This window comes from Oncorhynchus mykiss, chromosome 21 (genome assembly GCF_013265735.2).
Source record: "Oncorhynchus mykiss isolate Arlee chromosome 21, USDA_OmykA_1.1, whole genome shotgun sequence".
NCBI classification, from domain to species: Eukaryota; Metazoa; Chordata; class Actinopteri; order Salmoniformes; family Salmonidae; genus Oncorhynchus; species Oncorhynchus mykiss.
Genome location: NC_048585.1, coordinates 58466797 through 58532389, shown reverse-complemented (window position 1 = coordinate 58532389; position 65593 = coordinate 58466797). Strand labels below are relative to the sequence as shown.

The 65593-nt window shown below is 42.0% G+C and overlaps 3 protein-coding genes across 7 annotated transcripts; 2 read left to right on the top strand and 1 right to left on the bottom strand.

Annotated features, from left to right (window-relative positions):
• Positions 1 to 8759: 8759 nt before the first annotated feature.
• On the bottom strand, positions 8760 to 19682 carry LOC110500780 (caspase activity and apoptosis inhibitor 1). 2 transcript variants are annotated; one of them, XM_036958289.1, is made up of 7 exons: positions 19441 to 19682; positions 14786 to 14977; positions 14089 to 14173; positions 13766 to 13823; positions 13275 to 13339; positions 9098 to 9415; positions 8760 to 9021 (listed from the first exon to the last, which is right to left on the bottom strand). In XM_036958289.1, exons 1-7 carry the CDS (start codon positions 19543 to 19545, stop codon positions 8915 to 8917), a joined length of 930 nt encoding a protein of 309 aa, XP_036814184.1. In that variant the 5' UTR covers positions 19546 to 19682; the 3' UTR covers positions 8760 to 8914. The 2 variants fall into 2 exon arrangements, with proteins under 2 accessions (XP_036814184.1, XP_021433989.2); XM_021578314.2 differs by having other exon boundaries at positions 8760 to 9415; positions 19441 to 19679.
• Positions 19683 to 19989: 307 nt separating this feature from the next.
• On the top strand, positions 19990 to 23814 carry LOC110500778 (zinc finger protein 37). Of its 2 annotated transcripts, none has more exons than XM_021578311.2 (3): positions 19990 to 21254; positions 21395 to 21727; positions 21970 to 23814. In XM_021578311.2, the coding sequence occupies exons 1-3, from the start codon at positions 20663 to 20665 to the stop codon at positions 22560 to 22562; spliced, it is 1518 nt and encodes a 505-aa protein (XP_021433986.1). In that variant the 5' UTR covers positions 19990 to 20662; the 3' UTR covers positions 22563 to 23814. The 2 variants fall into 2 exon arrangements, with proteins under 2 accessions (XP_021433986.1, XP_021433985.1); XM_021578310.2 differs by having other exon boundaries at positions 19998 to 21254; positions 21392 to 21727.
• Positions 23815 to 23909: 95 nt separating this feature from the next.
• LOC110500779 (transforming protein p54/c-ets-1) lies at positions 23910 to 33131 on the top strand. Of its 3 annotated transcripts, none has more exons than XM_021578312.2 (8): positions 23910 to 24040; positions 24260 to 24379; positions 24564 to 24767; positions 24875 to 24949; positions 25043 to 25243; positions 31524 to 31736; positions 32094 to 32212; positions 32355 to 33131. In XM_021578312.2, exons 1-8 carry the CDS (start codon positions 24022 to 24024, stop codon positions 32571 to 32573), a joined length of 1170 nt encoding a protein of 389 aa, XP_021433987.2. In that variant the 5' UTR covers positions 23910 to 24021; the 3' UTR covers positions 32574 to 33131. The 3 variants fall into 3 exon arrangements, with proteins under 3 accessions (XP_021433987.2, XP_021433988.2, XP_036814182.1); XM_021578313.2 differs by having other exon boundaries at positions 32094 to 32219; positions 32355 to 32531; XM_036958287.1 differs by lacking the exon at positions 24875 to 24949.
• The last annotated feature ends 32462 nt before the right edge of the window (positions 33132 to 65593 follow it).

The following is a 65593-nucleotide window of genomic DNA, read 5'->3' as shown; positions in this document are numbered from 1 at the left end:
CTAAATCACAGCAAAACGCAAAAACACGTAAGGTGAGAGCATGCTATGTACTCTAATTCCCCGTTGAAGAGGGAAAAAGCAGTAGAAATTAATTCAAAAGCTGTTTTAATTGATCAAATCGGTGCCTACTTTACTTGATTTATATCATTAATAAAACCATGGCCAATTATCTGATTTAAAGTCCATTGTGGGTGGGGTTTTTTCTTCATCTTTGCATATGGGTGTGCAGGCCAAGTTCAACAACAGTGCAGACTTTTACCCATGGTTAACGCATATGCAGGGTGACTTATAGGTGCTCCTAGGGTTACTGTGAATACAAAAATCAACAGATAAACCCCTGTCTTCACACAGATTGCCGTTATTAAAAGGTTTTGACTTACTCCTCCTGTACATGGAGGTAGGACCTGAAGATAGATAGCCCAGTGTATCGTGCTTTATAGAGCTGGACACTGGACAGCAGCATCTACCTACAAGTCCAATATATGACATGACCAATGGTATCATCCCAACATCTAATTTCAAAATTGTGGGTATTAGTATGAAGTTTGTCCCCCCTTTGTTGCTATAACTTCTGGGAAGGGTTTCCCCTAGATGTTGGAGCATTGCTGCGGGTATTGTCATGCTGAAACATGAAAGGTCCTTCCCCAAACTTTTGCCGCAAATTTGGAAGCACAGAATCGTCTTGAATGTCACTGGATGCTGTAGAATTAAGATTTCCGTTCACTGGAACTAAGGGGCGTAGCCCCGAACCATGAAACAATATTCTTCCTCCACCAAACTTTACAGTTGCCATTATGCACTGGGGTAGGTAGCCTTCTCCTGGGATCCACTAAAACCAGATTCGTCAATCGGACTGTCAGATGGTGAAGCGTGATTCCTTACTCCAGAGAACGCATTTCCACTGCTCCAAAGTCCAATGGCGGCGAGCTTTACACCACTCCAGCTGACACTTGGCATTGCGCATGGTGATCTTAGGCTTGTGTGCTGCTGCTCGGCCACGGAATCCCACTTCATGAAGCTGCCGACGAACAGTTATTGTGCGGACGTTGCTTCCAGAGGCAGTTTGGAACTCGGTAGGGAGTGTTGCAACCGAGGAAAGACCATTTTTACACGCTTCAGTGTAACGGATGTTAAACGGCTAGCTTAGTTAGCGGTGGTGCGCGCTAAATAGCGTTTCAATCTGTGACGCCACTTGCTCTGAGACCTTGAAGTAGTGGTTCCCCTTGCTCTGCAAGGGCCGCGGCTTTTGTGGAGCAATGGGTAACGATGCTTCGTGGGTGACTGTTGTTGATGTGTGCAGAAGGTCCCTGGTTTGCGCCCGGGTATGGGCGAGGGGACGGTCTAAAGTTATACTGTTACATCAGCACTCGGCGGTCCTGTTCTGTGAGCTTTTGTGGCCTACCACTTCGCGGCTGAGACGTTGTTGCTCCTAGACATTTCCACTTCACAATAACAGCACTTACAATTGACCGGGGCAGCTCAAGCAGGGCAAGAATTTTGACGAACTGACTTGACGTTGCCAAGTTGAAAGTCCCTGAGCTCTTCAGTAAGGCCATTCTACTGCCAATGTTCATCTATGGAGATTACATGGCTGTGTGCTCGATTTGTATACACCTGTCAGCAACTGATGTGGCTGAAATAGCTGAATCCACTCATTTGAAGGGATGTCCACATACACTATATATACACAAAAGTATCCATCTTCTAGTCCACTACACTAATGTTGAGAGTTGGCGTCATAAGAAGAATGGCCAATCGTTAATATGTAGTCCTATAAGCCCCGTTTTCCCTGTAGTATCTGCTGGTTCCAATTCGCCCCCTACCCCCCCTACCCCCCCTACCCCTTCCCCTTAGTCCTAATCCTTCCATGCTTGCCAATTTGAAGGGGTCTGGATAGGTATAAGCAGCGTAGGGGCTGAGCTTTCACCTTGCAGATCTGAAAACAACAAGAGGGTTAAGGTATCAAACGCAGCTTAAAAAAGGCGACTTAATGGCATCAATTTCACCATGAGTCACTTGGCCTATGCACAATTGCTTCTCCACAGGCGGTTGTTTCAGTGGCACAATATTCAAATCGTCTCTTTTCCCTTTCTTACCGTACCTGAATCAGACTGGATAGGTACAAGTAGTGTGGTGGATACTATATAGATCGGATAGTGCATCAGTCTCGGCCATGCTACTTTAATGGATAGTTGACAGAAATCGGTGGTCACGTGAATAGGGTAATTTAACAGACTGACACAGCATTAACTTTCTTTCTCCACTAGTCTTTCCTCGATTCATTTCTTCTCGACTTCCTTCTCATAATTCATTGGAGGAGAAGATCTGTTGGTACCACCTCGCCTTCTCCTCCAAAAAGTTTTCAAGGAATCAAGTAGAGAGGACACAAGGAATTAAGGAGAGACTGCTAATCAAAATCAACGTTTCCGTTCACACATTGCATACTAATAGTTCTCTGTGAACTAGTGTAATTGTGCCACCTACAGCTCTGGTCATGAATTGCTTATTGAACTGGGAACGTTATGTTTTGAACCATTTCATTTAACTTAACCAGGCTAGTCAGTTAAGAACAAATTCTTATCTACAATGACGGCTTACACCGGCCAAACCCAGAAGATGCTGGGTCATTTGCACCGCCCAATGAGACTCCCAATCACGGCCGGTTGTGATACAGCCTGGAACCGAACCAGGGTCTGTAGTGACGCCTCAAGCACTGATATGCAGTGCCTTAGACCGCTGTGCCACTCGTGAGCCCTAATACGATCCCTATTGTATTAAAACAGCCTCGTTTCCCTCTTTATCAATTACCTTTGATGTGCTCAATTCACTTATATTGACATAGTTGGCAACTTAAAACGTGATCGCTGAATATATACAAGTTTGTATTCATGATAAATAAATGGTATTTTAAAGTAAATGCTGCTGGCTTGGCTCTATAATCTGTCTGGACAATGTGCCAGTGTTGAGACCGTCTAATACTGAAACCTGTGATGACACCTTGACCTCCCTCTGAATAATAATTTTGTTGACAAGGTTATGTACGTGACAGAAATAGGTTTGAAACCTGGCTTTCACCAACCCAATAATATTCTCAAGGCTAAAGAAGGGTAGGAAGTAAGGAAGTTTTACACATTTGAACAGGAGTGGCTATTTCTTATTTAAGTCAAAAAATATACACACACACACACACACACACACACACACACCATCGCATCCTGTCCTTCACTGCACTGAGACGATAGAACTGACCATGGGGAAGCAAACATGATCATGAGAACTGACCAGGAGAAAGCCAGCCTGACAATGAGAACTGACCAGGAGAAAGCCAGCCTGACAATGAGAACTGACCAGGAGAAAGCCAGCCTGACAATGAGAACTGACCAGGGGAAAGCCAGCCTGACAATGAGAACTGACCAGGGGAAAGCCAGCCTGACAATGAGAACTGACCAGGAGAAAGCCAGCCTGGCAATGAGAACTGACCAGGAGAAAGCCAGCCTGACAATGAGCCTTTTAACATATCAAGTATTGTCCAATCAGTGCAGATAACGGGTAGGAGGACAGATAACAGCAACTGAGATAGGCTGCATGGTGACTCTAAGGAAATGACCACGTATGATAGAGTAAGTATACCATCTAGTGTTATAAAAGGGAAACACATGGAGAATTGTCAACAACAACAAAAACACAACTAAAATATTCAACTTTCATAGTAAACCTCTCCTTTGTGCAGCTGTACCCATCACAAATGTAAATGTCTTAATTCTCTATTTGGAAACCTTCTGTACCCTCTCAAAATAAACATCTTCTACCCCAGTCTCTACGGCAGTGTCATATCTGAGCACAGAATATATAATAAAATGTTAGATTTATCTTCAAGTTTGGTGCGAAAAGTGCAAATCAATCCCAGAACAACAGCAAAGGACCCTGTGAAGATGCTGGAGGAAACAGGTACAAACGTATCTATATCAATATCCACAGTAAAAGGAGAAATATCCTCTGGTCTGATTAAACAAAAATAGACCTGTAAGGCCATAATGACCATCTTTGTGTTTGGAGGAAAAATGGGGAGGCTTGCAAGCCGAAAAACACCATCCCAACCGTGAAGCATGGGGGTGGCTGCATCATGTTGTGGGGGTGCTTTACTGCAGGAGGGACTGGTGCACTTCACAAAATAGATGGCATCATGAGTGAGGAAAATATGTGGATATATTGAAGCAACATCTCAAGACATCAGTCAGGAAGTTAAAGCTTGGTCGCAAAATGGGTCTTCCAAATGGACAATGACCCCAAGCATAATTCCAAAGTTATGGCTTAAAGACAACAAAGTCAAGGTATTGGAGTGGCCAGCACAAAGCCTTGACCTCAATCCTATAGAAAATGTGTGGGCAGAATTGAAAAAGCGTGTGCGAGCAAGGAGGCCTACGAACCCGACTCAGTTATTCACCCAACTTATTGTGGGAAGCTTGTGGAAGGCTACCCAAAACATTAGACCCAAGATAAACAATTTAAAGGCAATGCTACCGAACACGAATTGAGTGTATGTAAACTTCTGACCCACTGGGAATGTGATGAAAGAAATAAAAGCTGAAATAAATCACTCTACTATTATTCTGACATTTCACATTCTTAAAATAAAAGTGGTGATCCTAACTGACCTAAGACAGGGAATTTTTACTAGGACTAAATGTCAGGAATTGTGAAAAACTGAGTTTACATGTATTTGGTTAAGGTGTAAGTAAACTTTCGACTTCAACTGTATGTAGTTCTGTATTTATGTAGATCTTGAGGGAGATTTTTCACATTAAAGGCAGCAAAATGTGACAACTGTGCAAGAGGTGTGAAGAGTTTCACTAGACACTGTATTTCTGTCTCCCGAGTGGCACAGCGGTCTAATAAGGCAATTTGTGCTTAACTGACTTGCCTAGTTAAATAAATAAATCAAATCTTCTGTAGGAGGTGGCACTCCTGTGGGGCGGATCTAATGATTTCTCCCACTTAAAAATATGAGAGAGGCCTGTAATTTTCATCATAGGTACACTTCAACAATGACAGACAAAATGAGAAGAAAAAAAATCCAGAAATCACATTGTAGGATTTTTTTATGAATTTGTTTGCAAATTATGGTGGAAAATAAGTATTTGGTCAATAACAAAAGTTTTTCAATACTTTGTTATATACCCTTTGTTGGCAATGACAGAGGTCAAACGTTTTCTGTAAGTCTTTGCAAGGTTTTCACACACTGTTGCTGGTATTTTGGCCCATTCCTCCATGCAGATCTCCTCTAGAGAAGTGATGTTTTGGGGCTGTTGCTGGGCAACACGGACTTTCAACTCCCTCCAAAGATTTTCTATGGGGTTGAGATCTGGAGACTGGCTAGGACACTCCAGGACCTTGAAATGCTTCTTACGAAGCCACTCCTTCGTTGCCCGGGCGGTGTGTTTGGGATCATTGTCATGCTGAAAGACCCAGCCACATTTCATCTTCAATGCCCTTGCTGATGGAAGGAGGTTTTCACTCAAAATCTCACGATACATGGCCACATTCATTCTTTCCTTTACACAGATCAGTCGTCCTGGTCCCTTTGCAGAAAAACAGCCCCAAACCATGATGTTTCCACCCCCATGCTTCACAGTAGGTATGGTGTTCTTTGGATGCAACTCAGCATTCTTTGTCCTCCAAACACAACGAGTTGAGTTTTTACCAAAAAGTTATATTTTGGGTTCATCTGACCATATTACATTCTCCCAATCTTCTTCTGGATCATCCAAATGCTCTCTAACAAACTTCAGACGGGCCTGGACATGTACTGGCTTAAGCAGGGGGACACGTCTGGCACTGCAGGATTTGAGTCCCTGGCGGCGTAGTGTGTTACTGATGGTAGGCTTTGTTACTTTGGTCCCAGCTCTCTGCAGGTCATTCACTAGGTTTTTTGCTCACCGTTCTTGTGATCATTTTGACCCCACGGGGTGAGATCTTGCGTGGAGCCCCAGATCGAGGGAGATTATCAGTGGTCTTGTATGTCTTCCATTTCCTAATAATTGCTCCCACAGTTGATTTCTTCAAACCAAGCTGCTTACCTATTGCAGATTCAGTCTTCCCAGCCTGGTGCAGGTCTACGATTTTGTTTCTGGTGTCCTTTGACAGCTCTTTGGTCTTGGCCATAGTGGAGTTCGGAGTGTGACTGTTTGAGGTTGTGGACAGGTGTCTTTTATACTGATAACAAGTTCAAACAGGTGCCATTAATACAGGTAACGAGTGGAGGACAGAGGAGCCTCTTAAAGAAGAAGTTACACGTCTGTGAGAGCCAGAAATCTTGCTTGTTTGTAGGTGACCAAATACTTATTTTCCACCATAATTTGTAAAAAAAAAAAATTTAAAATCTACAATGTGATTTTCTGGAATTTCTCATTTTGTCTGTCATAGTTGAAATGTACCTATGATGAAAATTACAAGCCTCTCATGTTTTTAAGTGGGAGAACTTGTACAATTGGTGGCGGACTAAATACTTTTTTGCCCCACTGTACATTGAACAAAAATATATGTTTTAAACGCAACCTGTAGCATTGGTCCCATGCTTCATGAGCTGAAATTAAAGAAATTAAAAACATCACAAAAAAGTTAATTTGAGTGTTTTTATCCCATCTCCACTGTATTAGCACAATGGACTGCCCCCACCCCCCCATTGACACTAAAGCAAGGTCTCCTACTCCAGACGTAACATAATACATAGAAATCCAGGACACTGAAATTAGTATGAGATGTAACGGTTGGCATGGTTACATAAAACAGATGGTTGCTTTAAGGCAAAAACAAAAGGGTTGTTGGTTTCGGTGGGTGAATAACGTGAACGTCCAACAACTCAAAGGGTTGTTAGTTCAAAACTCATCACTGACAACTTTAGTATTTTAGCTGATGAGCTATTTTTCAACTACTCACTACTTTTTACGCTACTTTGTAACTACTTAGCATTTTAGCTAACCCTAACCCCAAATGTAAGACAGCTAGCTAACATTAGCCATGTAGCTACAATTCGTAACAATTTTGTACGTTTCTCTACTTCGTAACATATCATACAAAATGGGTGATGGACATCCACAAATGAATACGTAACATAAGAAACGTAACACATTCTAAATGTATTTACAGATTTACGTACAGAATAATACGGAATGCTCCAAAACTAGGTTGATGACATAGACCCCACATACTCAACTCAGGACAGATAAAACATTTAGTATTTTGCTCTATGCAATCCAATCATGAGCGCAGTTTTTTTAATTTATTATTATTATTTTTTTAACGGTGGAACAGACTGTTGTAGGTTACGTCTGAAAACTAATTTTGAGTAAACAATATTGCATTTATACACGATCCATCTTTTTTTCATAAACATTGAACACACTTCACTTTTTCTGGCCATGATGGGTTCATGTTCCCGAAATAGTCATAGCCCTAAAATTACCATGTGCATTTCTAATTTAATTGGGTGTATTAGATACGCTATTAGCGCAGGTATTTTGCTCTATACGTCAGAAAGGAAAACGGTCTGTAGCTTACAGTAGAATGTAACAGGTGAACAGACAGTTGATGTTTAGCATTGAAGTCTGTCTACTTACGGTGGAAGGCGAACAATGTTTCAAAATGTAAGCAGTGCAGCAGCATAGGTTAAAGGAAAAGTCCATGCAAAACATAATCCCCTATTAAAATCTAACGGTCGGTTTACAGGTGCACAGTAATTTGCAGTCGTCTTTCATAAAAACGTTGTTGTCTTTCATAAAAACGTTGTCCGTCAGCCTAGGCCTACAGCAAATGTCACTGCATTCTGCCATAACCAACAAAGACACTTGATCAAGTTTGCTTACTGCTCTTCACTTTAGAAGAACTGCCTCGGCCTAATGCAAAATACTTCCAAAGTATATAGCACATACGGGCGATATTCTCACACTAAATAGACTTCATCTTTTTTTTCAGGCGGAGTTTTAATGCTCGCTCACGCGTGTTTCAGGACCGAGTCTGATTTATAAACAGAAACATGGGTATGTATGGCATGAGCCAAGATGATAACGCTCAATATTTTTGTAAGTGTGCAGTCTTTTCAGAAAATGGCCCAAGCAGATATTTAGTGTGACACGTAAAGCAATGGTAAGAAATGACTCCCCAGGTGAAAGCTATGATCCCTTATTGATGTCAGTTGTTAAATCAGTTTAGATGAAGGGGAGGAGACAGGTTAATTTAGGATTTGTAAGCCTTGAGACATGGATTGTGTATGTGTGCCATTCAGAGGGTGACTGGGGCAGACAAAATATTTAAGTGTCTTGAACGGGGTTTGTGCCAGGCGCACCAGTTGTCATCAAGAACTGCAACGCTGCTGGGTTTTTCCCACAATCAACAGTTTCCCGTGTGTATCAAGAATGGTCCACCACCCAAAGGACATCCAGCCAACTTGACAACTGTGGGAAACATTGGAGTCAACATGAGCCAGCATCCCTGTGGAACGCTTTCGACACCTTGTAGAGTCCATGCCCTGATGAATTGAGGCTGTTCTGAGAGCAAAAGGGGGTGCAACTCAATTTTAGGAACGTGTCCTTAATGTTTTGTACAGTCAGTGTACATTTGCACTCCTATTTTGAAAGTGTGGGTGCAGCTGCTCCATATGCTCACGGCTCAGGCCCCCGCTCACGGCTCGGGCCCGTAGGTTCCCGTGATAGAGAATCCACTGAACACATTCTCTCAAATAAATATGTACAAAGCATGTTAAGTAGAAGGGGGAAAAAAAAAACTTTACTCGATTACAATCCTTAAAATTCAAAAGAACAACAAGTGACTCATATGACTCCTTTTCTGAGAATGAAATTATTTTTTAGAAACATCTTAAAAAAAACGACAAGTCTTTGAGAGCCTCAGCCTGCGTTGTTTACGTCCGTTTCTTCACATCGTTGGCTTTCATTAGGGCCTTAATGGCCCTAGCTCTCATCTCTAACTCCAGGAGCTCCAGCTGCTGGGCTGAGGGCTGGCTTGGCGCTGGAGCTAAGCCAGGGACGGGTGCACTCTGAGCGGGTAGCCTCGTAACCAACAAGGGGGCGTCTGGAGCAGCGGCTAGTGGTGGCGCCACCGTTTTTTTTTGCGTCTTCCTGGTCAGGTGGCGATGCTAAAGCTAGGATCTCGCTAACGCTTTTGTCTATGTCCTTCTGGAGTTCTTTCTTCGGTTCGGGGGGTTTGTCCACTAAGGGTTTCCTGTCGGCAGGGGCAAAGGTCGCGGAGGGGCCGGGGTTAGATGTTACTCCAGCAACTACTTCCGGTGTCCTGGCGGCTTCCTCGGTTTTTTCAGACGGCTCGTCTTTGTGTCCCTCGATGTCACTGTCGTAGGTGTCGGCGTTGATGCTAAGGACGTCGCTCTCCTCCGAGCCACCACCTTCTGCAGATAAAGTGACAGGAATCAGTTTGGGTCAAAAGGATTCTGTTCAGTCACACTCATCAACCATCCCAGCAGACATGACAGAAAACGTTACCGATGTCAACTAGATTGAAGCATTCAATCTGTCATTTATGACATTCAGGTAGACAGAGGATAATTTAGTCTTGTAGGGCAACATACCACAGAAGAGAAGCTGCATATATCTAATTATAGACAAGTTGACTTACAAATAGCTTACCAAAATCCTGGAAATTCTAAGCAGAAACATATCTAAATTAGGATACAAAAAAATATATATCCTTCACCCCCATAAAAATAAATCGTTCCACCATCTGACTGTAGCCTACAGCACATTTTATATATTTGCGGGTTTAGGGTCGGACCTCAAATTTTCATACAATAGGATGAACAAACAGCTGAACCCCGTGCAGCTCTACTGCAGACAGCAGGGCCCACAAAACTCAGTAATGTTTTTATGACGATTGACTTAAACTAATACTACACCACAAAAGTAACTTTTAAATAGTTTGTGCTTTAAAATCCACTGTTTTACACTCGTACACTCTTTACACAGGCTGGAAATGGCAGGTTTGGACACTGATAAGCGCCTACATTGGAACACAGTGGCTGTACAGTAAGATGCTCAACAAGCCGTCAGACTTCAGGGTCTTTGCTCCACAGCTCTGTATGGGGGTTTTGATTGACAGCGGTTCTGAACTTGAGCACCATGTGACAGGAAGTAATCACCCCCCCCCCCCCCCCCCCACTGCTAATTGGGCAACTTACTGAAATGTTTTGTCAGAGAGAAATGCTGTAAATTAAAGAGGATTCCATGTGTTTTTAAAAGAGGAGTCCTTGATTATAGCGAAATACTGCTTTGATTGTCATACAAGCAAGCCAAAACACCCGTGAGTCCAAACATGCACTTCACATTTACGAATTATAAAACTCATGTCACCGTGTCCACATTTATGAAAACGATGTTTGATGTACAGTTACAAGATGACGCGGCGTTATACCCTGGGTTGTTCTAAACAGAATGAGCCGGTTTGGTTTATTGTGAAGAAAATTTGCTGTGGCACATGCACCTGAATGTACTCATGACCTCTTTCTATGCTCACCAAAATTAAAATCCGTTTCCCCGAATTGTCTTGTGAAAGCCTAACACTATTAAGATTGTATTTTATAACTTTGGTCATCACGTTGGCAATAGAACAAGATTTCAAATCATGACCACCTAAATCTAGATTGTGCTTTATAAAAATTGACATTTTTTGGGGATTGCGCAAACAGTAATTGTGTGACGTCGGGGATCCAGGGCTTTGTTTTAAATTAAACTACCAGTGTGTTTGCACTAGTTCCTCAGACACAGACAGGAGAACAACAAAAAAAGTACCTTATAGACTCAGTCATAAAAATAAAATCCGAAAAAGTGCCTTGAAATTGCTTAAGAACTGTGCACACTTTGGAGAGATGTGTGGCCACTTGGAGACACCAGTTAGACCTCTCACACAAACACTTGTCATTTTGTTGTTGTTGTGTCTTATGTTGCACCCGACACCATGTACCAGGAACGGTCTTATCATGTTACTGAATGAATCCAGAGTATTTTTTTTTTGATTTCCTCATCAGTAAATGCAGCGAGAACAGTAATTGTAAAACGCACATACAATCAACGGCGTGCCGTCAGGATTCAGTCTTGTCAGGTGACCTGTGGTGTCCTCACCTTTTGGTTTAATCATGTTGAAATAAAATCGCCAAACTGTTTCCTTTTTAATTGCTATCATGGTTATGCGTTTGCTTTCCATATTTCTTCTGTAAGAAACATTTTCATACAGGCCAATTCCCATGTGTGTAAATGGTTGATGTTATCTCCCAAAATGAAGCATATCAGCGGTCAACAAAAAGCACTTTATACGATGAGCAACAACAACAAAAATCCTTGTTGCATCCATCGTAACGCACTTTCCTTACATCTGACACGAGAGCAGAGTGTGGCCAATATGCCGTAAAAATCTAGACCGGCTATTTCCCAAAATGTGATTCACATTTTCAAACAGTCCATTAAAACCGTCACTCTTGCGCAGACATGTAGAAATGAAAACATGCCCATTTGACAAAATCAAATCAAATGTATTTATATAGCCCTTCGTACATCAGCTGATATCTCAAAGTGCTGTACAGAAACCCAGCCTAAAACCCCCAAACAGCAAGCAATGCAGGTGTAGAAGCACGGTGGCTAGGAAAAACTAGAAACCTAGAGAGGAACCAGGCTATGAGGGGTGGCCAGTCCTCTTCTGCCTGTGCCGGGTGGAGATTATAACAGAACATGGCCAAGATGTTCAAATGTTCATAAATGACCAGCATGGTCAGACATGTATAAAATAAACAGGTACCATTAATAAGGTGGTGCTAGAAGCGTCTTATATGGTGAGCTACCGAGTGGCTAGGACAGACAAGCCCCATACTATTGTGGAGGACTTCATTCTCCCTGCTGCTGCGGATATGGCTGGGACAATGCTGGGGGAAAGGCCAAAAAAATTATACAGACAATGCCTTCATCAAACAACATTGTTTCACGACGCATCAGTGACATGGCAGGAGATGTTTTGAAACAATTACTGCTTGGCATACAAGCCATTGAATTCTATGCAGCATCCACCGAGAGGCTTTGTTAAAGCAAGACCCCTGAACTCCTGTATTTTCTGCACCGATACGGGCAGCGACCATGTAACGCTTTTACAACATACAGAAGTGAGCTGGTTATCAAGGGGGAAAGTATTGACACTTTTTTTTTTTTCTTCATTGAGAGACGAGTTTAAAGTTCTTTACTGACCATAGTTTTCACTTGTCTGACTGCTTGTATGATGACTGGCCTATCTGGGTGTTTTTTTCCTCACCTGAATGATCTGAATCTGGGATTACAGGGACTCTCCGCAACTATATTCAATGTGCGGGGACAAAATTGAGGCTACGATTAAGAAGTTGGAGCTCTTCTCTGTCCGCATTAACAAGGACAACAGGTCTTTCCATCATTGTATGATTTTTTTTATGTGCAAATTAACACGCTTACGGACAATGTCAAATGCAATATAGCGAGGCACCTGAGTGAGCTGGGTGCGCAATTACTTTCCCAAAATGGAAGACACAAACAACTGGATTCGTTATCCCTTTCATGCCTTGCCTCCAGTCCACTTAGCGATATCTGAACAAGAGAGCCTCATTGAAATTGCCACAAGCGGTACTGTAAAAATTTAATTTAAATCAGAAGCCACTGCCAGATTTCTGGATTGGGCTGCGGTCAGAGTATCCTGAAAATGGTGCTGTTAAGACACTGATGCCCTTTGCAACCACGTACCTATGGGAGAGTGGATTCTCGGCCCTCACTAGCATGATTTAATACTGAGACTCCAATACAACCCAACATCGCAGAGTTATGTACATCCTTTCAAGCACACCCTTCTCATTAACCTGTGGTATGTTATTTACAATTTGATGAACAAATAAGGTTTTATATGTAAGATGGTTAAATAAAGAGCAAAATTTGTGCCCTGGTCCTATAAAAGCTTGGTCACTTCCCACGAGCCGGATTGTGACAAAAACTCACTCATTCTTATGTTTAATAAATGTATCGTATAGTGTGTGTGTGTGGCAGGCTTACAATGATGGCAAAAAACAACATTTGAGAGTGCGCTGACCCTGGTGCTAGAGGGGGGTACAGCTGACCCTGGTGCTAGAGGGGGTACAGCTGACCCTGGTGCTAGAGGGGGTACGCAGCTGGAGGTTGAATGTTTGAAGGGGTACGGGACTAGAGAAAGTTTGGGAACAACTTGTCTAGAGCAATATCAGCTACCAGTACCTTGTTTGATCTCCACTTCAACACTCTCTTTGAGGGACGACGTAGAATCCACATTATTATCCTGCCTTAACAGAAAGAATGAAAAAAAAAACACTTTGTTGAATCACTTCCAGACTAACATTGACCAATCAGATACAATGAATTTTTATATATTTTTTTTAAATCAGGATACGATTATGACAAATGTTTGCAATTCTACCTGCAACTCGCACCAAAATGTCAACTAGCCTACAGATCAGTAATAGCAAAGCAATAGAAATCTATAAGAGTAAAACAGTCTTTGTAGAACGAAAAAATTAGCTTTTTACAGCAAATAAGCAGTTTGGCCTATTGTGTGTACACAAAGCCATGTCTTACAATTGGTTCTCGCTACACAGGTTGAACACAACAGCAAAAACATCAGCGATAACATGACCTTTTCAGGTCACCGCAATGGATTATGATAAGGGAAGAAGCAGCATTATGCTCCAATTAAATGCAGTTCTACTCACTGGCTATCGGTGGCGCCATTTTCCCTATCCCCTTCAGATGAACCAGTCAGCTCTTCACCTTTTGAGAACATCATCCAAACACACCATCGGATTAATGAGGCGAAAATGGGTCGTGTTCAGAATGACACAACGAAGCAAAACATTAAAAGATAGATATATTTTTAATTGTAGAGTTCATTGGGAAAAGTTCAGGTAATAGCCTACTTCCCCATTTTGTGTCTTCTGAACACCACCCAGCATATAACAGACCAAGAGAACCGACAAGACAGCAGGGTTAACAGTAGACCACCACCTTGTGATGCTGAATGGACCCATGGGCTTACCCTCCAGTATCTGAAGGAGGTGGCTTTGAGACAGCTGCTCCAGCTGCTCCCTGCACAATGTCTTGATTTCATCCAGATTACAGCTCTGTAAAAACAAAACAACAAGATGTAATCCAGACTACAGCTCTGTAAAAACAAAACAACAAGATGTAATCCAGACTACAGCTCTGTAAAAACAAAACAACAAGATGTAATCCAGACTACAGCTCTGTAAAAACAAAACAACAAGATGTAATCCAGACTACAGCTCTGTAAAAACAAAACAACAAGATGTAATCCAGACTACAACTCTGTAAAAACAAAACGAGAACAAATATTGAAACAAGAGAGAGGGGAGGAGGGAGAGAAGATACCATAACAGTCTCTACTTTCAACCTATCAATGTATTACAAATTAATAAAAAAACTGGCAAATGCCCACAGCACCAAATCAAATTTAAAACAGAGAAATTACTAAAATGTGACTAATGGTACCGTCTGACTATACTCTTCACCGATTGTCCACAATACATCAAACACACATCCAATCTTTACATTAAGTAGCATAGAACAGATGTGCTGACCAAACACACAAATGGGTTAGGAGTTAGAAATTAGGTGAGGCCTAGCCACTTTGCACAGCCAACACCCCTGACGCAGGGACCCCCCCTGGTTCCAGTCCTTTACATGCTACCCCCTGAATTTCACTACCCAATCACCTTGAGTTCATCAGGCAGCATCTTCTGCAGCTTATTCTCCCCCAGCACGTGAAAGCACTGATCGAGCATCTCATGTCTGTCTGCGACATAGGCACTGATGGGTTTAAATGGCACACTCAGGTCCAGTCCTCCCTCCTCGACGTCGCTGCCAGGCTCAATCAGCTCCAGATCTGCCTGCTCCTCCTTGGAGTCCTGTTTCAAGGAGTCATATAGCAGTAGGTTTTTTTTTTCACCAGGAGTAACCGAGTCAATGAGGGCCAACATTGTGTCAAAAGGTAGAATGCAAGTAACCACTGAAGTGAAAAATGCAGTGTTCCTAAAAACTCTTTACACCCCGAACAGACCGACCACGTTGAAAACAAACTTTGTTTCCAGTGGATTAAAATAGTCAGATTTTGCATGAAAATTCTACGAAGAAGCAGCAAAACGAAAAGGACCATATGAATTTCAGGTAAAATAACCCATCTCTAGTTCATCTCGAGACAAACTAGCCATCTAACGTTAAATACACATGAATGTTTCATACGTGTGTTGACCTTCCCCCAAACTAATACAATTGATTCAGTTGGTTTTGATATTTAACTTGTGTGTAAGGGCTGAGCAATATAGCCTACAAATCCTATCTATATTTTTTTCAAACTTATGGGAAATTCAAGAGATATATATATAAATATATATATAAAAGTGGGAAGTTTACATACACTTAGGTTGGTGTCATTAAAACTCGTTTTTCAACCACTACACACATTTATTGTTAACATCCTATAGTTCTGGCAAGACAGTTAGGAGATCTACTTTGTGCATGACAAGTCATTTTCCAAACAATTGTTTACAGATTATTTCACTGTATCACAATTCCAGTGCTTCAGAAGTTTACATACATTAAAGTTGACTGTGCCATTAAACAGCTTGAAAATGTTCAGAAAATGATGTCATGCTTTAGAAGCTTCTGATAGGCTAATTGACATCATTTGAGTCAATTGGAGGTGTACCTGTGGATGTATTTCAAGGCCTACCTTCAAACTCAGTGCCTCTTTGCTTGACATCATGGGAAAAATCAAAAGAAATCAGCCAAGACCTCAGAAAAATAATTGTAGACCTCCACAAGTCTGGTTCATCCTTGGGAGCAATTTCCAAACGCCTGCTATCGACATAACCTGAAAGGACACTCGGCAAGGAAGAAGCCCCTGCTCCAAAACCGCCATAAAAAAAGCCAGGCTACAGTTTGCAACTGCACATGGGGACAAAGATCGTACTATTTGGAGAAATGTCCTCTGGTCTGATGAAACAAAAATAGAACTGCTTGGCCATAATGACCATCTTTATGTTTGGAGTGAAAAGGGGGAGGCTTGCAAGCCAAAGAACACCATTCCAACCGTGAAGCACGGGGGTGGCTGCATCATGTTGTGGGGGTGATTTGCTGCAGGCGGGACTGGTGCACTTCACAAAATAGATGGCATCATGAGGCAGGAAAATTATGCAGATATATTGAAGCAACATCTCAAGACATCAGTCAAGAAGTTAAAGCTTGGTCACAAATGGGTCTTCCAAATAGACAATGACCCCAAGCATATTTCCAAAGTTGTGGCAAAAGGGCTTAATGAGAATAAAGTCAAGGTATTGGAGTGGCCATCACAAACCCTGACCTCAATCCTATAGAAGATTTGTGGGCCGAACTGAAAAAGCGTGTGCGAGCAAGGAGGCCTACAAACCTGACTCAGTTACACCAGCTCTGTCAGCAGGAATGGGCCAAAATTCACCCAACTTATTGTGAGAAGCTTGTGGAAGGCTACCCGAAACGTGTGACCCAAGTTACACAATTTAAAAGGCAATGCTACCAAATACTAATTGAGTGTATGTAAACTTCTGACCCACTGGGAATGTGATGAAAGAAATAAAAGCTGAAATAAATCACTCTACTATTATTCGGACATTTAACATTCTTAAAATAAAGTGGTAACTGACCTAAGACAGGGAATTTTTACTCAGATTAAATGTCAGGAATTGTGAAAACTGAGTTTAATGTATTTGGCTAAGGTGTATGTAAACTTACGACTTCGACTGTACCTACTCATTCAAGGGTTTCTTTATTTTTTAGTATTTTCTACATTCTAGAAGTGAAGACATCAACACTATGAAATAACACATAACACAACCAAATCATGTAGTAACCAAAAAATATATAAAACACAGCCAATAACACAACCTAATCATATAGTAACAGAAAAAAAAAAAGTTCAACCAGCTTCATGGGGTAGTCACTTGGAACGCATTTCAATTAACAGGTGTTCATTGAAATGTGGAATTTCTTTCCTTCTTAATGCGTTTGAGCCAATCCGTTGTGTTGTGACAAGGTAGGGGTGGTGTAATGTTTTTTTTGTCTTTTGGTCTTTACCAAATAGGGCTATGAGAAATGACAGTCCATCATTACTTTAAAAACATGAAGGTCAGTCAATACGGAAAATGTCAAGAATTTTGAATGATTCTTCATGTGCAGTCGCAAAAACCATTAAGTGCTATGATGAAACTGGCTCTCATGAGGACCGCCACAGGAAAGGAAGACTGAGTTCTCTCTGCTGCAGAGGATCAGTTCATTAAACCTCAGAAAATTGCAGCCCAAAATAAATACTTCAGAGTTCAAGTAACAGACATCTCAACATCAACTGTTCAGAGGAGACTGCGTGAATCAGGCCTTCATGGTCAAATTCCTGAAAAGAAACCACTACTAAAGGACTCCAAGAAGAAGAAGAGACATACTTGGGCCAAGAAACACGAGCAATGATTTATTTAGAATTCAAAGCATACTTAACCATCATGGCTACCAAAGCATTCTGCAGTGATACACAATCGCATACGGTTTGCGCTTAGTGGGACTATCATTTGTTTTTCAACAGGACAATGACCCAACACACCGCCAGGCTGTGCAAGGGCTATTTGACCATAAAGGAGAGTGATGGAGTGCTGCATCAGATGACCTGGCCTCCACAATCACCTGACCTCAACCTGTTTGGGATGAGTTGGACCGCAGAGTAAAGGAAAAGTAACCAAGCGCTCAGCTGTCAGAGCAGCTCACAGATCACCGCACCTGTACATAGCCCACCTGTAAATAGCCCATCCAACTACCTCATCCCCATACTTTATTTATTTATCTTGCTCCTTTGCACCACAGTAGCTAAACTTGTACATTCATTTTCTGCACATCTACCATTCCAGTGTTTAATTGCTATATTGTAATTACTTCGCCACCCTGGCCTATTTATTGCCTTACCTCCCTTATCTTACCTCATTTGCACACACTGTATATATACTTTTTATACTGTATGTTTGTTTATTCCATGTGTAACTCTATTGTTGTATGTGTCGAAGTGCTTTGCTTTATCCTGGCCAGGTCGCAGTTGTAAATGAAAACTTGTTCTCAACTAGCCTAACTGGTTAAATAAAGGTGAAATCAAAAAATAAAAGTGGAAACTCCTTCAAGACTGATGGAAAAACATTCCAGGTGAAACTGGTTGAGAGAGTGCCAAGAGTGTGCAAAGTTATCAAGGCGAAGGGTGGTTAATTTGAAGAATCTCAAATATATTCTGATCTGTTTAACAATGTTTTGGTTGCTACACGATTCCATGTGTAATTTCATTGTCGTGATGTCTTCACTATTATTCTACAATGAAGAAAATACATAGAAAGGGTATCATTAGAAAAGTTAACCTGTCAATTACAGTAAATAAAATGTCTCAATATTTCTGTGGATTCCGGGGTGGCAGGGTAGCCTAGTGGTCAGAGCGTTGGGCCAGAACCGAAAGGTTGATCGAATCCCCGAGCTGACAAGGTAAAAATCTGTCATTCTGCCCCTGAACAAGGCAGTTAACCCACTGTTCCTAGGCCGTCATTGAAAATAAGAATTTCTTCTTAACTGACTTGCATAGTTAAAAAAAGTAAAATATTCTGATCAAGGTAAAGTTGGTTTTATATTCACATTCAGACATTCACCAAAAGCCATTTAAAATTGTAAAAACTAATTCACCGTTTGTCACAGAAACATCAAACTAGAAATTATTTATTCTATAAATGTCTAGAATACTTTTACAACCTTTTTTTTGTAGGGGGGGGGGGGGAATCCAGTTTTGACTTGCTAGAAATACATCAATAACGTCTATCAAATGCCATTTAAAACTGTATAAATCGGGGCATGTAGTCTATGCAATTTTTATTTCTATCAAATCCTTACTGGAATTTCTCCTCAAACCAAAGATGGTAGAAGTATACTAGACATTTATAGAATAGATCATATCTAGTTTGATGATTATGTGACAAAACAGTGAATTAGTCAATTAGTTATTGGTTTTTACTTTTTTTAAATGGCTTTTGGAGAATGTCTGTTGAACGTCAATGTGTGAATATAAAACCAACTTTACCTTGGTCCGATTCTGCTGGACAGAGGAAGTGATCTCAACTTTGTTGTTGTGAGTGACAGGGGGGGAGGGGGGGGGGTGTAATGGGAAGGTGCACACAGAACAGACGGAGCGAAGGTGAGAAGACCAAAAAGACAACACGAATAAAACAAACTAATTAAGTGATTGCGATACAGACACTTGGAATATTCGATTTTTTTGTATAAATGAGCAAAGCAGCCAACGTAGCTAGCAATGTTCTCTCACCTCCACACTAGACTCTGTACACCTTCGTCTTCTGTCGACATGCTGCTCTTCCGTATGTGAACTTTTCCTTTTCTTTTCTCTGCTAGTGGATTTTTTCCTTAGCATTTTTTTGTTTTACTGGTTACAATTACGAGCAAACAATATAGCTAAGTGTTCTTCCACAACTAGCTACTGCTACTCTTGTAAACGGGATGACTGCTGCTCACTGTCTCGACGGCAACCGACACAAAAGCTTTTCCGGGTCACGGAATTTTATACATTTTTTCTAAATAAAAGCCTCACCATAATAGTAGAAAAGTGTCAATAACCTGTATTTAATCATGATATTACACCATCATTGTCAAAACATTCACAGTGATTCATATCTGTTTATATTTAAGTGCCATTTGCAACTTCCAAGGTCAAATACATAACACACATTAGCGTCATATATCATGAATAAATACAGGTTATTGAAACGTTTCTTCTATTACATGGAGGACTTTTACTTTAGAAATCTTCAAAAAATCCGTGACCCGGACGTGACTCGTTAATGTTGTTTGTACATACAGCCGAGAGGAAGCGGTGAAGTGAGATGGTCGACTCCGCCTAAAATCTGTCTTGGCGAAAAGCGTTAAGCAGAGGGCGGAGTTTTTGTACGGGCGGCAATGAGAGAGCGGCGAATATGGTAAGTACTATTTTGATATGAGAAGCTTATCGTTTAATCAAATATAAGTTTCATACTGATTAGGTTGCTACGAGTGTACTGATGTAGCCTAAGTGTAATGCACGTAACATTCCGGCAACTTTGTGAAAAACATTTTTATATGGGAGTTGTTGTTCACAGGCGTATCTGCCCTCTCATTGGCTAGAATGTTCCCACCTGATCGCGCATCCTCCCGCCTGCTTTTAGCCTTTGCGGACATGTATTTCCATCGTTAGAGCGGTCAGTCAACCATCTTGTCAATATAATTGATCCTCTTTGCCTTACATTCATTGTTTGTAAGACGCTGGGGAAGAAGAGCGCGATACACATTTCATAGCGCAAATGTAAAACATTCGCCAATAGACATTTAGAAGGTTTTCTATAATAGATCATGTCCAGCTGATATATCCAGATGCTGGGTAAGCGAGGAAGATTCAGACGGAGTTACTCTCTTCCTGCTATATTGTAGCCAATCACATTGCAACATAGTAGCCAGTAATATTATAATCAGACTAGCAGTAAGGTTATTGTAGCAACATGAAGCCTCAGTCAAAAACTAACACAGGGATCAAAAGGGAGACTTCAATGTCAGCCCAAGCTCGCCCCTCGAAAACCGCTGGAGAGGGTGAGGTATCGCTCTCTTTCCAGGACGAACTGGCGGCGACGATCCACGGTGCGTTCGAAGTGGCTGTGGAAATTGCCGTATTAGAAGTCACTAAACTGGTAGGTCAAGCGCTTGGGGATGTCCGCGATCAGATGCACGAAACCCTACGGGAAAACAAGTCTCTTAAACAACGCTTGCAAACAACCGAGCAAGAGTTGAATGCTGCGCGTCAATGTGTGGAAACAACGAGAGGTGTAAGTCCGCAGGGACAGTTCTCGACAAGTCCTCTCCACAACAACAACTTAGCAAAGACTCAAAAGCAGTCAAAGGACAACGAATTAAATATAAAGTCCTCATATTCATTGGACGAATATGGATATGAAATTGTGGAGGCAGAGATCAGTAGTGAACGACAGAAAGACCATGGGTCTTTCAGTGAAATCAGCGAGGATGGTCGGGTGTGTTCCCAAGACCTACACCCAGCTACAAGAGGACAGTCTATCCCTCATCATGACCTGCTTAAAGGTAGGCCTATTTATCAATCCAAATGATATGTCATACATACAATGTTAGAGAAATTCAGTTTGTGATTGACTAGCTAGATAAGAACAAGAAATAGCGTCTAAGCCTGACAATTGTTCTGAATGTCTTTTTCTTTTCAGAAGTCGGGGAAGAGGCCTCCAGTTTGTGTATGGACCACAAGGCAAGTGTAGAAAGCATCAGTCATAGTGGTCTAGAAACAACATTTGGAGATAATGACCCATCACCACTTCACGTAGTGGTCCAGAGCCTTGAGACGGAGCAGGTTAGAGTGAAGGAGGAGAACGGTTCTGGTTCCGGCTCTGGTTCTGGTTCTAGTTTTGACTCTGTGGTAAAAGAAGACTTTGGTCCTGATAGTCTGTCTCTGGTTCAGTCCAAGATGTTAGAGGAGTGGAAACCGGACCCTTTGGACTTACAGATCTCTGACTCTCTGCTTCCTGGAACCAGCCATAGTCTGTGTAAGTACCAGATAATAGCAGAGAGCTTCCAAATAGCCACTGACTATACCACCCACAAGATGCCACCAGACTTCATAAGATTGACCACTTACTGAGTAACACTAACCATTATGTGTCAGTATCTCTCAAAATGATTTTATTAGAATGAGTAACACCTTTGCCTGCATGTAGGATGTATGCATATGGAACCTGTGTAATAAAACATTAAATATATATTTTTAATGTATTCTCTCTCTCCACAGCTCACCCTCATATGGTCAACACAGATGTTCCACAACTGACTGCCCCAACAGCCAGTGGCCTTCCAGCCTTCTCCTCCCAGTTCCCCAACAACCTCTTCCAACCAAGAGAGGCAGCAGCTCCCATCATCCCTGTTGCCCCACCTCAGATCTATGGAGTCCAGATCAGAACCAACCCTAATCCCACCATCCCCCACCCCAACCCTAATCCCACCATCCCCCACCCCAGCCACATCTGCAAACTCTGTGGCCAGGGCTTCCACCAGCCCAGCGAGCTCCGTAGACACCACACCCAGGCCCACCCCAAGCGTCAGGTCTTCCCCCCTGGCCAGAGCCCTTACCACTGCAGCGAGTGTGACCGGGATTTCAACCGTCTGGAGAACCTGAAGACTCACCTGAGAATCCACACTGGAGAGAGACCTTATACCTGCTCGGTGTGCTCCATGCGCTTTCGCCACTCGGGGGCGCTCACCAGGCATTTCCGCATACACACTGGGGAGAAGCCGTACGTCTGCGGTCAGTGCGGAAAGACATTCCGGAACTGTGGGGGACTCCGGTTCCACCAGCGCTCCCATAGTAGACAGGGACAGTGCTAGTGTAGCGATTTAAGGGGGGGGGGGGCAGCTATGTGGATACAGCAGGGCAAGCTCAGTCACTACCTCCTTTGCCATAATGGTCCAGAACCCTTGGCACAGGCTGAAAGTCTTTACCAAACCCTCCCAGATTTCAAGATTAAAACATATTAAACTTGGCCAGGCCATAAAGGGGAAATCTGCAGTCACTACTAATGTTTATTGATTTGTCCGTTAATAAGGATATGTACCCATTGATTCTTGAAGAATATAACTTTTTGAACATAGTTACCATTTTCGTACACCTCAAAATATGATCTTGTTTTACTCCGATGTTTGTAAACAAAGTTAATGTAAACAAACCGTGACTACCATGGAAACATGGTTAAACCTTTAGTTTTGATATCATGGACCACCTGCATCCACAGCTCTATGAATTTGAGAGTGGTTTCTTTTCTCCAGCCCCGTCCCTCAGCTCTTAACGAACAGTGGCGGGGAGTTTGCTTTGTTATTGTTTTAACTGCTGAATGCTGCTTTAACACCAACCAGGTCTGTCCTTTCTTTTCCCCCCTCTGTTGTTTTCTACAAATGTCTCACACAATGTGTGACTCATTTTGTGACTAAATTGCTCACTGTCATGGCTTCCTAAAACCCACTTCATGGAAGAACCTCATCGCAGTAAGGCAGCCACAGTGGTCCGGTAAATGGTGTCTGGCTCTATAGGTTCTCCCTGCTGGGCTGGGGAACACACACACACACACACACACACATAGATGTTAACTTACTTACGATACACTACCTGATATAATCCCAGTGTTTCTGTTATATGAATGGGGTTGAAGAAACCCCCTGCACAGATATGCACTTACAGCCAGCCCCTCATTGGGTGGTCACTACACCACATGCCATGCTGAAATAGAAAGACCTGATGCTGGTGTAAATATTTCCAATTGAATTGCCATGATCTCAGTGGTTCCTGATGATATACTAGTGTATTGCCTTAGTTAAACGCTATCAACTTAAAAACAAAAAGAGTAGTTCCTTATCTCTATCACAACTACCCTTCTCAGTTGTAATGGCTCCTTTTGTGGCATCGTTTCTCTAGATAACCTCCCTGTATGTCTTTTTGCAGTATCTTTTCCATGTTGCCTAATTGGGAGTTCTCGTTTCCTATTTGGTAGTGTCCCCAACACCCGCCCCTCCATCACTGCCGATTGACACATATCCGTCACCACCTGTCCCCTCCCTCCTCGTCTCATTAAAACTCCTCTCCTCCCTCCTCGTCCCATTGGTCTTATTAAAACCCTTCTCCTCCCTCCTCGTCCCATTGGTCTTATTAAAACCCTTCTCCTCCCTCCTCGTCCCATTGGTCTTATTAAAACCCTTCTCCTCCCTCCTCGTCCCATTGGTCTTATTAAAACTCCTCTCCTCCCTTCTCTGGATCACTTTCTTCCACCTGATCCCTCGTTCCAAAGACCTAAGGATGGACTGGAGCGCTTACGGTATTTCCCTCCCATTTTGTCATTCACCATAATCCTGTGTTTTATTCTTTTCACTACTTTATTTACAACTTTATACTGTCATTTATGGTGTCCTCTTTTTAGTAGTCGGTTAATTTGTGTGTGCTCAAACTCTGCTATTGAGCTCTCAGCTCTTGTCTGTTTTTCCTCCCCGATTCGTTATTGTCTCTGGGATGACTCCGTGACCTGTCTCCGGTGTAGAGGTAGATCCACTGGATGTCCCTCCTCTCACCCCCACCAGTAAGGAGGTCCTGAGCCAGGCGATAAGGGCCACCTTCGCAGGCTTCGCCCAGGAGAGCAGCCGTATGCACTTCCCACAAGGTACCATGTGGCGTATACATACAATGACATCTGGTATTATATAACTTGTAGTTTTGTTGTATAGCCTACCTGTAATTGGTCTCTCTGTTTCAGCCTAACCTGCACAGTGTGTATGGAAATAAAGATGTAAAGAGCAATACAAATTGTGTTTTGACTAATATCCTATTTCCTCTTTTGTGTCCAGACCCTAAACTGTGGTCAGAGTGGGAGGTGAACCACTGGTTAGACTGGTGCCAGGCTGAGTTCGGGCTCCAAAGCCTGGGCTCGGATTGGAGAGGGCTGCCTGGGAGTGAGCTCTGTACCCTGGACAGAGAGGCCTTCCTGGACCTGAGCTCTGACTACACAGCAGGAGAGATCCTCTGGGAACATCTGGAAACTATGCGCAGAGGTAAAATGGGGGAGTGATGCTGTATCATACCAATGTATTTATTCATTCATTGAACTGTGATAGTAGTAGAGATTTCTATTGCATGTGTGTATCTATGTGTGTTTCAGATTGTGAATATGATCGTGGTTCCTCTCTAGTCCTTTGCACGTTGAATTCTCTCTGCCAGTCGCAAATGAACCAAGGTATTAAAAACGCATCCCTTCAGAGGTGTATATAGTCTATGTCTCATATCAGTATACATATAATCTATATCAGCTATGCTCTGTCTTCCTCAGACAGTTACGTGGACCATGTGCAGCTCATGGACAAGCAGAATCACCATGGTCAGTTCTCCCATCTCCCAATAGAACCCCCACAGCTTCTGACCCTTGACCCTGTGACTGTGAGATATCAGGACTACCACCGGGTCAAACAGGAAGGACCTTACAGAAACCACCTGTCCTCTGTCCCTCTGCTCCGAGACCTTGACAGGACAGGTAGGAAACCATGGAGACCTTGGTAGGACAGGTAGGAAACCAATGGGACCTTGGTAGGACAGGTATGAAACCATAGAGACCTTGGTAGGAAACCATAGAGACCTTGGTAGGACAGGTAGGAAACCAATGGCACCTTGGTAGGACAGGTAGGAAACCAATGAGACCTTGGTAGGAAACCATAGAGACCTTGGTAGGAAACCATAGAGACCTTGGTAGGACAGGTAGGAAACCATAGAGACCTTGGTAGGACAGGTAGGAAACCATAGAGACCTTGGTAGGAAACCAATCAGACCTTGGTAGGAAACCAATCAGACCTTGGTAGGACAGGTAGGAAATCATAGAGACCTTGGTAGGACAGGTAGGACATCATAGAAACCTTGGTAGGACAGGTATGAAACCATAGAGACCTTGGTAGGAAACCATAGAGACCTTGGTAGGACAGGTAGGAAACCATAGAGACCTTGGTAGGAAACCATAGAGACCTTGGTAGGACAGGTAGGAAACCATAGAGACCTTGGTAGGTAAGGTAGGAAACCATAGAGACCTTGGTAGGACAGGTAGGAAACCAATGAGACCTTGGTAGGAAACCAATCAGACCTTGGTAGGACAGGTAGGAAACCATAGAGACCTTGGTAGGAAACCATAGAGACCTTGGTAGGACAGGTAGGAAACCATAGAGACCTTGGTAGGAAACCATAGAGACCTTGGTAGGACAGGTAGGAAACCATAGAGACCTTGGTAGGTAAGGTAGGAAACCATAGAGACCTTGGTAGGAAACCATAGAGACCTTGGTAGGACACCATAGAGACCTTGGTAGGACAGGTAGGAAACCAATGACACCTTGGTAGGACAGGTAGGAAACCAATGAGACCTTGGTAGGAAACCATAGAGACCTTGGTAGGAAACCATAGAGACCTTGGTAGGACAGGTAGGAAACCATAGAGACCTTGGTTTGAAACCATAGAGACCTTGGTAGGAAACCAATGAGACCTTGGTAGGAAACCAATCGGACCTTGGTAGGACAGGTAGGACATCATAGAGACCTTGGTAGGACAGGTAGGACATCATAGAAACCTTGGTAGGACAGGTATGAAACCATAGAGACCTTGGTAGGAAACCAATCATACCTTGGTAGGACAGGTAGGACACCATAGAGACCTTGGTAGGAAACCATAGAGACCTTGGTAGGACAGGTAGGAAACCATAGAGACCTTGGTAGGAAACCAATGAGACCTTGGTAGGATACCATAGAGACCTTGGTAGGACAGGTAGGAAACCATAGAGACCTTGGTAGGACAGGAAGGAAACCATATAGACCTTGGTAGGAAACCATAGAGACCTTGGTAGGACAGGTAGGAAACCATAGAGACCTTGGTAGGAAACCATAGAGACCTTGGTAGGAAACCATAGAGACCTTGGTAGGAAACCATAGAGACCTTGGTAGGACAGGTAGGAAACCAATGGCACCTTGGTAGGACAGGTAGGAAACCAATGAGACCTTGGTAGGAAACCATAGAGACCTTGGTAGGAAACCATAGAGACCTTGGTAGGACAGGTAGGAAACCATAGAGACCTTGGTAGGACAGGTAGGAAACCATAGAGACCTTGGTAGGAAACCAATGAGACCTTGGTAGGAAACCAATCAGACCTTGGTAGGACAGGTAGGAAATCATAGAGACCTTGGTAGGACAGGTAGGACATCATAGAAACCTTGGTAGGACAGGTATGAAACCATAGAGACCTTGGTAGGAAACCAATCAGACCTTGGTAGGACAGGTAGGAAACCATAGAGACCTTGGTAGGAAACCATAGAGACCTTGGTAGGACAGGTAGGAAACCATAGAGACCTTGGTAGGAAACCATAGAGACCTTGGTAGGACAGGTAGGAAACCATAGAGACCTTGGTAGGTAAGGTAGGAAACCATAGAGACCTTGGTAGGACAGGTAGGAAACCATAGAGACCTTGGTAGGTAAGGTAGGAAACCATAGAGACCTTGGTAGGAAACCATAGAGACCTTGGTAGGACACCATAGAGACCTTGGTAGGACAGGTAGGAAACCAATGACACCTTGGTAGGACAGGTAGGAAACCAATGAGACCTTGGTAGGAAACCATAGAGACCTTGGTAGGAAACCATAGAGACCTTGGTAGGACAGGTAGGAAACCATAGAGACCTTGGTTTGAAACCATAGAGACCTTGGTAGGAAACCAATGAGACCTTGGTAGGAAACCAATCGGACCTTGGTAGGACAGGTAGGACATCATAGAGACCTTGGTAGGACAGGTAGGACATCATAGAAACCTTGGTAGGACAGGTATGAAACCATAGAGACCTTGGTAGGAAACCAATCATACCTTGGTAGGACAGGTAGGACACCATAGAGACCTTGGTAGGAAACCATAGAGACCTTGGTAGGACAGGTAGGAAACCATAGAGACCTTGGTAGGAAACCAATGAGACCTTGGTAGGATACCATAGAGACCTTGGTAGGACAGGTAGGAAACCATAGAGACCTTGGTAGGACAGGAAGGAAACCATATAGACCTTGGTAGGAAACCATAGAGACCTTGGTAGGACAGGTAGGAAACCATAGAGACCTTGGTAGGAAACCATAGAGACCTTGGTAGGAAACCATAGAGACCTTGGTAGGAAACCATAGAGACCTTGGTAGGACAGGTAGGAAACCATAGAGACCTTGGTAGGACAGGTAGGAAACCATAGAGACCTTGGTAGGAAACCATAGAGACCTTGGTAGGACAGGTAGGAAACCATATAGACCTTGGTAGGAAATCATAGAGACCTTGGTAGGGCAGGTAGGAAACCATAGAGACCTTGGTAGGAAACCATAGAGACCTTGTTAGGACAGGTAGGAAACCATAGAGACCTTGGTAGGAAACCATAGAGACCTTGGTAGGAAACCATAGAGACCTTGGTAGGAAACCATAGAGACCTTGGTAGGACAGGTAGGAAACGATAGAGACCGTGGTAGGATACCATAGAGACCTTGGTAGGACAGGTAGGAAACCATAGAGACCTTGGTAGGACAGGTAGGAAACCATAGAGACCTTGGTAGGAAACCATAGAGACCTTGGTAGGACAGGTAGGAAACCATAGAGACCTTGGTAGGAAACCATAGAGACCTTGGTAGGAAACCATAGAGACCTTGGTAGGACAGGTAGGAAACCATAGAGACCTTGGTAGGACAGGTAGGAAACCATAGAGACCTTGGTAGGAAACCATAGAGACCTTGGTAGGAAACCATATAGACCTTGGTAGGAAACCATAGAGACCTTGGTAGGACAGGTAGGAAACCATAGAGACCTTGGTAGGAAACCATAGAGACCTTGGTAGGACAGGTAGGAAACCATAGAGACCTTGGTAGGAAACCAATGAGACCTTGGTAGGATACCATAGAGACCTTGGTAGGACAGGTAGGAAACCATAGAGACCTTGGTAGGACAGGTAGGACACCATAGAGACCTTGGTAGGAAACCATAGAGACCTTGGTAGGAAACCATAGAGACCTTGGTAGGAAACCATAGAGACCTTGGTAGGAAACCATAGAGACCTTGGTAGGACAGGTAGGAAACCATAGAGACCTTGGTAGGAAACCAATGAGACCTTGGTAGGAAACCAATCAGACCTTGGTAGGACAGGTAGGAAATCATAGAGACCTTGGTAGGACAGGTAGGACATCATAGAAACCTTGGTAGGACAGGTATGAAACCATAGAGACCTTGGTAGGAAACCAATCAGACCTTGGTAGGACAGGTAGGAAACCATAGAGACCTTGGTAGGAAACCATAGAGACCTTGGTAGGACAGGTAGGAAACCATAGAGACCTTGGTAGGAAACCATAGAGACCTTGGTAGGACAGGTAGGAAACCATAGAGACCTTGGTAGGTAAGGTAGGAAACCATAGAGACCTTGGTAGGACAGGTAGGAAACCATAGAGACCTTGGTAGGTAAGGTAGGAAACCATAGAGACCTTGGTAGGAAACCATAGAGACCTTGGTAGGACAGGTAGGAAACCAATGACACCTTGGTAGGACAGGTAGGAAACCAATGAGACCTTGGTAGGAAACCATAGAGACCTTGGTAGGAAACCATAGAGACCTTGGTAGGACAGGTAGGAAACCATAGAGACCTTGGTTTGAAACCATAGAGACCTTGGTAGGAAACCAATGAGACCTTGGTAGGAAACCAATCGGACCTTGGTAGGACAGGTAGGACATCATAGAGACCTTGGTAGGACAGGTAGGACATCATAGAAACCTTGGTAGGACAGGTATGAAACCATAGAGACCTTGGTAGGAAACCAATCATACCTTGGTAGGACAGGTAGGACACCATAGAGACCTTGGTAGGAAACCATAGAGACCTTGGTAGGACAGGTAGGAAACCATAGAGACCTTGGTAGGAAACCAATGAGACCTTGGTAGGATACCATAGAGACCTTGGTAGGACAGGTAGGAAACCATAGAGACCTTGGTAGGACAGGAAGGAAACCATATAGACCTTGGTAGGAAACCATAGAGACCTTGGTAGGACAGGTAGGAAACCATAGAGACCTTGGTAGGAAACCATAGAGACCTTGGTAGGAAACCATATAGACCTTGGTAGGAAACCATAGAGACCTTGGTAGGACAGGTAGGAAACCATAGATACCTTGGTAGGACAGGTAGGAAACCATAGAGACCTTGGTAGGAAACCATAGAGACCTTGGTAGGACAGGTAGGAAACCATATAGACCTTGGTAGGAAATCATAGAGACCTTGGTAGGGCAGGTAGGAAACCATAGAGACCTTGGTAGGAAACCATAGAGACCTTGTTAGGACAGGTAGGAAACCATAGAGACCTTGGTAGGAAACCATAGAGACCTTGGTAGGACAGGTAGGAAACCATAGAGACCTTGGTAGGACAGGTAGGAAACCATAGAGACCTTGGTAGGAAACCATATAGACCTTGGTAGGACAGGTAGGAAACCATAGAGACCTTGGTAGGAAACCATAGAGACCTTGGTAGGAAACCATAGAGACCTTGGTAGGACAGGTAGGAAACCATAGAGACCTTGGTAGGACAGGTAGGAAACCATAGAGACCTTGGTAGGAAACCATAGAGACCTTGGTAGGAAACCATATAGACCTTGGTAGGAAACCATAGAGACCTTGGTAGGACAGGTAGGAAACCATAGAGACCTTGGTAGGAAACCATAGAGACCTTGGTAGGACAGGTAGGAAACCATAGAGACCTTGGTAGGAAACCAATGAGACCTTGGTAGGATACCATAGAGACCTTGGTAGGACAGGTAGGAAACCATAGAGACCTTGGTAGGACAGGTAGGACACCATAGAGACCTTGGTAGGAAACCATAGAGACCTTGGTAGGAAACCATAGAGACCTTGGTAGGAAACATAGAGACCTTGGTAGGAAACCATAGAGACCTTGGTAGGACAGGTAGGAAACCATAGAGACCTTGGTAGGAAACCATAGAGACCTTGGTAGGAAACCATAGAGACCTTGGTAGGAAACCATAGAGACCTTGGTAGGAAACCATAGAGACCTTGGTAGGAAACCATAGAGACCTTGGTAGGACAGGTAGGAAACCATAGAGACCTTGGTAGGACAGGTAGGAAACCATAGAGACCTTGGTAGGAAACCATAGAGACCTTGGTAGGAAACCATAGAGACCTTGGTAGGACAGGTAGGAAACCATAGAGACCTTGTTAGAAAACCATAGAGACCTTGTAAGAACAGGTAGGAAACCATAGAGACCTTGTTAGGAAACCATAGAGACCTTGTTAGGAAACTATAGAGACCTTGTTAGGAAACCATAGATACCTTGGTAGGAAACCATAGATACCCTGGTAGAACAGGTAGGAAACCATAGAGACCTAGGTAGGAAACCATAGAGACCTTGGTAGGAAACCATAGGGACCTTGGCAGGAAACCATAGAGACCTTGGTAGGAAACCATAGGGACCTTGGCAGGAAACCATAGATACCTTGGCAGGAAACCATATAGATATGCTTTGTGTTCTTCATACCACTGTGTGTGTTCTATTTAATTATGTGAGGAAACTCTTCTCCCTTTGTGTTGGATTAATATTTGATTGAAGGGAAAGGGGTTAACAATCAGAATGTATTTCTAATTGATAAGCCTTTGGAAATGTATTATTGCTTTAGACCAGGGGCTTTGGAGGTGTCTCTCCTTCTGTTAAGAGAGATTCATGGAATAGTTTCCTATCATCAACCAATTTTCTCAATCTCTTGACTTCAGATTGTGACGTTGGGTTTGGGACCCTGCATTATGAGGACACGGACATCACCGCTTCTCTGTCCTTGACTAGACCAACACAGGGTGTGGAAGAGTCCATTCCTGAGGACCCCTTCAATTTGCCACCCCCACACAGGAGCTTCAAAGAGTTTATCGGGGACAAGACTGATCTGGGTAGAGCTCTGGTTCCGGCAGGCATTCTGTCTGCTTATACTGGTGAGTGATGTTCTTTATGTAGAAAATGACCACTCTCTCTTTGATTACCCATTGATCTAAAATCTAGGTTCTGCTTTAGCGAACTCCTTTTCCTGGATCTTGATCTCCTTAGTCTTGGGGCTCCTGAGTGGTGCAGCGGTCCAAGGCACTGCATCTCAGTGCTAGAGGTGTCACTACAGACCCTGGTTCGATTGCAGGCTGTATCACAACCAGCCGTGATTGGGAGTCCCATAGGGCGATGCACACAATTGGCCCAGCGTCGTTAGGGTTTGTTCGGGGTTGGCCGTCATTGTAAATAAGAATGTGTTCTTAACTGACTTGCTTAACAGTTTAATCCCTCCCTATATGTCTCAACAGGCAGTGGTCCCATTCAGCTGTGGCAGTTTCTATTGGAGCTCCTCATTGACCGCAGCTGTCAATCATTTATAATTTGGACAGGGGATGGATGGGAGTTTAAACTGACAGATCCTGACGAGGCAAGAGGTGTAGCCTATTATATGCAAACATGTTGTTACAGTGTTCTTATTCTGAAGTAAGGTCAATTAGCCAACTTTAGATAGGCCTATATACTGTATAATATGTTGATGATAATACTAGTTTAATTGTTTGTTATCCCAGGTGGCCCAGCTATGGGGCCGGAGGAAGAACAAGCCTAAGATGAACTACGAGAAGTTGAGTCGAGGCCTGCGCTACTACTACGACAAGAACATCATCCACAAGAACGCTGGCAAGCGCTACGTCTACCGTTTCGTCTGTGACCTGCAAGGCCTGCTGGGATACGAACCCCGGGAACTGCACGCCATGTTGGATATCACGGCCAAAGGCGGCCATGAGTGAAAGCTGGGAAATGGGCGTTTCCTTTATTCCTCGACCGCTTCTAAACACGCATTGGAGGAGAAGATCCGAGGGGAGGAGCCGTAGAGCGGAAGGGGAGGAACCTCAGATCTTCTCCTCCAATGAGTTTTGAGAAGGAGGTTGAAGAACCAAGGAAAGACTTTTTGAGATTCACCCAGACGTTGGTGCAGACGGCGACGGGTCAAGAGACTGTGTTTACAAAAACTCAACCTCCTTATCATTTGGCAATCATTTCTTTGATCATGGTCAACTGTAAGCTGTGGGGCTTGTATGTTTTTATATGTGATAAGTATATATTCAATACAATTATTGAAGATGTGACCAGAGAAACAGTTTTGTTTAAATTGTTGTTTATACAGGGCCTTCAGAAAGTATTCACCCTCTTGACTCTTCCCACGTTTTGTTGGGTTAAAAGGTCGATTAAAAACATTTTGGTCAATGGTCTACACTAAGTACTCTGTGATGTCAAAGTAGAATAAATGTTCTAACATTTGTACAACAAAAACAAAAAATAAATAAAACGCATATCTTGATGACTTATAAAGTATTCAACCCTTTAAGTCAATACATGTTAGAAATCACCTTTGGCAGCGATTACAGCTGTGAGTCTTTCTGGGTAAGTCTCTAAGAACTTTACACACCTGGATTGTACAATATTTGCACATTATTCTTTACAAAATTCTTCATGTTCTGTCAAGTTGGTTGTTGATCATCGCTAGACAGCCGATTTCAAGTATTGCCATAGATTTAAGACAATTTAAGTCAAAACTGTAACTAGGCCACTCAACAACATTCAATGTCCTCTTGGTAAAAAAAACTCCAGTGTATATTTAGCCTTGTGTTTTAGGTTATTGTCCTGCTGAAAGTTGAATTTGTCTCCCAGTGTCTGTTGGAAAGCAGACTGAACCAGGTTTCCCTCCAGGATTTTGCCTGTGCTTAACTCTATTCCATTTATTTTTATCCTAAAAAAAAACTCCCTTGCCAATGACAAGCATACCCATACCATGACGCAGCCACCATCATGCTTGAAAATATGAAGAGTGGTACTTCGATATGTGGTGGATTTGCTCCAACATAACGCTTTGTATTCAGGACATAAAGTTCACTAATTTGCCAAATCTTTTGCAATTTTACTTAAGTGCCTTGTTGCAAACAGGATGCGTGTTTTGGAATATGTTTATTCTGTACAGGCTCCCTTTGTTTCACTCTGTCATTTAGATTAGTATTGTGGAGTAACTACAATGTTGTTAATCCATCCTCAGTTTTCTCTTATCACAGCCATTAAACTATATAACTGTTTTAAAGTCACCATTGGCCTCATGTTGAAATCCCTGAGTGGTTTCCTTCCTCTCCAGCAACTGAGTTAGGAAGGACGCCTGTATCTTTGTAGTGACTGGGTGTATTGATACACCATCCAAAGTGTAATTAATAGCTTCACCAGGTCAAAGGGATATTCAATGTCTGCTTTTTTACTTGTACCCATCTACCAATAGGTGCCCTTTGCGAGTCTTTGGGGTTGAATCTGTGTTTGAAATTCACAGCTCGACCGCTTACAGTTAATTGTATGTGTGGGGGTACAGAGATGAGGTAGGCATTCAAAAAGCATGTTAAACACTATTATTGCACACAGAGTAAGTTCATTCAATTTATTATGTGACTTAAGTAGATTTTTACTCCCAAACTAATTAAGGCTTTGTCATAACAAAGGGGTTGACATTTCAGCTTTTCATTTTTTAATTTTTTTAATTAATTTGTAAAAAATTACAACCACAAAAACATTTCCACTTTTGACATTGTGTTATTGTGTGTAGACCAGTTACAATAAAAAAATCATAATTGGATCCATTTTAAGTTCAGGCTGTAACATAAAACGTGAAGAAAGTCAAGGGGAGCGAAACCTTTCTGAAGACATACAGGTGCTGTGTATCTCCGAGATGTCTTTTATCGACCATCTTCAGCTTGTCAGTTTTACAGGTTTTAGCAAATAAAAAGTGGTTAAAAATAATGTCTGTCTGTTTATAAAATAGTCTATGCTGTGTTTTGAGATATGATTGAAGGGGGGGGGGGGGGGGGGGTGGGGGGTTGACACAGACACAAGTTGCACTAATGGAACCTAAATGAGACGTGTCTTCTTGCTCACCAAATCAAGTCAAGGGTAGCAGGTGTGTGTGTGTGTGTGTGTGTGTGTGTGTGTGTGTGTGTGTGTGTGTGTGTGTGTGTGTGTGTGTGTGTGTGTGTGTGTGTGTGTGTGTGTGTGTGTGTGTGTGTGTGTAAAAGCTGGACCCTGTGGAGATATGACTCAAGCAGTGTTAATAACACTGGCCCCCTCTCTGTTCTATTTTCATCTCTAATGCTTCACCTCCTTATTGATTGGCTGCCTGAGCCCACTTCCAGCCGGAGTTCTTATTTCCAGTTCTTTTGTCCAAATAGTATCTGCTTATTTTAGCCTACTTCATTTTCTGACTGAATTGCACATATTATACCTGGGTGACAGTGTGAGTGGACTCTTCTCCTATTGGTGTAAATCAAATCAAATCACATTTTATTTGTCACATACACATGGTTAGCAGATGTTAATGCGAGTGTAGCAAAATGCTTGTGCTTCTAGTTCCGACAATGCAGTAATAACCAACAAGTAATCTAGCTAACAATTCCACAACTACTACCTTATAGACACAAGTGTAAGGGGATAAAGAATATGTACATAAAGATATATGAATGAGTGATGGTACAGAGCAGCATAGGCAAGATACAGTAGATGGTATTGAGTGCAGTATATACATATGAGATGAGTATGTAAACAAAGTGGCATAGTTAGTGGCTAGTGATACATGTATTACATAAAGATGTGTTTGATGGATTTCGGGAAAAGAGCAGGAATAGGCTTTTGTAGGCTCCAGTACCAAGCTATGTCTTCCAATGGTGCGACTGCTGTCTGCATCCAAAGATTATCCAACTTGAATAAACGCTTGGAGGTAAAGGTGACAGCAGTGGTGTAGTCTACGGAGATACAGATATCACTTATTATTGATATCTACATAGCGCATTGATGTGAATCACACTGCTGCTCTCTCATTTAGCTATTTGCGCCTTGCGGATTGTGGTTGTTGTGGGTGGCTGTTCACAAATCTAAATGTGTATTTCAACCCAATAATGGTTGAATTCATAGAAGTTTAAGCTGCCTATCAATCATTGTTTTTGAAACCAATGGACAGCTAGTGAAAAATGTGCTCTTGCAACAGTTGCATAGTGTAGATCCCAGCCTATAGAACAACAGCTGTTTAGTGCAGATCCCAGCCTATAGAACAACAGCTGCACAGTGTAGATCCCAGCCTATGGAACAACAGCTGCACAGTGTAGATCCCAGCCTATGGAACAACAGCTGCATAGTGCAGATCCCAGCCTATGGATCAACAGCTGCATAGTGCAGATCCCAGCCTATGGAACAACAGCTGCATAGTGCAGATCCCAGCCTATGGAACAACAGTTGCATAGTGCAGATCCCAGCCTATGGAACAACAGCTGCATAGTGCAGATCCCAGCCTATGGAACAACAGCTGCATAGTGCAGATCCCAGCCTATGGAACAACAGCTGCATAGTGCAGATCCCAGCCTATGGAACAACAGCTGCATAGTGCAGATCCCAGCCTATGGAACAACAGCTGCATAGTGCAGATCCCAGCCTATGGAACAACAGCTGCATAGTGCAGATCCCAGCCTATGGAACAACAGCTGCATAGTGCAGATCCCAGCCTATGGAACAACAGCTGCATAGTGTAGATCCCAGCCTATGGAACAACAGCTGCATGGTGCAGATCCAAGCCTATGGAACAACAGCTGCACAGTGCAGATCCCAGCCTATGGAACAACAGCTGCATAGTGCAGATCCCAGCCTATAGAATAACAGCTGCATAGTGCAGATCCCAGCCTATGGAACAACAGCTGCACAGTGCAGATCCCAGCCTATAGAATAACAGCTGCATAGTGCAGATCCCAGCCTATAGAACAACAGCTGCATAGTGCAGATCCCAGCCTATGGAACAACAGCTGCATAGTGCAGATCCCAGCCTATGGAACAACAGCTGCATAGTGCAGATCCCAGCCTATGGAACAACAGCTGCACAGTGCAGATCCCAGCCTATGGAACAACAGCTGCACAGTGCAGATCCCAGCCTATGGAACAACAGCTGCATAGTGTAGATCCCAGCCTATGGAACAACAGCTGCACAGTGCAGATCCCAGCCTATGGAACAACAGCTGCATAGTGTAGATCCCAGCCTATGGAACAACAGCTGCACAGTGCAGATCCCAGCCTATGGAACAACAGCTGCACAGTGCAGATCCCAGCCTATGGAACAACAGCTGCACAGTGCAGATCCCAGCCTATGGAACAACAGCTGCACAGTGCAGATCCCAGCCTATGGAACAACAGCTGCACAGTGCAGATCCCAGCCTATGGAACAACAGCTGCACAGTGCAGATCCCAGCCTATGGAACAACAGCTGCACAGTGCAGATCCCAGCCTATGGAACAACAGCTGCACAGTGCAGATCCCAGCCTATGGAACAACAGCTGCACAGTGCAGATCCCAGCCTATGGAACAACAGCTGCACAGTGCAGATCCCAGCCTATGGAACAACAGCTGCACAGTGCAGATCCCAGCCTATGGAACAACAGCTGCATAGTGCAGATCCCAGCCTATGGAACAACAGCTGCATAGTGCAGATCCCAGCCTATGGAGTAAAAGTGGGGCATGCTGATATAAAAAGAAAATCCACAGGCCTAATGGACACATGCTCAAACTTGCACACATTTTATAGATTTAAAGGGGAATTCTGTAGTTGCTACATACATTTTTGGACGTATAAATGATTTACTGTATATTAATGTAAATATATAATTGTATGTATATGTATATGTAGTAGAAAGCGATGGGTTAGAAGAAGTCTACATAACCAACCCATAAAGTAAAATGTAACATCAATATATGGCCAGCTATGTAAACTTTAACATTGATTTATCCTGCAACAGATGTCGTTCAATTGGTCACATATTTTGTTGTCTTCTTCTAATGCCTCTTAAAGGGGAGAGTCATCTAAAAGTAACAGAATGTAATCAGATTACATTACTGAGTTTGAGTAATCCAAATAAGAACTCCAGCTCAAGTTGCCAATCAATAAGGAGGTGAAGCATTAGAGATGAGTAATCCAAGTTACATTACTGATTACAATTTTGGACAGGTAACTGTACATTTATTTAACTAGGCAAGACAGTTAAGAACAAATTCTTATTTTCAATGACGGCCTAGGAACAGTGGGTTAATTGCCTTGTTCAGGGGCAGAACAACAGATTTGTACTTTGTCAGCTCGGGGGTTTGAACGTGCAACCTTCCGGTTCCTAGTTCAACGCTCTAACCACTAGGCTACCCTGCCGCCCCGACATTTAGGAAGCAACCTACCCAAACCCTGATCATGAACATCATATTCCATTTTGGGCCATCTAGAGTAGGGGCTTAAAACATCTCAGCCCCCTGAGAAGAAGAAGAGTGGTAGTCAGTGAAATGGATACAACGTGAGCACCATTTCCCTCCTGTCTCCTCCCATCTCTCCTTCTCCCATGCTGTTCCTTCCGTTTTCCGCATGGGAGCCTGGGCATGAGGAGAAAAGTGGTGGAAGTAATCCTCACATCCTCAGAGACGGGGTCATGTCTTTGTCTCCGGCTGGTTTTGCTTTCTCCCACTCTGCACTCAGTCAGTGACTGTGCAGGTGAGTCACAATGCAAAGCAGGACGGCAGAATAAAGCTGTTCATTTAATCACAAGTTTTTTTTTTTTTAAATGCACATTTGGGAAACACAGGGGCTGCATTTACACATGGAGCCCAATTCTGATCTGTTTGTCCAATTATTAGCTAAAGATCTGATTTGTCAAAAGAGCAATAATTAGGCAAAATATTATAATTTGTCTGCATGTGTAAATGTAGCCAAGGGGCCTATAATTACTATGATTGAACCAAGATGCCCAGGGCGTGACTAATCTCACCGTCAGGGCAAACCTCAGCCTGTTAGACATCCTTGCTCTTTTACAGACCCCAGATACAGTATATACTACAGATGTTTACCCATTGGGCATTCCTCGCCTTTCCTCAAACAGACATACACTCTTAGGGGGGAAAAAGGGTTCCAAAGGGGTTCTTCAGCTGTCCCAATAGGTCACAGGCCTGGGCAATTCCTTTGTTTCTAAGAATGTAGCAGAATTCATGATCGCAGGGTGGACACACAAGATGCATATAAAAGGATACGTGCACCCTTCTGCTGTGTGTTTGATGAGACAGTAGCACTAGGAGCAGGCATGAAGTCCTGGCAGCCCAGAACAGGGTCGGTCACTGTCCCACAGGTCAGCAGGGTGGCTACCAGCCCACAGGACCTGGTACTGGCCTCTGAGATTAACCAGGGGAAAAGGCAGGAACAGCACAAGTAGTGAGATCTGGGGACCAAGTGGCTGGGCTGGCCAGCAGACGCCTAACAATGTGGGAGCAGGCTGGGCGCTAGAACAGGGGGGAGATGTTTACAAATAATATTTATTATTTTCTCTTTTGGCGAGTCTGACTCATGTTCCAGACCAGAACAATAAGTTGTTAATTCAGTGTGAAAAATCAATTGCTGCTCACTCACTACACACGAGGAGCCGGTGCACCTACACTCTTTGTTCAATAGAGGAGTCATATTATTAATATTCAAAGCTGTGCCAGTCCATTTTATTCAGTTACACTTGATCTCACACTTCTTGGAAAGCATTTTCATTTGGGCTTTCCAGTCTGAAAAGCAATTTTCCTTGAGTCTAATCATTCATTGTTAGAATTTGATTTTTGTACCTGCTCACCTTCTTGTATTTTTCCAGGAAAAATCTTGAATTTATTTCACCTTTATTTAACTGGGCAAGTCAGTTAAGAACAAATTATTATATTAGATTTTAATCTGTCGTTCTGCCCCTGAACAGGCAGTTAACCCACTGTTCCTAGGCCGTCTTTGAAAATAAGAATTTGTTCTTAACTGACTTGCCTAGTTAAATAAAGGTATAAATAAATTTTAAAAACGTTGAAGCTGGCAGCACATCGGTTAGAGGATGTGTCTTCAACCTCCTGGGGGGGGGGGGGGGGTGCATGTTTTTGCATGTTTTTGCTCCAGTCCTGCACTAAACACACGATTCAACTGAATTCTAGTGCTTGTCTTATTTTTTTTCTTCTTCTCTCATATTTCCAGTTTTTCTTCTTCTCTCATATTTCCAGGTTTTCTTCATCTCTATATTATTACCTGTATTGTGCATTGTCGGGAAAGTGCTCGCAAGATAAAGCATTTCACTGTACTGTTTTACACCTGCTGTATCCTGTGTATGTGACAAAACTTGAACTAATTTTCTGTTTGTAATTGTATTGACTGGACTCCCTAGTGCCCCGCTGGTGTTACACCACTAGGTGTCGCTAATAGACAACACTGATCATGAGCAATTGATTCGTAGATTCAGGCTACTGCTAGGCATGGGATAAAAAGTGTGACACCAATCAAGGCCCTCAAGAATTGGTGTTGCCCACCCCTGAGTGTGCAAAAGCTTGAACACACACTAGCTCTCCAGGAGCAGTGTAAATGTTAAATACAAAATGGCCAATATAGATAACGTAGCCCACTAACGTTATGGGTTGCAGCATACGTGTGCGCATTCATTGGAGAATGGGGAAACATGACACATACCACATGTATCGCTCCGAACTCCTTGATTAGTTTGTCACGAATGTGATCTGTTGTTACATCCATACTTTTGGAAACAAGGCACCCACTGTTGTCCCTTTTATGATCCAAAACGTTACGGTGGGTTATTTTGTTCCACAGATAACGAAAGCGGGTCGACTACTGGTGAATGTATTGAGAGGCGGGATTAGATACTCAGGAAATATAAATGTATCCAATCACAACTATTGAATCAGACCATCTAACCAACCAGAAACTTGCTTTATATTATACTAGATTATATTATACTTTCTATTATACTAGATTAATATTTCCACACCAATGACCACTAGAATTTGCCAATCTCGGAGTTAACATCAAATGTGATACGTGGGGATGGTTCTTCTGTTACATTTTTTGCCTGAACAAAATATATTAAAACATGTATGTATCCCGTCACATGACCTAGATACAAAATTGGGCGATTTTAGATATTTATCGCAAATGCACATTTTGAAAAGTTAAATGTTATTTGTGCTTTGCAGTGTGTATTAATTAGGCACTAGGTTAAACACCTATTAATTTGAAACACACGAAACGTTTAGTTTACAAAAAATAAATTCTCATGTAGGGTTTCCACCACTTCCGAACTCTTCAGACGAAGGCCCGCCCCCATTCATTTTCAACGGAAGGACGCGGAACAATGCGCAAGGGATTGTGAGAAGGTGATCTGCTAGGGGAGTAGTTGAAAACATTCAGCTTCGCTCTACTTTATTTTTATTTATTTTTTATTTATTTATTTTTTCCTTTTTTTTATTTTATTTATTTTATTTTTTTATTTGTTATTTTTTTTATTAATTTCAAATCAATACATAAATCACATGAGGGAACACAATCATACATAGATTACAAACAATAGACAATCGAGCTAGGGGGTACAATATCACATTACAATTACACAAGGACCTTAAGGGACATGCATATACTTACAATTCTAACAGCTTTTTTGTTAGTAGAGCATTTAACTGTCTTAAAATACAGTTAAATTTATTTTTGTAGGGTACGAAAATGTGGTTTTCTGTTTGTAAATTTACATTTGTGTATATGAAATTTGGCCAAAAGAATAATGAAATTAATTACATAAAACTTATTCCGCTTATTTCTATTGTATGTAAAGAATCCAAACAGTACATCTCTCCACAATACTGTAAAATCTTCATAAATGTGTTCAATTATAAACCTACTGATGTCTTACCACAGTTTTCTTACATGCATACAATGCCAAAAAAGATGCACAACTGTTTCTGGGTGGTCATTACAAAAGGAGCAATTTGAGTTTATGTTTTCCTTAAACTTCTTCATATAGTGGTTGGCAGGATAATATTTATGAATAATTTTAAAGGAAACTTCCTTAATTTTGTTAACAAGTAGGTGTGTGTGTGTGGCAACATCCAAACTTTTTTCCAACAGATATTATCAATAAATCCATTCCAATAAGGCATGACATAAGGTATAGATAGATACAACATCCTGCTGAAACAAGGATCGTATCGCTCTGTTGTTGAATGGACCAAAAGAGAAATAAATCTTTCCTACTGATGAGTCAACAGGGTCAACAGAAGGTAGGCTCTGAGGGTCAGGTCTTGACACGTTCCTGAATAACATAGCAACACCTGAGGGAATGGCATCTAAAACAATTGCAAAATCTTTAGGTGTTACAGGGACCTTGTAAAGTGATAAGAATTCTTTATAACTGAGTAAAAGACCCTCTGCATTTACCAGTTGGCTCACCAATAGGATATTATTTTGGAACCAATATTCTAAAAACAGAGAGGTATTTTTATACAATATATCCCGATTATTCCATATATAATATCTGTGTGGAGAAAAATTGTGTTTATAAATTAAGGACCATGACAAGAAAACCTGCCGATGAAAAGCAGAAAGTTTCACTGGAACTTTGTCAATATTATAATTGCAAACCAACATGAAGTTAAGGCCTCCAAAAGTAGAGAAGACATGATGAGGAATACAATTCCAGATAGAAGTGGGTCTTCTTAGAAATTGTTTTATCCAATTGATCTTAAAAGTATTATTTAAAGTAGTAAAATCCAGAAAATTCAGTCCACCATTCTCATAAGTGTTCATTACAACAGTTTTCCTAATGTAATGGGTACGGTTTAGCGCACCATATGTTAGTCTAGAGATACCTTCAGCCTTGGTTATTAGGACTCTACCTTTTAAAGATAAGTCCCTCTGTAGCCATTGATTTAGTTTCTTCTGGGTTTTTTTAATAAGAGGGTTAACATTTAGAAAGCCTCTAGACTTCTGATCCTTTGTAATGGTTATGCCTAAATATGTAAGTTCTTATTTTACTGGAATACCATAATATGAAGGTGTCACACAATCTTTGACAGCCATGAGTTCACATTTCACTCTACTTTATGCAAATTGCATGCGGTCATCGGTGACGAGCAGATGTTTGTTTAAAAATCTTCCGTTCATGAAACATAGTTCTGCTTGTCGGTTCCGGGCAAGCACATCCGCCCAGAAATGGAGGAAAGCAAATTATCACTATCTGGTGTTCAATTCGATATGATTTTGCATTGCTAGAATACAGAGATAAAATCATAAGTTCAAAGGCATGGAGGAGGATTGCGGAGATTTTTGGTGTTGTTGGTGGGTGAAGAAAAATGTGCACTACAATGTTTTTGCATTTCGCTACACTCAATAACATCTGCTAACCATGTGTATGTGACGAATACAATTTTATTTGATGCTAGTAGCTATGAACATCAAGCAACCTAAACCTCAAAACTCCTCAAAGCCACCATTTGTGAATGTGTTGAGTAAATTTAAATTGTGAAATTTGCCCGCCAAAGGATAGAAATCACCAGTAACATGCATTATAATATTCTAAGTGATACAGCAAGCATGCATTTCGCATGTAATATGCTACCAATTGGATAATGGTATTTCAACGTTATGATTATCATATTATAGTATATGTCTCTTTCATTATACTGGTGTCATGGCATTGATGAATAGCTCACTTCCTGTAAAATACATAGGTCTACATACACATGGGTGGTACTTTGGGCAAAGGAAATTGTGGCTTTGACTTGCAAACATTGTCGTGCAAATCTGTCTTTACCCACCACCAACATCTCCGCAATCCTCCTCCATACCATTGACCTTCTGATTTTGTCTCTGTATTCTAAAATCATTCTCGGCAAATACGCGATGTAGAATTACGACGCTCCCCATGGCACATTATTTACAATTTAACATGTTTAATTAGCCTACAAATTGCCAGAACCTTATTTTCATGTACAGTACAAGGGTTGGATTTGAACCAAACAATTTCACGTCAGAAAAATAATGTAGAAAATGTGATTTCTGATTAACAGAGAGGAAGAGAAAGCGAGAGACCCAACTTGGCGGAAACTCTGTATCTCTCCAGCAGGTGGCGATGTTTCGCCCACCAAGCATGGAGTTTTTTGGGTCAATGAGAGTGTCGAATTTGGTCGACAAAAAAATGAATGGCATGTTTGCTACGTGAGGTTTATTTGATCGAATGGAAGTTTATTTCAATGCTTAAGTTGTTACGAGTGTACGCATATAAGTAGGACACATCCCGGCAACGGAGAAAAACTACTTTGTATCGAGTTGTCACGAGATGGCTATGGATATTCATGTCATTTTGTATTTATATTTACTCTTCCTGGGGTCCGGCAGAATTAAGGCGGTTATACAATTTTAAAAACATTACAATACATTAATTACAGAATTTACAACACACTGTGTGTGTGCCCTCAGGCCCATATTCCATTACCACATATCTACAACACAAAATCCATGTGTATGTATAGTGCATATGTTATCATGTGTGTGTATGCATGTGTCTGTGCCTATGTTTGCAGTGGTGTAAAGTAGTATTTTTTTTAAAGTAGTTTATTGGAGTATCTGTACTTAACTATTTTTATTTTTGACTACTTCCTAAATAAAATGATGTACTTTTTACTCCGTACATTTTCCCTGACACCCAAAAGTACTAGTTACATTTTGAATGCTTAGCAGGACAGGAAAAATGTCCAATTCACACACTTATCAAGAGAACATCCCTGGTCATCCCTACTGCCTCTGATCTGGTGGACTCACTAAACAGAGAACATCCCTGGTCATCCCTACTGCCTCTGATCTGGTGGACTCACTAAACAGAGAACATCCCTGGTCAACCCTACTGCCTCTGATCTGGAGGACTCACTAAACAGAGAACATCCCTGGTCATCTTTACTGCCTCTGATCTGGAGGACTCACTAAACAGAGAACATCCCTGGTCAACCCTACTGCCTCTGATCTAGTGGACTCACTAAACAGAGAACATCCCTGGTCATCCCTACTGCCTCTGATCTGGTGGACTCACTAAACAGAGAACATCCCTGGTCATCCCTACTGCCTCTGATCTGGAGGACTCACTAAACAGAGAACATCCCTGGTCATCTTTACTGCCTCTGATCTGGAGGACTCACTAAACAGAGAACATCCCTGGTCAACCCTACTGCCTCTGATCTAGTGGACTCACTAAACACAAATGCTTCTTTTTCTAAATTGCGTTGGAGTTGCCCCTGGCTGTCTAAATTGCGTTGGAGTTGCCCCTGGCTGTCAAAAAAAGTACTAAAAAAGGAAATGGTGCCATCTGGTTTTTGATGTGTTGTATAAAGAATTTGGTGTGTAGTATTTACTTTTACTCAAGTATGGCAATTGAGTACTTTTTCCACCACTGTACTTAAGTACATTTTTACTACTCAAGTAGTATTTTACTGGGTTACTTTCACTTGAGTCATTTTATATTTTTTTATATACTTTTACTCAAGTATGACATTTTAATACTTTTTCCACCTCTGTATGTTTGTGTTACAAGTTAATACATTTTTTTTTTTAAATCTAACCTTTATTTAACTAGACAAGTCAGTTAAGAACAAATGATTATTTACAATGATAGCCTACCCTGGCCAAACCCGTATGACGCTGGGCCAATTGTGCCCTGCCCTATGGGACTCCCAATCACAGCCAGATGTGATGCAGCCTGGATTCAAACCAGGGACTGCGGTGACTGACACCTCTTGCACTGAGATGCAGTGCCGAGTTGGGTCTCTCTCTCTCTTATTAATGAGGCTAGTCGCAAAGATTTTTCTAACTAATCAAAGATAGACCACAACCTGTTGTTTCCATTGGGAACAAATTATTCATGGTGGGCAGCAGGGAAGCAACTTCGGTTTTAGAAATGGGTGGGACATAATATTCTAATTGGTTTTATCCAATTGGGTAAACGCTACAAACAGCCTACCCGACTGCACAGAGACGTCTGCAGGGTCCTAAAGCACCCCAAGTGCCTCGTTTTTCCCGAATGTGGGAGGGGGACATGTCCCTCCCGTACCTGTGAAAGTTGCACCCTAGTGGGCAGAACTAGCCAGGAGGGGGGCAGAGCCAAGTACAAGTAAGCAAGATCCTATTGGCGCGTTCTAGCATGTATTTGCATATTTCCCATTAGGGAATGCCTACTATGTGATGTGTGTGATAACTCTATTCGCCCTTTGCACTCCTTCTAATCTACTCAAGGATTAAATTAACCAAGGTCCTGATGAACAGCCAATTAGGTAAATAAGATGTTTTCATACAGGTTTGAAACGAAACCCCGCATCTTAATTCCATTTTTTTTTGCCCTGTAGCTATTCAGGCCCAGGGTTGGTAGCAATTGCTGTACAGCTTTACTATAAACCGACATTAGATTTAAGAGGCATCTATCTGTCCCCCTCCTCCTCTACTTCCTTCTGATTCTGTTTCTTGGCCCTAGACGCTGCCAAAGTCTACAGGAACGTACAGTGGCGACTGAAGGCCTTGCTTAACAATCCATATTGTACTCCTGCTTCAGCCAGCGGGCGGTGTGGGGGAGGTGGCTACACGGCGCCACCCAGAGCATGTTGCACACCACATGACAGTGAAGTGGAGGCTGGCCACCCAGGGCATGTTGCACACCACATGACAGTGAACTGGAGGCTGGCCACCCAGAGCATGTTGCACACCACATGACAGTGAACTGGAGGCTGGCCACCCAGAGCATGTTGCACACCACATGCCAGTGAACTGGAGGTGCCACCCAGAGCATGTTGCACACACCACATGACAGTGAACTGGAGGCTGGCCACCCAGAGCATGTTGCACACCACATGACAGTGAACTGGAGGCTGGCCACCCAGGGCATGTTGCACACCACATGACAGTGAACTGGAGGCTGGCCACCCAGAGCATGTTGCACACCACATGCCAGTGAACTGGAGGTGCCACCCAGAGCATGTTGCACACACCACATGACAGTGAACTGGAGGCTGGCCACCCAGAGCATGTTGCACACCACATGACAGTGAACTGGAGGCTGGCCACCCAGGGCATGTTGCACACCACATGCCAGTGAACTGGAGGCTGGCCACCGGGAAGGAGTGGGCATGCTGGGAATGTCACTCGTTCCGTGTTGTTACAGAAGACACAGCAAGGCAAAACTAGAACAAATCTTAGCAATCTTTGCTTTTTCAATAACCTCATGAATTTATTTACCATAGTAATAAAACTAAGAGTTGTTTTTATTTCCAGGTCAAGGATATGCATATTAGGGTAGCCAACTCACAGACAGGGAGCCTATGGCCCTGCTGGTTATTTCTTCATTTCCCTTGTCCAATCGGTTGTCGACACTGACTTAAACAGAGTTGAGTACAAACACTCCCAGGGTGATCTGAGTGATATGTTGAGAGGAAATATCCACAAGGTCAGGATTCCTATAGGATAGATGCAGAACATTTGAATGGTTCCTTTTAAACTTTATTAAATCAAGTCAGTTTATTCATTTGGAACAATTTCTTAACTGAATCGGTCATTTATTAATATAACCGTGGCTTATTCTGTAGGGACTTTATGTAGATTTAGTTAGGTTTCTTGTGGGTTGAGGTGATTAATTAGCCTTTTAAAATGATAAAGTTAGATTAGCTCTACACAATGTGCCATTGGAACACAGGAGTAATGGTTGCTGATAATGGGCCTCTGTACGCCTATGTAGATATTCCATTAAAAGTCAGCCGTTTCCAGCTACAATAGTCATTTATAACATTAACAATGTCTACACTGTATTTCTGATCAATTTGATGTTATTTTAATGGACCAAAAATGTGCTTTTCTTTCAAAAACAAGGAAACTTCTAAGTGACCCCAAACTTCTGAACGGTAGAGTGAAAACAGGCCAGTCAACTCATCTAACACACCATACAGGGTGATAACAGGCCAGTCAACTCACCTAACACACCATACAGAGTGAAAACAGGCCAGTCAACTCATCTAGACTCACCATACAGGGTGAAAACAGGCCAGTCAACTCATCTAGACACACCATACAGGGTGAAGGAGAGGAGAGGAGAGGAGAGGAGAGGAGAGGAGAGGAGAGGAGAGGAGGAAGAGGGGAGGGGAGAGGGGAAGAGAGGAGAGGAGGGGGGAGAGGAGAGGGAGAGGAGAGGAAGAGGAGAGGAGAGGAGAGGAGGAAGAGGGGAGAGGAGAGGAGAGCAGAGGAGAGGAGAGGAGAGGAGAGGAGGAAGAGGGGAGAGGAGAGCAGAGGAGAGGAGAGGAGAGGAGGAAGAGGGGAGAGGAGAGGAGAGCAGAGGAGAGGAGAGGAGAGGAGAGGAGAGGAGAGGAGAGGAGAGGAGAGGAGGAAGAGGGGAGAGGAGAGCAGAGGAGAGGAGAGGAGAGGAGGGGGGGAGAGGAGGGGGGAGAGGAGAGGGAGAGGAGAGGAAGAGGAGAGGAGGAAGAGGGGAGAGGAGAGGAGAGCAGAGGAGAGGAGAGGAGAGGAGAGGAGAGGAGAGGAGAGGAGAGGAGAGGAGAGGAGAGGAGAGGAGAGGAGAGGAGAGGAGAGGAGGATATGTGGCAACTCCCACTCTATCCTGATTCTGATTTGGAAAACATTGAGAGCAATCTGAGTTATCAGATGAGGAGGGGAACATATAGATAGTATAATCCATTATGTAAGATAACATTTAATGATTTTATCAAATAGACCGACACTTTTCTCAGGATTTCTTCCATATGCACAACTGGTACTAGTCCTAGGCCACATAATGTACAAAATCTTGATTTAAGTTATGCTGTGTATTGATTAATGAACTCTTGGCGTACACCCAACGCCAAGAGTTCAGACTCCAGAAACATATGTTTATGGTGAGGGTTCCTCTGAAACGTCACTGCGACAAGGGAACCTTCTGGCCTGTGTGCGGCCAGATGGATCTGCCCCTGTCTCCAGGGTTACCTTCTTCCTCTGAAAATAGCATTTGAAGTTAAAGGGACAATCTGCAGTTGCTACATCAATTTTTTGACTTTTAAATAAATGATATATACCCATATATTCTTGAAAAATATAACTTATTATGTATAAAAGATCTTCATTGTAAACTGCCAAAGTGCTGAATTGTGGGACATGTACTTGTGTAAATCAAACCATATGAATATGAGAGTAAATACAGCCAAATATGTTGATAAAATCCACATTATCCTAGAGAGATTTACATGGTTAACCAAAACGGCAAGCCAGGGTGAGCCTACACGAAACACAGCCCTCATTTTAAGTGTTTCTAAAATCCTCTTTGGGAAAATTGAATTGTGTAAAAACGATTGGAACCATTTCCCTGTTTAACAGCTAGGTTTTATGGGTATAATGACACCTCCACTGTGGGCTCTATACATTAAGGACTTCTCTGACAGACTGCATAAGAAGAGAGCTGGAGCTGCTCCCTGCTTATGACGGAGGTTAGGGCACGGGGTGAATACGCTGTCATCAGCTACGATCGACTTGTTGCGAGGCCCAGGAATGATGAGGAATCACGGAGATTCGGAGAGATCATGAGTCCATCTCAACAGTGATCATTAAAAACATGACTCTGTTTTCTGACGGGCTATCTTACATTCTCAGTGAATGTATCAGTCACTTTGTTTCGTCATGAACGATGTCCACAGCATGAACTACTTATCTCGTCTGACAAATCGCTGCCTATCTCTTCCCAGTAATGATATGATCGATCGTTCATTTTATACAATCTGTATGTGTATTGAGCCCTTATCCATTTAATCATCTCAGTGATGAAGAGCTTGGCACAGCACTGTCTGAAACATCTAGCTGGACTATCATTTTGTTAGTCAACACCTAATACTACACATTGCATTTACCAAATTCGAGAGTGGTTATGATAAGAGAAAAAAAATGTGATCCTGACATAAATTGCTTTTTCTGGTATAAAACAAAATATTTTGTCTAACCGTAAGTATTATCTTGAGAAAGATTTAAAATACATTTAGACATGCTGCTTTATCTGTCTTGCATGTACATGTTTAATCATCTTATCCTTGGATTATCTGGAATGAATTAAAAATATATATATATATTCTTGGAGTTACAGACACATGGTTGCGTAAAGATAATGTAGAGAGCTCTACCATATTGAAAACTATAATCATGTTTGCAGGAAGGCCGAACCGATGGAGGTCTCTTTGATGACGACATGGAATACTCTCAAACGAATGATATAGAAGATTGTTTTTGTTGTTGTTGTTGTTGTTGTCTGGAGAATCCAGTGGAAACCATTGACAACCAAAATCATTGGGTGAATTTTACAGACCTAACTATAACAGAAAACAATTCAATCTCCGCTTGGCAGACACACTTGCTATAGGAACTAGGTGGGGAAAGAACTGTTATATCATGGGAGACTTCAATATTAATATCATAAACTCTGCCCATCATAATATTACTAATATGTTTTTGGATACCATGTATTCACATTGTTTTTAATCCTGTAATTTTCAAACCAACTAGAATGACAGAAAACTCAGCAACTGTGATTTAAATAACATATTTACACATTTTCCATAAGGACTTATTTTTTGGTATGCTTTGCATCAATATTTCTGCTCTTCTTCCCATATTCCCAATGACATTGATGTCAGAGAGGAGACAGTTTAATGACTGTTACAGGTTCAGATTTTTTGCTTTATATTTTGAGGTTGGACGTTAGCACGCTAGCACGTTGGCCTGCACTGATTGGCGTCACCTCGTTAAGTCAGAATGTGTAACACCTGGGCTGGTTTGTCATCTCGTCAGTCGGAAGGCGTTTCACCTGTGTTGGCTCAGGTAATATTTAAGTGTGGCTGGCCCAGTGCTCCAGTTAGCTTGAGAGATGTGGAGGGTTATTACACCTTAAATTGGCCCTCCCTATTTGCTAAAAAAAAAATCAAATCAAATAAAAAAGCTGTCCTTTATCTGATCTTCCCTGTTTTTGTTTTGTTCCACCTTTTGGGTTGCTTCCTGTCGTATGGTGTGGGGTTTCTATAGTTTGCCTCTTCTTGGGCAAATTTAGTGGGTGGCTCATGATGGGTGTCTTTCAGGTTCCAGTTGTTGTTGCTAGGCAACTTTCAGTGAACACCCCCCCCCCCCCCCCCCCCCCCCATGAGTGTCTTTTCGAACCCCTCATAGAACCCCTCCTGTCTCGTTTTGGTTGTTGTTAGTGACTCTTTGTTACTTCCCCCTTCTGTTTAAAGTGACATTTTTAGTTTTCTTGCTGGGGAATATAACAATGACATCAGTCAACACAGTTAAAGGATAGTCAATCAGCATACAATCAATCACTTTTAGAATTTGCAATGATACTTCAGCAGTGGTGTAGAGTACTTAAGTAAAAATACTTTCAAGTACTACTTATGTAGTTTTTTTGGTATCTGTACTTTACTATTTTTGACAACTTTTACTTTTACTTTCCCACATTCATTCCTAAAGAAAATAGTGTACTTTTTACTCCGTACATTTTCCCTGACACCCAAAAGTACTCGTTACATTTTAAATGCTTAGCAGGACAGGATAATGGTCCAATTCACACGCTTATCAAGAGAACATCTCTGGTCATCCCTACTGCCTTTGATCTGGAGGACTCACTATACCCAAATGCTATTGTTTGTAAATGATGTCTCACTGTTGGAGTGTGACCCCTGGCTATGCATACATACATGAACACAGAAACATGGTGCCTTCTTGTTTTTCTTAATATAAGGAATTTGAAATGATGTATACTTTTACTTTTGATACTTAAGTATATTTAAAACCAAATACTTTTAGACTTTTACTCAAGTGCTATTTTACTGGGTGACTTTCACTTTTACTTGAGTCATTTTCTATTCAGGTGTCTTTACTTTTACTCAAGTATGACCATTGGGTACTTATTCCACCACTGTACTTTAGATCGGAGATGAAAAACTGTCTGTCCGTGGGCCTGCCCCCCCCCCCCCAAAAGTTGTGGTCTCAACTTACTTAGTTAGAATAGTAGAATACAAAGGATGCAGTTTCTAAATGTGGTTGTGCATCAGCAGTTTTCTCTTGTGATGTCAGTCACTGACCGTCACGCAATTAGCCCATGTCATCAAAACATTTTTAGATTGCTAAGTTAGTTTAGCGGCCAGCTATCTAAACTTGTTATCATGGTCGAATTACCGGCTGGGTGGCCCCCATTGATTTTGTTAGTCAGTCTCACTCAGGTATCATATTAAAACTGCAAACATTTCTCTTTCCCTATGGCAAAAAGGTGTAGAATTTCAGGAAATGAGCTATAAAACAGCTAATTTACCTCTCCGCCCGTTTAAAATGCCCCATGTTGTTTAAAATTAATTATCTAATATCTGAAAACATAATCTAGACGAGGTTAATCATGGGCCTTTTTTTTAACGTATTCCACTCAGTTAATCAAAGGGAATGTTTCAGGTTTTAAATGTTAAGTTTTGTCCAAAAGGGAGGCATACTTTTGAATGTAAATCTCGCAATTTGTGTTTTCAATTTCTTGTCTATTTGTCTCAATTCTTTCGTGTAACCTATAGTTGATGTTACACACCGTTGATACGACTCCAGGATGCTGGCCTTCTAGGCAGTGTTCCTCTGCCCAGTGTCTGTGTTCTTTTGCACATCTAAATAAAAAAAATTATTGGCCAGTCTGAGATATGGCTTTTTCTTTGCAACTCTGCTTAGAAGGCCAACATCCCGGATTTGCCTCTTCACTGTTGACGTTGAGACTGGTGTTTTGCGGGTACTATTTAATGAAGCTGCCACTTGAGGACTTGTGAGGCATCTGTTTCTCAGTTTCTCAGTTTCTTCAGTTTCTTGGCAATTTCTCACATGGATTAGACGTCATTTCTCAGAAAAATAATAGACTGACGAGTTTCAGAAGAAAGTTCATTTCTGGCCATTTTGAGCCTGTAATCAAACCCACAAATGCTGATGCTCCAGATACTCAACTAGTCTGAAGAAGGACAGTTTTATTGCTTCTTTAATCAGAACAACAGTGTTCAGCTGTGTTAACATAATTGCAAAAGGGTTTTATTGTGATCAATTAGCCTTTTAAAATGATAACCTTGGATTAGATAACACAATGTGCCATTGGAACACAGGAGTGATGGTTGTTGATAATGTGCCTCTGTACGCCTATGTAGATATTCCATTAAAAATCTGCCGTTTCCAGCTACAATAGTCATTTACAACATTAACAATGTCTACACTGTATTTCTGATCAATTCGATGTTATTTTAATGGACAAAAGAAAGTGTGTTTTTCTTTCAAAAACAAGGACATTTCTAAGTTACCCCAAACTTTTGAACGGTAGTGTAGAATCAGGTGACCTCAACCGGCCAATCATAAGGAGGAAAAAAGGAATACAAGTATATGACTCTGGGGCAAATTGCATTGTAAGGGATTACATTTGGGATCAGAAAGCACATTGAACAAGTTCTGACTCATCTAAACGTAGGGAATATTACTGTTCTATGTTGCCATAGTTACAGGTTCCTAATGTTGATCAGGGGCCTCAATTACTATTCTTTTAGTTTAATTTAGGAAACATTTATTTTGATTTGTTTACATGTTATTATGTGCCATGTATCATCTTGGGAAAAAAAGGTTGAGAAATGAAAACATCCCAAATAAACTTGTATTAATGTGTAAATGTTTATTTGGAGTATTGAATCTGGCAAAACACTAAAGATCAAAGTTGGGGAGTAGCGGATTACATGTAAAATACACAAACAACAGGGCCTGAAATCCGTTAAATTACCAGATAAAATATTGTAATCAGATTACAGATACTTTTGAAACGCTAGATGATTACTTCGAGGATTACTTTTAAATTCAGAAAGGCTGTTTGAAAGAAAAATGATCTTTGACCCTTCTCTGTTTTCACAATGACATTCAAATCAGCATTGAAAAAAAGGTGCAAGTTTAAATTTGTTCCACCTGAGGGAGTCTGACCACCAATCAGAGACCACTATGATGACACACCAAATAATGACCACCAATCAGAGACCACTATGATGACACACCAAATGATGACCACCAATCAGAGACCACTATGATGACACACCAAATGATGACCACCAATCAGAGACCACTATGATGACACACCAAATGATGACCACCAATCAGAGACCACTATGATGACACACCAAATGATGACCACCAATCAGAGACCACTATGATGACACACCAAATGATGACCACCAATCTGAGACCACTATGATGACACACCAAATGATGACCACCAATCAGAGACCACTATGACGACACACCAAATGATGACCACCAATCTGAGACCACGATGATGACACACCAAATGATGACCACCAATCAGAGACCACTATGATGACACACCAAATGATGACCACCAATCAGAGACCACTATGATGACACACCAAATGATGACCACCAATCTGAGACCACTATGATGACACACCAAATGATGACCACCAATCAGAGACCACTATGACGACACACCAAATGATGACCACCAATCTGAGACCACGATGATGACACACCAAATGATGACCACCAATCAGAGACCACTATGATGAAACACCAAATGATGACCACCAATCAGAGACCACTATGACGACACACCAAATGATGACCACCAATCAGAGACCACTATGATGACACACCAAATGATGACCACCAATCAGAGACCACTATGATGACACACCAAATGATGACCACCAATCAGAGACCACTATGATGACACACCAAATGATGACCACCAATCAGAGACCACTATGATGAAACACCAAATGATGACCACCAATCAGAGACCACTATGATGACACACCAAATGATGACCACCAATCAGAGACCACTATGATGACACAACAAATGATGACCACCAATCAGAGACCACTATGATGACACACCAAATGATGACCACCAATCAATGTTAGCTGACATGGGCTAATTGACTGACTATCAGTAATAGAAAAACTGCTGATGCACAACCGAATTTCAAAATGGCGTCTTTTGTATTCTACTATTCAAACTCAAAACAACAAGTTGAGACCCTTGCAGAGTTCGTTAAAAAAAAAATGAAATTGAAGGTCCTCGGATGAATTTCCACCTTTTTTTTAACGAACTCTGCAAGGGTCTCAACTTGTTGTTTTGAGTTTGAATAGTAGAATACAAAAGACGCCATTTTGAAATTCGGTTGTGCATCAGCAGTTTTTCTCTGGTTATGTTAATCACTGATTGTCAAATAGCCCATGTCAGCTAACATTTTTTAGACTTGCAAAGTTAGTTTAGCGGCCAGCTATCTAAACTTGTTATCAACAGCGGCCCCTCAAGATGAGTTCAGATTTGTTTTTGCCCATCCCACCATGTAGCCTATGACACAACACACAGATCAATATCATAGGGGAACCTGGTCTCAGCGAAAAAACGTATTATATTTTTTACAATAAATCCATAACACTCCATTTGGTATTTTTTACCTTTATTTTACTAGGCAAGTCATTTAAAAACAAATTCTTATTTTCAATGACAGTCTAGGAACAGTGGGTTAACTGCCTGTTCAGGGGCAGAATGGTAACTTGTCAGCTTGGGGATTTAAACTTGCAACCTTTCGGTTACTAGTACAACACTCTAACCACTAGGCTACCCTGCCGCCCCATGTATAATATGTTACTTTATGTTATGGTTACATTATATTGGCCTACTGCACAGACAGTGCGTTCCAGATGTCAATCCTCTGACGAAAAGGGAATGGATCAGGAATGAAAAGTAACGGGGAACAAAAAGTTTAAGGGCGTCCAGTGGTTTCGCAATGAATGTCCGTAAAATAAGTCAAACGTTGGCATTTGTAAAGATTACACCGAAGTTTTCAGCGATCCTAAGGGTGCAATCCGCAGTTCAAACCATGACAAAGAGGTCAGTACACCACTGATTTGGTAAAGAGCTTAAGGGTGGGGCTGGAGGACTGTAACCTAATCACTCTCAAACTCATGGACAGCATGATGAATAGAAGAACTGACCCACCATGATATCAAAATGTTTTGAGGCTATACAGTATAGTTTGTTTAGCCTATATTGTTTTCGAGTTTATATTTTGGGGGTTCTGATGGGGTATGACATAATTTTCAAGAATGTAAATGTAATTAATTAAAAAGTTTTAAAAAATTGATGTAGCAACTGCAAGATTGCCCCCAGATGAGGAGGTCGGCAGCCCTGGAGACAAGGACAGATCCATCCACGAGCGCCACACCCGGGCCAGAAGGTCCCCTTGTCGCAGTGACATTTCAGAGGAAAGCTTACCATAAAAATATGTTTCTGGAGTCTGAACCGATGGCGTTAGGGGTACACACGTCTAATCAATAATTTATTCACCCTTACACAGCATAACATAAATCAGGATTTTGGACATTAACATTATGTACATTATGTACCGGCAGCATACTACCCTGCTGGCTTGCTTCTGAAGCTAAGCAGGGTTGGTCCTGGTCAGTTCCCGGATGGGAGACCAGATGCTGCTGGAAGTGGTGTTGGAGGGCCAGTAGGAGGCACTCTTTCCTCTGGTCTAAAAAAATATCCCAATGTCCCAGGGCAGTGATTGGGGACACTGCCCTGTGTAGGGTGCCGTCTTTCGGATGGGACATTAAACGGGTGTCCTGACTCTCTGAGGTCATTAAAGATCCCATGGCACTTATCGTAAGAGTAGGGGTGTTAACCCTGGTGTCCTGGCTAAATTCCCAATCTGGCCCTCAAACCATCACGGTCACCTAATAATCACCCAGTTTACAATTGGCTCATTCATCCCCCTCCTCTCCCCTGTAACTATTCCTCAGGCCGTTGCTGCAAATGAGAACGTGTTCTCAGTCAACTTACCTGGTAAACCTCAAGGCATCTCTTACTTAAATACTTCTATTAGGTTAAACTCAAAGTAAATGACAAGTAATTATTACTTAAAATGTTTATGTGGTACATGACTCAAAACTAAATGAGAAGTCACGTCAACAAATTCTCTTTTTTTCCCAGCATGCTCTACTGCAGGTTGATTTTTGGGAATTGTTCTTAATATCTGTGTTTTTCCATGTATATTGATTGAGTGGTTAATTTATTAATCTTATGCTACACAAAGATAAATAACATAAATTTCTCTCAACTAATCCAATAATTTAGTTAGATGTTTCACACCTGTTGCTGAAATGGTTGCTCCAACCTAAATGCCTTAGGTAGTTTACTCAGAGTGTTCCTAGTCATGGCAGTCGTCATGAATGCAGGTTACAAGGGAATAAACATGTAAACTGTTGGATATCCTAACGCTGGCTGGATTCCAATAGGAATTACAAATCAAATCTTATTGGTCACGTACACATATTTGTTATTGTGGGTGTAGTGAAATGCTTGTGTTCCTAGCTCCAACAGTGCAGTAGTATCTAACAAATATACACATCACTTTTCAGATACATTTCCCAGGAAGGGGGATGTCCACACTGGTGATGTTGACAGAGTGCTGAGAACGTTCTACTACATGTTCCATGTCATTTTTAGGGATTTTAAATGAAAAAATAAAATACACAATGTCATGATCGTTGTCAACAAGATTTAACTGTGCACTACTTTGCTGAGTTACTCTCGTCTCTGTCACGCTGGCTGCCTCCTGCTGCAAGGTGGTCAACAGCTGCTCCCCGGCTGCCACAATGGTCAGTGTCAACATAGAAATATAACATAAAGAATAGACATTAGCCTTGCTGGAAAAGATACGTTTGGTTGGAGTTTAAAAAACAACCTTGACCAGGTCCCGGTTTCAGTTTTGTCTGAGGGGTATAGTTAGTTAGTTGATATGTGAGTTGTATAGTTAGTTAGTTGATGTGTGAGGGGTATAGTTAGTTAGTTGATGTGTGAGGGGTAACTAACTGTACCCCTCACACCTCAACTAATTAACTATACCCCTCACAATCAACTAACTAACTATACCCCTCACACATCAACTAACTAACTATACCCCTCACAATCAACTAACTGTACCCCTCACACATCAACTGACTAACTAACTATACCTCTCACAGATCAACTAACTAACTGTACCCCTCACACATCAACTAACTAACTAACTAACTAACTATACCCCTCACACATCAACTAACTATACCCCTCACACATCAACTAACTAACTAACTAACTAACTAACTAACTAACTAACTAACTAACTAACTAACTAACTAACTAACTAACTAACTAACTAACTAACTAACTAACTAACTAACTATACCCCTCACACATGTTCTGATGCTGTTCCTGTCTCGTTCTTTGTGTGTTCCCTATTAAATGTTTGACTGTGTACCTGCTTCACCTCTCCAGCCTCACTTCTTTCACTGTACCAATTGAGATATGTGGTAGGGGAATGGTCAGGGTATATACTGTACATATTGAGATATGTGGTAGGGGAATGGTAAGGGTATATATATACTGTAATATGGGGAGGGAATGGTCAGGGTATCTACTGTAGATATTGAGATATGTGGTAGGGGAATGGTAAGGGTATATATATACTGTAATATGGGGGAGGGGAATGGTCAGGGTACAGTGCCTTGCGAAAGTATTCGGCCCCCTTGAACTTTGCGACCTTTTGCCACATTTCAGGCTTCAAACATAAAGATATAAAACTGTATTTTTTGTGAAGAATCAACAACAAGTGGGACACAATCATGAAGTGGAACGACATTTATTGGATATTTCAAACTTTTTTAACAAATCAAAAACTGAAAAATTGGGCGTGCAAAATTATTCAGCCCCCTTAAGTTAATACTTTGTAGCGCCACCTTTTGCTGCGATTACAGCTGTAAGTCGCTTGGGGTATGTCTCTATCAGTTTTGCACATCGAGAGACTGACATTTTTTCCCATTCCTCCATGCAAAACAGCTCGAGCTCAGTGAGGTTGGATGGAGAGCATTTGTGAACAGCAGTTTTCAGTTCTTTCCACAGATTCTCGATTGGATTCAGGTCTGGACTTTGACTTGGCCATTATAACACCTGGATATGTTTATTTTTGAACCATTCCATTGTAGATTTTGCTTTATGTTTTGGATCATTGTCTTGTTAGAAGACAAATCTCCGTCCCAGTCTCAGGTCTTTTGCAGACTCCATCAGGTTTTCTTCCAGAATGGTCCTGTATTTGGCTCCATCCATCTTCCCATCCCATTTTAACCATCTTCCCTGTCCCTGCTGAAGAAAAGCAGGCCCAAACCATGATGCTGCCACCACCATGTTTGACAGTGGGGATGGTGTGTTCAGGGTGATGAGCTGTGTTGCTTTTACGCCAAACATAACGTCTTGCATTGTTGCCAAAAAGTTCAATTTTGGTTTCATCTGACCAGAGCACCTTCTTCCACATGTTTGGTGTGTCTCCCAGGTGGCTTGTGGCAAACTTTAAACTACACTTTTTATGGATATCTTTAAGAAATGGCTTTCTTGCCACTCTTCCATAAAGGCCAGATTTGTGCAATATACGACTGATTGTTGTCCTATGGACAGAGTCTCCCACCTCAGCTGTAGATCTCTGCAGTTCATCCAGAGTGATCATGGGCCTCTTGGCTGCATCTCTGATCAGTCTTCTCCTTGTATGAGCTGAAAGTTTAGAGGGACGGCCAGGTCTTGGGAGATTTGCAGTGGTCTGATACTCTTTCCATTTCAATATTATCGCTTGCACAGTGCTCCTTGGGATGTTTAAAGCTTGGGAAATCTTTTTGTATCCAAATCCGGCTTTAAACTTCTTCACAACAGTATCTCGGACCTGCCTGGTGTGTTCCTTGTTCTTCATGATGCTCTCTGCGCTTTTAACGGACCTCTGAGACTATCACAGTGCAGGTGCATTTATATGGAGACTTGGTTACACACAGGTGGATTGTATTTATCATCATTAGTCATTTAGGTCAACATTGGATCATTCAGAGATCCTCACTGAACTTCTGGAGAGAGTTTGCTGCACTGAAAGTAAAGGGGCTGAATAATTTTGCACGCCCAATTTTTCAGTTTTTAATTTGTTAAAAAAGTTTGAAATATCCAATAAATGCTGTTCCACTTCATGATTGTGTCCCACTTGTTGTTGATTCTTCACAAAAAAATACTGTTTTATATCTTTATGTTTGAAGCCTGAAATGTGGCAAAAGGTCGCAAAGTTCAAGGGGGCCGAATACTTTCGCAAGGCACTGTATATACTGTAATATGGGGAGGGAATGGTCAGGGTATATACTGTAATATGGGGAGGGAATGGTAAGGGTATATACTGTAATATGGGGTAGGGGAATGGTCAGGGTATATACTGTACATATTGAGATATGTGGAAGGGCAATGGTAAGGGTATATACTGTAATATGGGGGAGGGGAATGGTCAGGGTATCTACTGTACATATTGAGATATGTGGTAGGGGAATGGTAAGGGTATATATATACTGTAATATGGGGGAGGGGAATGGTCAGGGTATATACTGTAATATGGGGAGGGAATGGTAAGGGTATATACGGTACATATGGGGAGGGGAATGGTAAGGGTATTTACTGTAATATGGGGAGGGAATGGTAAGGGTATTTACTGTAATATGGGGGAGGGGAATGGTCAGGGTATATACTGTAATATGGGGAGGGGAATGGTCAGGGTATATACTGTAATTTGGGGAGGGGAATGGTCAGGGTATATACTGTAATATGGGGAGGGGAATGGTCAGGGTATATACTGTAATATGGGGGAGGGGAATGGTCAGGGTATATACTGTAATATGGGGAGGGGAATGGTCAGGGTATATACTGTAATATGGGGGAGGGGAATGGTCAGGGTATTTACTCCCGAGTGGCACAGCGCTCTAAGGCACTGCATCTCAGTGTAAGAGGCATCACTACAGTCCCTGGTTTGAATCCAGGCTGTATCACATCTGGCCGTGATTGGGAGTCCCGTAGGGCGGCACACAATTGTTCCAGGGTCGTCCGGGGTTGGCCGTCATTGTAAATAAGAATTTGTTCTTATCTGACTTGCCAAGTTAAATAAAGGTTCAATAAATACAAAAACAGTATACAAATTGAATTCTGTGGTATTTCCTATACTTATAAAAAACTGTAGTGATTTTGCAGACTTTACTACAGTGTTGCTTTTTTTCTCCAGATAATACTGTAAAACAAAAGGCAGGCTACTGTGTGTATGTGTGACTGGGACCGAAGTGAGATAACGTGTATTCTATTCCTATCATCACTATGTCGTCACCCACCAATGATCTGAGGAGGACTATGTTACCTTACGAGAAACCCTTGACCAACAAAATACCTTCTATGAAGAAATGCTAAACATACAATAGGCCAACTTCCGATCTTTCTGCAAACAACTGGATTGATTCGCCAGTTGTGGAAATACTTAAAGACCAGTTTGCACAGCATGGTCTCAGAGAAAAACGTATTATATTTGACTCAAATCCACGCCACTCAAATTAGTATGATATGTTACGTTTAGGATGGTCACATGAGACAATAGGTTACTTAACATCAAAATGAAAGCAGGGTGGTTGGTTGGGTTGGATGGCTGGGCGAATCACACGAATCTCATCACTGACAACTTTAGCATTTTATCTAATTTAGCAACTTCACAAACTACTTATTAACTCGAACATCTAACAACCCAAAAGTTGCGTGCCAGGGGGAAAGTAGAATGGATTTATTCCCGGAACGGGACCGATGTATGCAAGTGCTTGCTAAAGAATCGCTTCAAAGGGCTCCTTTACTAGGCTACCCGCACACTTTCATCCCCTCACAACCCGTTTCCAGCCTCACAACAGTCGTGAATGGAAAGAGACGTCCGTTAAATGGCAAAAATCGAATGAAATTTGTCGATTGTCATTAGGCCAGAATACATGCGTCCACTGGTTGTCCCCGCTCGTCTCGGCTACACATTTTGGCAAAATCCGATCCTGCAGACATGAACCTTAACCCTTATGTAATGTAACCTAACCTAATGTAGCATATCATACTAAAGCAGTTGAAAGTAATGTATCATACTAAATGGATTAAACCAAACTGGTGGGATTAAGACATATTGAAAACAAATGTTTAACCTTTATTTAACTAGGCAAGTCAGTTAAGAACTAATTCTGATTTACAATGACGGCCTAAGGGGAACAGTGGGTTAACTGCCTTCAGGGGCAGAAATATAGATTTTTACCTTGTCAGCTTGGGGATTCAATCTAGCAACCTTTCGGTTACTGGCCCAACACTCTAACCATTAAGCTTCCTGTCGTCCCAGAGGATAATAGGATAATATATGTCCTACAATTAGTTTCATATTGTGTAACTGCTATTATATTGTTAGGCCAATGTAATGTAACCTAACTTAAAGTAACATATCAAACCAAATGGAGTGTTATGGATTTGTTTTTAAATATAATACGTTTTTCGCTGAGACCAGGTTCCCCTATGATATTGATCTGTGTGTTGTGTCATAGGCTACATAGTGGGATGGGCAACAACAAATCTGAACTCATCACGAGGGGCCGCTGTTGATAACAAGTTTAGATAGCTGGCCGCTAAACTAACTTTGCAAATCTAAAAAATGTTAGCTGACATGGGCTAATTGACAATCAGTGATTAACATAACAAGAGAAAAACTGCTGATGCACAACCGAATTTCAAAATGGCGTCTTTTGTATTCTACTATTCCAACTCAAAACAACAAGTTGAGACCCTTGCAGAGTTCGTTAAAAAAAAAGGTGGAAATTCATCCGAGGGTCTTCGAAAGAAGGGGGCAGGCAGCCAGTGGTCCATCCCTGATCTATATGATGGGAGAATACAATGAACATCAATAACTATATCAGTGTTTATACAATAGGACATTCCCACAGTTAATGTATTCCAAATAACTTGAATGACTCAATTAAAAGCCCCTACAGTATATCCTTAGCAGGGTTGGGTAGGTTACTTCCTAAAAGTAATCTGTTACAGTTATCTCTCCAAAATTGTAATACATTTTTTGGATGACCTAAACTCAGTAACGTAATCTGATTACGTTCAGTTACTTTTAGATTACTTTCCCCTTAAGAGGCATTAGAAGACGACAAAAATGTATGTTACCAATTGAATGACATCTATTGCAGGATAAATCAATGTTAAAGTTTACATAGCTGGCCATATATGGATGTTACATTGTACTTTATGGGTTGGTTATGTAGACTTCTTCTAACCCATCGCTTTCTACTACATATAATAATACGATTAAATTATACTCTCATATTAAAAACCAAAGTCTATCAGAATTCCAGTCATTCCTATAAATGTTATACCCCTTGACCTTCAAGAATAAGACTTGGAAATATGGAAGTATAGATTAGCCAAATTGTTTTACCCGAGCATAACCCCCACAACTAAGGACTTATTAGCCAGCTTTGCTCCGTTGTTTATGATTTTGTTGTCATGGAGGACTGATTGGGCTCGTTGATTCGAGTTGAAAAATAAATGTTGCGCTCATGGAATGGCAGGCTTTGAGCACTACTGAGAAGTGCTATTTACATGTGAAAAATGAATGCCATATGATGCATTTGATCTAGGCCTTTTGTTTAACTTTGTGTTGGTGACTCTTAGATATCTTGATAATATGCAGCTGTTTAAAGGGCAAATCCACAGGTGAAACAATAGCAAAACCTGTCTCTGTTTTGGTTTAAAGCTGAAGGATGGGCCTGGAGAAATGAAATGTAACCACTCTCAGATTAATAGACAGACCTATGGATGTAAGGACTGACCCTCCATGATATAAAATGATTGTTTTAACCATGTTGTGAGGCTATACAATGTTTGTTAACATTTACGATGTTTATAAACAAGCGAGAGAAAAAAGTTTATATTTTAGGTTCTCGTGACGTGTGAGAGTTGAACTAAGATCATGAGGCATTTAGAAGTTATATTCTTCAAGACACAGCCGGTCAAAAGGTTTAGAACACCTACTCATTCAAGGGTTTTTCTTAATTTTTACTATTTTCTACATTGTAGAATAATAGTGAAGACATCAAAGCTATGAAATAATACATATGGAATCATGTAGTAACCAAAGAAGTGTTAAACATATCAAAATAGATTTTATATGAGAGATTCTTCAAATAGCCACCGTTTGCCTTGATGACAGCTTTGCACACGCTTGGTATTCTCTCAACCGGCTTCACCTGCAATGCTTTTCCAACAGTCTTGAAGGAGTTCCCACATATGCTGAGCACTTGTTGGCTGCTTTTCCTTCACTCTGTGGTCCGACTCACCCCAAACCATCTCAATTTGGTTGAGGTCGGGGGATTGTGGAGGCCAGGTCATCTGATGCGGCACTCCATCACTCTTCTTCTTGGTAAAATATCCCTTACACAACCTGGAGGTGTGTTGGCTCATTGTCCTGTTGAAAAATAAATGATAGTCCCACTAAGACCCCCACACCATAACACCTCCTCCTCCGTGCTTTACGGTGGGAAATACACATGTGGAGAACATCCGTTCACCCACACCGCGTCTCACAAAGACACAGTGGTTGGAACCAAAAATCTCCAATTTGGACTCCACCGGTCTAATGTCCATTGCTCGTGTTTCTTGGCCCAAGCAAGTCTCTTCTTATTATTGGTGTCCTTTGGTAGTGGTTTCTTTGCAGTAATTCGACCATGAAGGCCTGATTCACACAATCTCCTCTGAACGATTGATGTTGAGGTGTCTGTTACTTGAACTCGGTGAAGCATATATTTGGACTGCAATTTCTGAGGATGGTAACTCTAATGAACTTATCCTCCACAGCAGAGGTAACTCTGGGTCTTCCATTCCTGTGGCGGTCCTCATGACAGCCAGTTTCATCATAGTGCTTGATGGTTTTTGCGACTGCACTTGAAGAAACTTTCAAAGTTCTTGAACATTTCCCAATTGACTGACCATCATGTCTTAAAGTAATGATGGACTGTTGTTTCTCTTTGCTTATTTGAGCTTTTCTTGCCATGATATAGACTTGGTCTTTTACCAAAAATGGATGTAGCAACTACAGATTACCCCCACACCATAACATCTAAACTATGCAGCTGTTGTTCCATAGGCTGGGATCTACACTATACAGCTGTTGTTCCATAGGCTGGGATCTGCACTGTGCAGCTGTTGTTCCATAGGCTGGGATCTGCACTGTGCAGCTGTTGTTCCATAGGCTGGGATCTACACTATGCAGCTGTTGTTCCATAGGCTGGGATCTACACTATACAGCTGTTGTTCCATAGGCTGGGATCTGCACTGTGCAGCTGTTGTTCCATAGGCTGGGATCTGCACTGTGCAGCTGTTGTTCCATAGGCTGGGATCTACACTATGCAGCTGTTGTTCCATAGGCTGGGATCTACACTATACAGCTGTTGTTCCATAGGCTGGGATCTGCACTATACAGCTGTTGTTCCATAGGCTGGGATCTGCACTGTGCAGCTGTTGTTCCATAGGCTGGGATCTACACTATGCAGCTGTTGTTCCATAGGCTGGGATCTACACTATACAGCTGTTGTTCCATAGGCTGGGATCTGCACTATGCAACTGTTGTTCCATAGGCTGGGATCTGCACTATGCAGCTGTTGTTCCATAAGCTGGGATCTACACTATACAGCTGTTGTTCCATAGGCTGGGATCTGCACTATGCAGCTGTTATTCTATAGGCTGGGATCTGCACTATGCAGCTGTTGTTCTATAGGCTGGCATCTGCACTATGCAGCTGTTATTCTATAGGCTGGGATCTACACTATGCAGCTGTTGTTCCATAGGCTGGGATCTGCACTATGCAGCTGTTATTCCATAGGCTGGGATCTACACTATGCAGCTGTTGTTCCATAGGCTGGGATCTGCACTATGCAGCTGTTGTTCCATAGGCTGGGATCTGCACTA

Bases quoted from the DNA above. Each gene is read 5' to 3' on its own strand.
- LOC110500778 (XM_021578310.2), top strand. From the start codon at position 20,663: ATGAAGCCTCAGTCAAAAACTAACACAGGGATCAAAAGGGAGACTTCA. The intron at 21,255-21,391 runs GTAGGCCTATTT...TTTTCTTTTCAG, and splicing joins TCATCATGACCTGCTTAAAG to AAGTCGGGGAAGAGGCCTCC. The intron at 21,728-21,969 runs GTAAGTACCAGA...CTCTCTCCACAG, and splicing joins TGGAACCAGCCATAGTCTGT to CTCACCCTCATATGGTCAAC.
- LOC110500780 (XM_021578314.2), bottom strand. From the start codon at position 19,545: ATGCTAAGGAAAAAATCCACTAGCAGAGAAAAGAAAAGGAAAAGTTCA. The intron at 14,174-14,785 runs GTGATTGGGTAG...TTGTTTTTACAG, and splicing joins TGCTGCCTGATGAACTCAAG to AGCTGTAATCTGGATGAAAT. The intron at 13,340-13,765 runs GTGAGTAGAACT...CTTTCTGTTAAG, and splicing joins AATGGCGCCACCGATAGCCA to GCAGGATAATAATGTGGATT.
- LOC110500779 (XM_021578312.2), top strand. The intron at 24,380-24,563 runs GTACCATGTGGC...TTTTGTGTCCAG, and splicing joins CCGTATGCACTTCCCACAAG to ACCCTAAACTGTGGTCAGAG. The intron at 24,950-25,042 runs GTATTAAAAACG...TGTCTTCCTCAG, and splicing joins CCAGTCGCAAATGAACCAAG to ACAGTTACGTGGACCATGTG.